The sequence below is a fragment of the Melospiza georgiana genome, chromosome 1 (genome assembly GCF_028018845.1).
Source record: "Melospiza georgiana isolate bMelGeo1 chromosome 1, bMelGeo1.pri, whole genome shotgun sequence".
In the NCBI taxonomy this organism is placed as follows: Eukaryota; Metazoa; Chordata; class Aves; order Passeriformes; family Passerellidae; genus Melospiza; species Melospiza georgiana.
Window position 1 is genome coordinate 97,047,118 of NC_080430.1, and position 71,900 is coordinate 97,119,017.

General features: G+C 40.4%; 3 protein-coding genes across 3 annotated transcripts in view; 1 reads left to right on the plus strand and 2 right to left on the minus strand.

Annotated features, from left to right (window-relative positions):
• Positions 1–1,286: 1,286 nt before the first annotated feature.
• C1H18orf63 (chromosome 1 C18orf63 homolog) lies at positions 1,287–15,078 on the minus strand. The gene is made up of 13 exons (XM_058023763.1): positions 14,945–15,078; positions 14,212–14,290; positions 12,747–12,803; positions 11,336–11,447; positions 10,729–10,770; positions 9,717–9,793; positions 8,171–8,280; positions 7,439–7,535; positions 7,256–7,341; positions 6,506–6,689; positions 3,990–5,066; positions 2,879–2,995; positions 1,287–1,343 (listed from the first exon to the last, which is right to left on the minus strand). The coding sequence occupies exons 1-13, from the start codon at positions 15,076–15,078 to the stop codon at positions 1,287–1,289; spliced, it is 2,229 nt and encodes a 742-aa protein (XP_057879746.1).
• A 3,577-nt stretch (positions 15,079–18,655) lies between these two features.
• LOC131084214 (cytochrome b5) lies at positions 18,656–32,918 on the plus strand. Its single transcript, XM_058025450.1, has 5 exons — positions 18,656–18,874; positions 28,166–28,294; positions 29,946–29,975; positions 30,954–30,988; positions 31,857–32,918. Exons 1-5 carry the CDS (start codon positions 18,731–18,733, stop codon positions 31,933–31,935), a joined length of 417 nt encoding a protein of 138 aa, XP_057881433.1. The 5' UTR covers positions 18,656–18,730; the 3' UTR covers positions 31,936–32,918.
• Positions 32,919–71,707: 38,789 nt separating this feature from the next.
• The window catches only part of TIMM21 (translocase of inner mitochondrial membrane 21), a 5,563-nt gene continuing 5,370 nt past the window's right edge, over positions 71,708–71,900 (minus strand). Inside the window, exon 6 of the mRNA XM_058031415.1 lies at positions 71,708–71,900. This exon is cut by the window's right edge and continues 289 nt beyond it. The gene's annotated coding sequence lies outside the window, so the exon portion shown is untranslated.

The window sequence follows — 71,900 nt, forward strand, 5'->3', positions numbered from 1 at the left end:
GTAAAAAAAAGTAAAGTTCTGACCATTCACAGATACACTACTTCTGCTCATCAATCCTCAGTGAAAGCCACAGACTTTGGACCTGTGGCTATGTGTGGTGCTGATCACTAGAACAGATCACCTCTGAAGAAGGACCCTGCCTGAACTGCCTGGCTTGAAGCAGGAGAGATTAAATGCTAAACCCAGGGATGGACTATGCTGAATACTAATGTGTGAAGGCCAGAGATGAAAAGCTTCCACCCATACCAGAGACTTTCTTTAGGAAAAGCAGACAACTGATATATCTGTTCACTGGAGGAAATATATCCCAATAAGGAAAGGAAGGACATCAAGTGTATCTCTGAGACAAAATGCACATTTGGCCACCTGTAATCATTTCCATTGAAGCTAAAAGCCAGGTTAAAAGATGTACAGTTTACATTTTGTAAGTTTATTGCTTTGTCTTTCTATTTGTATAATATACATTTTTTGTGCTGCTCTGTCTGTATGATCATCTTGCTTCCATCAGTATGTCAATCTGAATAAATATACTTCCATTTATCTCTGAAACAGCAAACTGTATCGTCTGTTCTTTCCTGTACCTTTTACTCCTGATAACTTGTGATAGGCATTCAGTCCTTAAACCTGGTGAGCTCCTTATATGTGTCCTAATGCTGTATTCTTGATATTCAAAGGAACGTTCAAAGGACCAGCTTGTTTTATCCTGCAAGACTATTACTGACAACCACCCACAATGTGGGTTGAAATATCTTGTCACAAAACTAAATTTATTCCGTTTTCATGACAGACAATTTTGTCCTGTGATTAGATCTCAGCAAGATCTAATCTCTAACACAAGAGCATTTAGCCACATTTCTTGTAGTGATATCAAATAAAATATATAGCTCCACTTGGATGGTTTTTGGTTTTAACTTCAGCTCAGATTCAAGGGAAGCTTTGAAGCCCAAAAATCAGGCTTATTTTAGACAGAGAGAAAAATGAGCCACTCAAAATACAAATTTATGTCAAACTCTAAGTTCTAGTAAGTACAAAATGCCCCTTTTTTAACATTGCTTGTTTCACAAAAAAGTACACTTGCTTTCTTTGCAATTTAGTTACCTCAGTTACCTCATCAGTTTGCTCTAGAAGCCATTTCTATACTAAAGTGATTCTTTTCTAGACAGCTGATATCATCATGATCCAAAAGCACAGGAACTATTACAGACATGATATTATTTTAATAAAAGAAAATATTTTAAATTTCTAATAAACGTACCCAGAGTTTTCTTTCAATGCTCCAGAACACCTTAAGTACAAGTTTTACTTCTTTTGGCTCTCTTTAACTTTGAATAACCTTCTTCCTTCTGCTTACAAAACCAAGAAAAACAGAAAAGGGCAAAAGCCAATAAAGCAAATGAAGCAGCAAAACTAAGCTAAAAGTTCAACTAAAAAAACTGTTTCTGAGTGAAATGCTTAGTTGAGTAAGAAGTAATTATTATAAGTTTCTGTTTTCCAGTATAAATAACTTGAAGTATGTTTATAAGTACAATGGCTAAATAATTAGGACCACAGCTACTTTGAAAATAGCCTTTACATGCTGATAACCATGACTTTCAAAACCAGCTATCATTTCTGATGATCAGTAATGACAAAGGCTGATTCTTCAGAGATGTGTTTACCAGTGTCCCAAATTAGCACCATCATATTTTAATCTGGGGACAGGAGGAATCAGCCTAATGAGCATCAGAGAGTCCATCCCGATGCCAATTAACAGATAAGTCTCTTTCCTATTCCTGACACACCAATGAAACTTCCTGACAGTTGTGCATCCACCTCTCTCGAGTCCAGCAGCGGCAGCACTGCGGCGCCAGTGAGAACTTGCTGTGTTCCTGACACTTCCCAAAAGCAGCTGGCAGGGCTCAGGCAGGTACCTGTGCTACTCTCGGCCTGCCTGGAGAGTGAGGAGTGCATGGGGCACTTGTGACTCCTGACTAGGACAGGGCAGTGCCCCTTCCCCATTCCAACAGTGCTGCCAGAGCAATTACAAGCTTCCCATACTCACAAACCCTAGTGTGTCTGAGCCATTCCCAGCAGCAGGCAAAGGACTCTATTTCATATTGTGGTGAAAGTCTCCCCTCAATACCCAGACCCCTGGGGTTGTTATTTCTATAAACAGCTTTTTTAAGTTGCTGGTCTTTTTCTCTTTGTGAGAGCGACTACTGCTGTAGCACTGCAGTGCTGGCCCTGCAAGCACTGCCTTGTTGTGGCCCTGTGGAAGGGCCTTTCCCAGCTGCACTTGGATGGGGCCAGCTCAGAGCAGCTGGGCTGGCGCTTCCCACACAGACTCCTCTTTTCCCTGCAGCAGCTCCAGCTCTGGGGTGTGAGTGTTCCTGCAGCAGGCCCCTGGGGTTGCTGCACTGGCCTTTTCTGATCTGCACACACTGTGTTCCTTTAATTACAGTTAAAACATCCAGAATTGCCTTGTACTTGGCTTTAAAAGCATAACAAAACAAAAAGTCGTTTCTACAGAACGTTGCTAAATTCAAGTCCTTAAGATGAAAATCTCACAAAGCCACTGAGAATGCCCAGAGTTATATTGGGCAGGATAGGACTTTTCTGGAGAATCAGAAAATCTGCTTCAGAAACAGTAACATCATTAAACATTTCAGCAGCATCTTTTGCTGGAGACAAACATTTGAAATGAACTCTTCAAGTGACAGCATCATACCCCAGATACCTTTATCCGGGTTAAGGTTAATTTCATCCAGACAGGTCAGTAAGATTTCTTAGCCTGCCCATTTTAATTGGAACATACTAAAAATGTTTAAATATTTTTTTGTCCCTTTATTCACATCCTTCTGGACAGGATTAAGGAGTGTATGTGTGTGTGTGGGTTTACCTGTCTTCTTCTGGCACAACTTTTCTTTACAGATCCTTCCATGTTGCTCTCCTTGACTGGCAAAGTTGGTTTTGAGGTCAGGGTTTCACATGTCAGATACTTGTTCCCTGTAATCACCTAAAAGCACAGAAGTTTATACCTTCATTAGAAAAACACCCAACAACATTTTGAACAAGATCTCTAACTTGTAAAATTACCTGCTTTTTCAAAAGGTGCCCTCATCACACAGATCTGAGATAACCCACCAAATTACATTGCATAGATGAAAAACGTGATAAGCCCAAGACATTTCATCCATGCACCCAATATATGGAATATCATCCTTATAAAAATTGCACTGAAATCAGCTCAACAATTTATTTAATTAAAATGCAGGGAGAAGTACAGAAAAATTAGGTAGTAAAGTACTTCTAGCTGTCACCTAATAATAACTTTTACCCAAAATAAAGCTAACTTCAAAGATAGATCATCTTGGTTTGGGTCCCATTCAGTCAAGTTCTGAGAATATGGAAGACTAACAAACCCAAAAATCTCCCTCTGCAACTTGTTCTAGTAGCTGACAAGCTGTGCTCACACTGAGGATTTTTTCCTCATGTCCAGTGGGATTTTTTTCCTGTTGCAACTTGTGATTTTCATGAAACTGTAATTAAACTTGTATTTATAAAACTTCCATGTTTGTCTAACAGCACAATGCCTTACACACAACTGCTGTCAGCACTACACAATTGATGAGGTTTGAGATTCCTTCCATGAGAAAGGAATTATTCCATTAATATGGTTTTATGAGGAGAGAGACTGAACATCAAAAAAATGTCACCATGTTAACCTCACACAGACCTGGATAAGCTGTCTAAAACAAAGGAAAACTAATTACCCCATCATAAAAGTCTCAAATTAAAGAAGTGTTTATTTCACAAAAAAACAGTAAATCATCTTCCCTTTCAGAAAAACAAAAGCAGCAGTGGCTGAAAACATGAAGTTCTATGGTAGAATTTTAGAAAACTATATTGAGAATGATGGTAGAACATGATGGAAGTCACGCTCTTTATTGCTTAACGTTGTTTTTGAATTTGTGAGAAGCAGTGAGAATGAGCCCTGCTCTTCACTTTACCTGTTCAAAGTTAGGTTTGGAAGGGTGACTGGTTGTCTCAGCAGCACAGTCCTTAGAGTGGCATGCTGCTTTGTTTTCTTCACTTTTGGCCATGCACACTGTATCTTTGAAGACAGATTCATGAATATTTAACCCAGCTCCTTTATTTGATCTCTTTGTTTGTTGCAGTGACAAACTGGAATTTGTCATTTCACTGTCTAATTTACAAATCTGCAAATGCACTTCCGTTGACTGGTGTTGTTTCTCAAGAAATTGAGTAGGATTTTGACTTGTAAACTTTTTCCCCTTTCTTGCACTGGAAGTAGAAGATTCATGTGTATTCAGACATGGACTGGTGTTTGATTTCTGAAGCACTGGCCCAGCATTCTTAAGAAAGAATGGAGAATTTGTCTTTTTGTGATTGACTTCACTTGGACTCCCACGTGAAGCTGAGCTTTCAGAAAAATCAGAGTCAGCCATTTGTCCACTAGACTGGGTTTTCCATAGGAATATGGGTGCGCCATGTTTTGTGTGTGTCTTCATGTTCTTCACCTGAAGCATGCTGCTGTCAGTAGGAGTTTTGACTGGCATATTTTGAATGTGTTTGAAAACCTGAGTTATGCTGGATTTGTGCACAGACAGCATAGAAGATGAAACACCCACACTTTTCATTGGTGAATGCCTTCCAGCACTTTCCTTTTTCTTCCTATCGGTTTGATTTGTGATCCTTCCATTCATTTGCATCAACTTTCCCTTGAAAATTGGTATAATTTTGCTGACTTTTGGGAGAGTGGATTCAAAGGCTGAGTTTACAGGTGTTCCTAAAGATTTTGCAGCAGGTAACTCTGGTACGCCTGGTAATTGCTTATTGCTCGTTGATTTCTCTGTGGCTCCAATGCTAACCCCTCCTGGACTCTCACTGCTACTCGGAAAACTGTGCGCTCCTGGCTCTTTGACCAAACGCTCCATCCAGTGGCTCTTTTCCGTACTGCACCGTGAAGGAATTCCAGGCAAAGCAGGTTTTCTTGGAGGAGCCTCCGTTAGAGATACTACACAAACCATCTCACCGTCCAATTTCGTATGCTTAGGTTTTATTTCCTGCAACACATCAAGAGCTGCTAAATTGAATAACCTGGATTTAGCGATCTGATAGTGCCACCTAATGCATCCACTATATGGCATTAACCTAATACACATCACAATATATAAGAATACAATTTTGTGGTTTGGATTAGAATGACTGTATTTTAAAACAATACCTAGTTGTCACTATAAATTAAGGGGGTTTTTTTTATCCTGCCCGAGTTCTTTGTTTACAATCTATGCTAGAATATCATATTTCTCAGAAAGAGAGACTTAAATTACAGTAATTATCTTGATTTAGTGCTTTCCAGCTGGATAATGTCTACCCCTTTTGAGGGTTCTGCAGAGGATTTGACTGACAGGGCTCCTCATCTCTTAAGACTTCTAAGAGCATCTGTATTCTGAGCAAAAGACAGTTTGGATGTCTATGAAAACTGCAGATGACACAGAGGACCCATTTTAGCTTTGATCACTGGAGAGACATAAACAGAAATTGCTTTCTGGAAGAGGATTATAGTATTTTAGAACCTCTGCATCTTCTGTCACTAATATTTGTTCAGAATTAATTACTTCATTTCTTCTTTAACACACTACTACCAAAGAAATTTGAGCCTTAGCCTTCATCACAACCTCAAATAATATAGGAGTTTTGATTACTTGCCTCCTTTATATCACCAGACATGGAGTAAACCTTACAGCTTCAGTGTTTTAAAATGCTTATGTCCACACAGTCTCTTTTTATTTTTAAATAAATTGTAATATTACTACTACTGCTAGTAATAATAATAAGAGAACCATGAATCATGGCTTGGGTTGGAAGGGACCTGACAGATCATCTAGTTCCAGCCCCACTGCCATGGGCATAGACAACTTTGACCAGACTAGGTTGCTCAAAGCCCCATCCAGCCTGGCCTCAAACACTTCCAGAGATGGAGAATCCACATCTTTGGGCAACCTGTTCCAGTGCCTCACCTTGCTCACTGCAAAAATTTCTTCCTAATATCTAATCTAAATCTACCCACTGTCAGTTTAAAGCCATTCCTCCTTGTCCTGTCATTACATGCTCTTGTAACAGCAACAATTGTAATGCTGTTACTGTTATTACTTTTGTTATTACTGTCTTTTTTTTATTATGGTAGAGATTTGAGACAGTTCTGGATATGTAAAAAAAAAATCTACAGAATTGCAATTAACACCAAGTCCATTTTCTAATGTATTTGTATTATACATTGTAATGTATAATATGGTAAGGTATTATAATGTTAGTAACAACTTTACAATGGCAAATACTGTAGCTTTTGCTTTTACTTACATGGTAATTAAAAGTTTTACAGGACTGATAGTTTGTTGTGAAAAGCATAATTATATGCTCTTACTGTGCTCTGACTATGATCAAGATCACTTCATACAATGAAAAATATGTGCCATTAATACATTTAGAAAGAAAGCCTTACATGCACTGAAGCCCTGGAGAGTTCCTTTGTAGCATAAAGTGCTTTACTTGTCATCTTTACTGGAAATCCACACAGCTGTGAAAAATTGCTCTTCATGTCAGAAAGAAAAGAGTTCATTACACCTTCTGCATCTGTTCTGGGGAAGTACTGCACTGGCTGACTTCGGATGCAACTTAAAGGGTACCTGAATAAGTGTTCAGGGATACATAACAAGTTTCTTTACATTTCTATAATTATTAATCATCTTTGTTGAGAAGAAAACATGAGTTTGCCAAAATGTTCTTTAAAATGGTGAGAAAAGCACTTAATTCCTTAAGGGTCTGAAGTTTATAAAGTTACAGGACTCTAGCACAATTATACCACACTAACCTATAACGGCAAAGATTACTCAATATAACTAACACTTAGTCTAGTGTTTCCTGGCAAGAAAAATCTCTTTAAAAGCAATCTTTGTCGGCCACATTTTTACACAATTTAATTTTCTTTTACACACTTTCTTTTACATCACATTTAAAGTAGCATTACCACATAGGAAGCCATGAAGCAAATTGTTCTATTTGACTTCCTATTATTCAATACTGGGACAGAGACTTGACTAAACATTTTGTTTCAATTTGTCTATTGAAACACCTCTCTACTGACTACTGTGAAATTATGAAAGAAGGAAGCGTGGCACACTCAAAAATGAAAAGCAGAGCTTTGCTAGAAGTGTAGGAGAGGAAATGTGACAAATACATTCTGAAAGGATACGTGAAGAACCTTTCCCCTATTGGTTTGAAGTAAACACTCAAGTATGTTTTTCTCTCTTCAAGATCCTCAGGAAGAATATATCCATACTTAGATAAACCAAATAAAAACAGGTATTACAAGGACATACTCAATAGGCAAACAAAAAAGGGAGGGGAAAATGAAAGCACTGTGTGTGTTTCTTACCAGACTCTTCCAGTGCATCTGAAAATCCTTATATGAACGGAAAGGAGATTCCGGAGGAATTATGTGGCTGATGTTTATGATCTGACCCATTTTCATGCTGTGCACAAGTAAAGATGGGATGCTTAGAAAGGGTGTCATAAAATACAGTTTAAAATATACTGGCCTTTTTAGGGAAAAAAAAAAAACAACTTATTTTTGGCATTCAAAGTATTTAGAGATTATGTTTATATTTTGAGGACTAATACCTTTAGCTCAAAAGTTTATGACATAACAATAGCAATATTTCCTGAAGTATGGTAAAGAATAAAGTGACAAGTTCAAGTGACATTTCTCTTCAACACTCACTAGCAGTGAATGCAGAACAAAAGCAAATATCACCATTGCTTCTCTTTTAATCTTAGGTAAAAATAGAGGTATTTCATGGCAAAGATGGAAATACTTTTTCTTTAAATTTACTTTCTGCTAAAATTGTATTTCAAAAAATGATGCTCTTGCTTACCATAAAAACAGTCCAAAGATTAGTAAAACTAAAATAGTATATAACTGTGTAATTTATTTGTTGATTAATTTTTCTTATTTTCCATAACAATGAGATAATAAAAACAACAAATTCCTGACTTTAAAACAGACTGTAAAACAAAAGTGTTCTTATCACTTGCACCAAATTCACAATTTGTAGGGCAAACATTCTGAGAAATGTTTATTTCTGCTGAAATGTGAACAGATTCCTACCTTGGCAAAACATAGCACCAGTTACTTAATATGGAATGTTGCTGAATAACTGTGTTTTCATTGCTGTCAAACAGCTTTACGGTGTTTGCTGAAATATCAAAATCTCCCAGCTTAAAACAGAAAAGAAAATTTATTTGCAAATAATTCTACAGCAGTACAAATTTAAAAATTTGAAAAATAATTGTGTATCACAATACACTGAAGCTTGATATATTATTATTCTTTCATCAGCTCTCACAGATGGATTATTTCAGAAGATGTTCCCATCATCAAATTGCACACTATCTTATGTTAGAGCCTACACTTCCACAAGCCATATAAGCGCAAGGTTTAAAGTTTATTGAAATGAGTGAGATTTAAACTTTATTAAAAATGGTTTAATAAGAGTATAGAAGGAATTTCTCAAACTGAGAGCTGTCTCACTTCAGTGCATGTTTTTAAAAAGTTCAAATCAGATACCTATGCTTGACATTCTAGTAACTGTGTGTGTCACTTTGCCTAAACATGTGCAAGTGTCCAAGGAACAGAATTAATGGGACATGTAGTTTCATCCTCTGAGAAGTCAAAAAAAACCACACTTGTTCACAATGTCAGAATTTGACTGCCATGGAACAATCAAAACCAGAGATTTCAGAAACATTTTATCTTTCTATTATCTATGAGGGTTTGCATTTATTCACTGAGAAGAAAATCTGTCCATTTCTGTTTTAGAAAAGTATTGAAAGGATCAAACTGGTAATAAAGAAATATAATGATCTTTTCCATCATTGGTCTATATAATTGAGGAACTGGTTTCTTATAGATAGCTTTAATATTTATGCTGTCCCAAGCCAGTCTCATAAGAAACACTATTCTTCTATTTCAACAAAAAAAGAGCTTGAATCAGAAACATTTATTTTAGAAGAAACTAGCAAGCCTGACAAATATGCTCTGCATGTATGGATAGATCACCACAGGTGAGTATGGATACACTCATCACAGGTGGCATGGCTGTCAAAAAGGATAACAAGTTTTCAACCACAACCATGATTTCATAAACAATGTATAAATTGAAATTACAAGCAGCATAGTCCTGGCTGCTCCAATATTTTGGAAGCTGCATAGAAATTAAGTAGATTCCATAATAAGCATATAAAGGGACCTTGAACATGGTGCTGACAACTCACCTGTAGTTGCTCTATTGTTACTCAAAACTGTCTGTGTACTACAGTGTGACTGAAATCTCTCTAGAAAACACTGCTAGAAGGAAATCTAGAGTCACAAAGACACTGTGAAATTCACTGCTATATTTTGTTTGCTTTTTTGAAAACCCTCTCAGCCTCAAATCTCAGTTTCACAACTCTTGCTAGAATGCATCAGCACAGATACAATATGGATGTTATGCTTTTGTAACCTGTGCAGATAGTCAATGAATATAATTAATGTCTCAATGCAATCAGAAATAAGCACTTCTATCCCCATCATGCTAACTGGAAGTGACCTACCAGAAAAGAAGATTAAGATTAATAAAACAAACACAGTCGTAGAAAATATAACTGGCTTATACCTCGGGGGGTGGCAGCCGAATTGAGCAAGGCTCCACGCTGATGCAAAGCTGTCTCTCTGACACATTGAGGTCTATAACTAAATTAAAAAAAAAAAAAAGCACAATGCCCTGTTTTGAATTACAGCTCATCTCTTAGGCAGAAAGCTAACCCAAATATTTATTTAAGGTAATTGTTAGTCATTGAAAATCAAAAGGCTGGACTTTCTCAGCACAGAAATTAAATTAGGTGCATTTTAACTGTGAAAAATAAAAATAATAATGAATTAGTGTCATACAGAAACTCAGAAACTCAAGTCTGGCTGTGCAACTGTGTGCTTGATCCTCATAACCTTGACAAACAAACACCCATTTACAAAGCAAATGTAGTTCATATAACCATTTGCTGCACTGAGTCATTCAGCACAGTATTTTCCATCCAGGAGCTGTCAATAGCAAAGACTGAGCAAGGCAAGCATTTATGGACACACCTCCAGAACTTTCACTCAGCTCTGAGTTCTTCAACACATATCTCTGCTACAAACTTAGGCTCCAATATTGCCAAATGTAATCTTTACCTTTTGTACTGGAATAAAAGTTAATTTAATTTTTGCAATAGCTAACCAGCATGCTTTGTGACTTCATTTTTGTGAGCAGCAAACAGTACATACTGGACAGTCACCATTCCCCATTTTCCTATCTATTATTATGGAACTTTCATACCACTTGCAAGACTCATAATTTAAGGCAAGTGCATTTAACTGCAATAATTATAACTTTGAAATGACAAATGTCAGTCTATGGCTGTAGATTAATAGTATGAAAATTATCTTTGTGAGTGATTTTTCAAAGGTTCAGTTGAGCTGACAGCTATTACAGACAGAACATTACCTGCCACCAAGTGTGTTTTGACAGAAGTTATTTCAGAATGAAAACCAAAAACCCTGTGCTGGTAATACCAAGATTGTGGCAGCATGAAAGTGCTTAACTTTAGCTTGCTCTCTCAACTTTACTATTAACAGAATATTGTACTTACCAACAGCATTTTGCCTTCCTGAATGAGACAAAAAGTCTTTCCCTTAATAAACAGAATAGACAGACATTATTTTCTAAACCATATGTCTAAAGTCTTTATGTGAAAAAAAAGAAAAGGAGAAATCACACAGCTTTATTTGTGTCTATCACAAATGCTGAAAGTGTGTTCCTTTTAAGGAGATAAAATCCCCTATATCAATTAACTTTTCACTGATTCATTAACATCTATAAGAAAGAGAGATAGGTAAAGCTATATTAGTGGGCAGCAATCTGTACACCACTTTTTCCTCCTAACTCTGCTTCCAACAATATTTGGTTTCATGTGGTATGCTGCATTCAGTTGACATACTTATTTGATCCATCACAAAGATAAGGAAGAAAATGAAAAGGTGAATGGAATGTCCATTCAGAACATTAACTTTTGTCATTGAACTTGGATAACAAAACAATAAAAATGCAAATAAAGAAAAAAAAGTAATAGGATAAAGGAATGAAACAATTTATTACAATGAATGAAATAATTATGGAATTTAAATGATGGAAAATAAATACTACAATAAAGAACTGGAAACTAAATGCTTGATCCCTGACCCAAGTGAGTCAAATACCTTGCACCAAGAGGTGACCAGCCTTGTTCCATCTGGGTGCAAGCCTGGCTGTAAGTGTGTAGGAGAGACAGGTTTGGAGAAGGGCTGGAGTAACTGTTTGTGGTGCTTCCAGCTAACAACAACATTGACAAAAAGAAACATACATTTTTAATAATTTAACAGATTTTTTTAAAGGCCTCAGTCAAAACTTTAGCAAACATACTGCTGCTTCATCTTGGAGCCAAATCCTAGTAAGTGCCACACATGTTTATCTTTCATCTACTTTGCTTCAAGTGGAAGGTAGCACAGTATTTGATGTAGGCATTTGGATTTCATTAACGTGAGATGCACAACAGTTCCTAGAATGCTTTCACAGGGCGGGTAATAGACCTGGGGAAAAGATTAACTGAACCCTCTGGAGTACTTTACTAGATATGCAACTCCCTCCAGGCAATAGGCACAACATCCAAAGCTGACATTACTTCTGCTGTCAGAGTCACCACCAGGACATTTTCTGGCAATCACAGCAGATAAATGCAGCTTTGCTTACCCAACAGCTCTGCTTTCCTGCCTGTCCTGAAGAGCTTTCTCTTGACCATCAGCATTAGACAAGAAACTAACTACAGCAGGCTAAAAGGAGTTAAGTAATACACCTCCAGAGGGATGTTTCTAAAGAATCCTGCACGGAACTGCTTGGTGTTGGGAAACCTAACAATGACAGATCACCCACACATATCAACATGAAGCAGTTCTGTAAGGTAAGCATATTTGAACAGCGTATGTCTTACTAATCTGCATATGCATTTGCACTTCTTGGAACAAATGAAGATACACCCAGCTGGCTGCACAAATGAATTATGAGAGCTACTGGCTTTGGTTACAATCAGTCTTCTGACTCACCAATTGTAGTGCATCCACACGTACATTCATAAACCCCATAGATGTTGCATACTAGAAGATTGTAAATCACATGCACAATGGCCTAAAAATATATCAGCTGTTAAGCTCAGGGGTTCTATTTCTTCTCTATGCTTTTGTTTTGTTTCCCTGAGACTGTCCTGTGCACACTGGGTACACCCAAAGGTGAATGGGGAGACAGTTCAGCTGCTTGAACATTCCCACTGAATGAAGGGCACGACACCAGCAGGAGAGCTGCAGCTCTGTGGCCCAAACGTTGTCTCAAGGTCAGTCCCCAATGCCTCTGAGCAGGAGCAGGATGCCACTGCAGCAGAGAAATCTGGAGGTATTGCTCACAAACTTCTAAAAGCTATTGAGCCTGACAAAACATATTTACCATGCCCCCATTCACAGGACACATTTGTCTGTGGGGCAGACCTTAGTAACTCCCTTTAGCAGGAGGGGTTATCTCTGCCAACAGCAATTGCAGACAAGTGTAACAGCCTAGAGAACTGTCTCATATTTCAGCACTTACAGTAGCTCCGTGTCTCTCTACATAGGCTTGACATATTCCTGACTCGTAAAATGGTATCTAAAAGTAACAATAAAAAAATATATCAAGGGTTTGGTAGTAAGCATAAATTAAATTCTGGTACAACAGTGACTTTGCCTTTGAAAATCATGCAAGGGAAGAGTTAAGCAAATGCTTTATCCTGTGTTTTAAAGGAGAAAACTGAAACAAGCTCAGGCATTTGTCATAATGTAATCTCATTTCTAGCTAAAGATACAGTCATAAGCAAGACAAGTGAGCCAAAGACTGCCCAAAACAAAGCTGCAGAACTCTGCACCTGCTTATCTCTCTGTGAATTGGGTAACAATCCACCAACTGAGTCCATTTCATCCCACAGATTGGTTCACCATCTGAAAAAGCCATTTCATAAAAAAAATAAAGGACTTAAGCTGTCCTACACCACTAATGAACAAAGAGAGAAGCCTGTTTTAAATGAAATATTTTTACTTATCCTTGATCCTCAAACAAAACACTTACAGAAACATGTATGTGTGACAAATACAATCGACCCCTAGCCATACTTTGGTTCAGACTGACCAAGAAGCAACAAGGCTCACATCCTTGGGATGAACTTGCCAGCTGGAAAGTCCCTGGCTCATCTACAAGGGAGTGAAGGCGTCTTGAAAAATATTTCAAAAGGTGTTTCCGAAACCCGAAAGTACAAGATAACCAAAGTACAGAAAGAGCTGTCAGCACTAAATCAAACACACATGTCTTGCCTATACCATTGATTAGGAGCCCACTACTTCACCCTTTAAATATTAAAATCAGGATAGGCTCAATCTGAGCACTCCCTGAACACCAGACTGTACAACAGCTGGCCTGCATGGCAGGTTTGAGCAGGGACTCCTCTCAAGTTTAGAGATTCCATACTGGAAATTAAGAGAATCTTCCTTACAAAAGGTCAAGAGACCCCTTACCTGTGATCTGCAGTAAGTGACTGAAAGCATGCTGAATTCATGCCACGAAGAATTACTAATCCATGCAGCTACTCAGATACTATAAACACTGCAGGGATAATTCCATTAGGCAGGAAGTGCTGACCAAGTCTGAGACAAAGATTGGGTACAGCCACACAAAGGCTCCAAGAAGGAATTCCAAAAAGGGATCCCTCTGAACCTCATGTCTCCACACGAGGGCCCTCTACCCTTTGCACCTCCGGTCTCTCTCTGAGTCATTCTAACTCAGATTTCCTTTTCATGGTTCTACCATGTGTAATTATTAAGATAAACCTTGGCATCAAACTTCCTGAACCTTGTCAGAACACTGTTAAAACTTTGCTGAATTCCACCAGACCCATCAAACTCTGTCAAATTATTATTTTACCTCAATAAAACATAGGGCTTCTTCTCTCTTTTGAGTGAGGTGCACTCTGCTCATCTGCAGAGCAGGCTGTAACTACAGATATTATTTACACAGTGATACTGACCGCCATCACCACCGAAATTTGATTCAGGGTCCCCATAACAGGTGCAGAAAGGATCTCTTGATACAGGAATAATAATTGTCTATGAAAAAATATGAGAAAGAAATTTAAAATGTTATTTCCTCAGCTTAAATTTATTTTCCTTGCCTTTTGCAAACACAATACATTCCACTTTTAATCAGTTTCCATTGGTTCAGTAGAATAAATTGGATTAGTCCAAGTTACTTGCTCGAGATGACCCACAGTGGTCTAAGACAAAGATTACAGGGCTTTGGCACACAAATGGAGCTCTCCAAAAATGTTCCTTTTGGCAGAATTTTTCATTTCTCCCCTTTCTTTTAAAGGGAATAACATAATGCTTGGTGAATGCTAAGGAGTCTACATCTGCTTTCCAAATAGTCTTTTCACTTAGACTCAACTACATGAAGCATCCCAGCTTTGCAAGTAAACACAGATTAATTTTATCAATTTATTAATTTGAAGTATATTAATTTGCATAATTTTTAGTTTTAGCCTGTGAAATTTAAAACACAATAGAAATTTTGTTTTTGTTCCCCAATAGAAAGCAAGTCACCTGCCCAAGAAAAAAAAAAAGCTATTTTAAACAATTTTGTACTGTTTGCCACTGATAAGAATTTTGCTGGTTTTATTACAGTTAATTCTAATATGGCTAATAAAATATTTGAATAACAACCACTAGCAGCTTCTGGAAATAATAGCCCTCCAAACTCTTTACCTGCAAGTCTTTATCTGTGTACTCCTTGTCTCAGTTTCTGGTATCTGAGAATTCAGTGTTACTGTAGCAGCACAGAGTTTTTGCAGTTCAGGCAGACTGACAAAGAACAGAAGCTGGTGTCTGGTGCTATTCATGGTATGTTGTTGATTGCCCCCAAGCAGCAGCTGGGTCTTAAAAAAAAATTTTTTTGTAAGGCAGGTGTTTGTTTACACAACTTTATATGTTATTAGGTAAATGAATAATCAATTCTCTTTTGATTAAGAATATAGAGAAAATATAATTTGGTCAGCTAAAACAGCTGAATATCCTTTTTGTATACATAATGCATTATACTTGAAAATATAATTATTTGCAAGAGCCAAAATATTCAGAGTAAAGACAAGTACAAAAGAATACAGAGGACATGTATGATCCTTTCCATATTAACTGAGCACATGCAATGGAACTCTGTCATTTTTGGAACTTCCTAAAAACCACCGACAAGAACCCAAAGAACCAGAATTTCAGACTAAGAATATGATTCTTTGATGCAGTACTAACAAATTACATGTGAATGGGAATAACATGAATTCATATTACCCATCTTGTTGAGTGCCTGTGGTGTGCTCCTTTGCCCTGCGGCACAGGCCAGAGCCAGTGTAATGAGGCAGAATATTCATGACAAAAAATACATCTAACATTTCATTACTTGAAGAAAAATACACCTTTTAACTGTATCACCTTTTTCAATCAAAGTCTTTTAAAGAAAGACAGGTAGTTAGAAAGCCAGAAATGAACACTGCACATCAGAAAAAGCTGTTTTTTATATTAAAAGGTTTAATATTTCTCCCGTCTCCAAATTCTAAAACAATTTCAGGAAATGGTTTCACCAACACAGTGAGGACAGCAATAAAAATTTTGATCCCAAATTTTATGAACTCACCAGGTATCCAGCAGAAAAGCAATTTTGTAAATTCTGATAAAACAATTATGAACTGGAATAATATTTTGAGGAACAATGTCAAAGATAATTTTGCTGTTCTGATTTTCCTTTGCTTTCTTTACAGTGTAACACTTTAAACAGATTAACCTCTGTCATATCCAAGAAAAATCACAAGGTGAGTGTTTTATAACTGTCATTTAAAGGAAAATAATGCTTTCTTATTTCTTACCCTTACAGGAAAACACATTTCAATGTTTTTCAGCAGTCACAAAAAGCAGGGGTTTTTTTTAAATGCCAGCCAAGACTATCACTTCATCAGAGAATTCCAAAAGGTACAGCTCAAGGGAAAGTTCAATTAAAAAAAAAATTAAAAAAATTTGTCTTTTTGCAACCATGGAAAAGAAAGCCATTGGGGTTTTTTGTGGCAGAGATGTTGTAAAACACATGCTGCAATGCTCCAGTGCCCTGCTTGCTGCTTGAGGATGACTCCCCTGTGGGAACAATTTGCTGTATTACGCCTAAGTTAAATCTTCTCAGACATCTTAAAAGCTAATGGGACAGAGTGCTTGCAAAAGACTTCTCCCTTCAGGGGAGAGGGTAAAGAGAAAAGCAGCAGTTAACACAGAGCTGCCAGTTAAGAAAGAGCTACTGGATATAAATCACGGGAAATGAACACAACCGCCCTCTGTTCGAGGGGACTTTACGTGTGTGGGAGAAATGGAACCTTTACGTGCCAATAATCACAGCACGTGAACTTGAAAGGAACATCAGCCAGGGAATGGCCATCCCTGTCTGTTCTGCCTGAACAGGCGACGAAATCCCAGAGCTCGGCAGCACTGTTTGCAATTTTCAGTAACAACCTGGAATCGCAATGAAGAACTTCTTTATCAAAGCTGGGAACAACACCAATCTGAGGGAGAGCAGCTACTCTTACTTAAAGTCAGGCTGACTGAAAGTTGAGGCAGGATCTGAAGATGGTGGTGACATTCCATGAAGTACAAAGCTGTCCTGCACTCAGGCTCAGAGTGCAGAGGTTAAGCTCTGAGGAAAGGTGACAGGTCATACTGGGGAAGTTTTATGCTACAAAAAATCCTCCCACAAATCCAGCCTATAATCACGCCTGAGTGTGTCCATGGGGCTATTGCTGCTGAGGCACGCAAGCTGCGCATGGATGTGATATGGGGATGTGGGGCCTGAAATACAGACAAAGCCATCGGACACATCTGAGACCAGAGCAAAGGAAACATATTTTACCTCAGCCTAAACTGCAGGGAAACGGGATGCTGGATTGGTGACGGAGCCCCCCGAGAGAAGGGGAAGGCACTGCTCCCTGTGCTCTCCGCCCACCCGGCAGCGACGCAGGGCAGTGCCACAGGGAAGCCTCGCTCCAAGCCCCGCGGGGGAGCCCTCCCAAGGCGGGGCGAGGGATTCGTGCGGCAGCTGAGAGGTTTTGAGGAGCTGTGAGGAAGGGCCTGTGGCAGGGGCGCTCCCGCCGGGATCGCCTCACGGGCTGCGCGGGAAAAGCGGCGTTTCCCGCCTTCAGCGCTGCTGCCTGCCGGGATCAGCGAGGATGTGAGACTTCCCTGTGTGTGGCAGGCCCTGCCTGCTGGGACACCGGCAGGAGAGGGCGGGGGTGCTCGGGCGGTCACAGCGCCGGCCAGAGCCCCGGCAGAGCCCCGGGGTGTCCGGGTGTAACTCAGCCCGCGCCCGGCCCTACGTGTGCCCATGGCAAGGGCGCTCTAGCCGGGCACAGGCAGCTCTTGGCCGAGCCGGGGCGCCAGGCGGCTTTACCACAGCGGCACCAGGACAATTCAGCTTAGATGTTACGGAAAAAAATCTTTACTGTGAGGGTGCTGAGGCACTGGAACAGGCTGCCCGGGGAGCCTGAATGGCAGAATCACAGACTGTTAGAGTTGGAAGGGACCTCTGGAGATGACCTAGCCCAACTCCCCTGCCAAGGCAGGGCCACCTGGAGCAGGCTTCACAGGAACACGTCCGGGTCGGAGCAGCCCCGACCGGCCCATCTGTGCCACTCTCAATGTGAACGTCTTCACGTTAAGGTGAAACTTCTTGTTTTTTAGTTTATGGCCATTGTTCCTCGTCCTGTCTCACTGAAAAGAGTCTGACAGCTCCCTGTGTCTCTTCTCATAAGAAGTGCTGTAGACTCCTAAACATCTTTGTGGCCCTGTGCTGTACACTCTCCAGCTGTTCCTTATCTTTCTTGTACTGAAAGTGTTCAAGGCCAGGCTGGATCGGACTTTGAACAATCTTGTCGAGTGGTCCCCATATCAGGGAATAGGAACTAGATGACCGAAAAGGTCCCTTCCAACCTAAACCATTCCAATGCGCTTCTACATCGCAAGTCGGCGATTAGCTCGCGGCAGCGCACACCGGCAGCCCCCAGCTCGCCGCTGCCAAAGTGGGGAACGCTGGGGTGACCATGCCGGGAAGCGGACTGGAGAGAAGCTGCGACTGCAGGGCCCGGCACCGACGGAGGGCCGAGCGCGGCCAGCGGGGCTGTCCCGGCACCGCCCCCGCCCCGCCCCGCCCCGGCCCGCCCCGCCCCGTCCGCCCCGCCCCGTCCCGCCCCGTCCGCCCCGCCCCGCCCCGCCCGCCGCCAGCCGGTCACGTGGGACGGCGGGGAGGCGGGATAGGGCGGGGCACCACGGCAAAGTCCCGCCCCCGAGCGTGACGGCAGCCTCCAGGCTGCCTGTCTGCTTTGAGTGGCATTGCTCTCGGCCAATGAGAGACCGGCGGGGCTGGAGGGGCGGGGCGGTGGCGGCTGGTGATAGGGCCTGCGGCGGGGCCCTGGCGCTGTGCGCGGTGCCGGCCTGTGGTGCGTGCGGTGCGGGACGGAACGGGAGATGGTGGGCTCCAGCGAGACCGGGAAGGAGTCGTGGCGGGGCCGCTACTACCGGCTGGAGGAGGTGCAGAAACACAACAACAGCCAGAGCACCTGGATCATCATCCACAACCGCATCTACGATGTCACCAAGTTCCTGGACGAGGTGGGTGCCCGCGCTGCCGGGACGCTGAGGGCACCGTAGCCCCGCGGAGCCGGATCGCTGGCGGTTCCCCGGCTCCCGTCCGCCTGCCCCGGCCCGCGGGAGCCGCCCTCGGGGCCGCGATAGCGCCGTGCAGGAGGAGCCGCGGGGCGGGCCCGGGCTCGGGGCGCCTCTCGGGCCGGAGGAAGCCGCGAGTGCCGTGCCCCGGCTGCGCTGCCGTGTCATCCGCTGGGCGCCCGCCGGAAACTCTCGGGTCTGAATTTCTAGTAAATAAGCGCAAGGAGAAAAAACTGGAGTCAGGATTGAGGGCTGAGTTAGGCGGGCTGGCTGTGTGAATCTTGGGTTCCAAGAGTTTGGCTGAATCCATCTGCTTCTTGCTTTGGTGTGCCGACTGGAAACAGAATTAAAAATGAAGACTCAGCTGGGACCCAGAGCCTTATTATCGTGTGAACTAAAGGGTCAGCAACTCCTCTCTTCACACTATTGTAGTGTGTGTTGTATTATGGAGCAGGAAAGAAATTTCACAAAGTGGAAGGAAAGTACCACAGCAGGCAGAATATCACAGATCTTGGGGTTACTGTAATAGTCACAGAATCACAAAGTATTTTGGTTTGGAAGAGGCGTTATAGCTCATCTCATTCCAGCTCCCTGCCAAGGGCAGTGACACCTTCCACTAGACCAGGTTACTCCCAGCCCTGGTCCTTGAACAGGTCCGGGGATGGGGCATTCCCCACTTCCCTGTGCTACCTGTGCCAATGACTCCCTCCTGTCCCTGTAAAAAAGTTCTTCCTTATATCCAGTCCTCGTTAAAGCCTCTTGGTCACAGTGGCTTGTGCTCCTGTCTGCCAAACTCATACATCCTGGGTAGCCTTAAGCCCTGGGTGGTCTTTTATTGCAGGACATGGCAGACGTGGCTTTACACACAGGCAGTCAGGTTCAGAAAATTAGGGTGGCTCTCACAGCGGCCCTAATCCACTCAGTGTGGGGATGCAGTGTGGTGCTACAAAGCTGCACCAGTTCCAGCTCTAGTGTAGAGCACTAGAGGCAAGTTCAGTTCCTTTGGCTGTGTTTTGTTGGATTTCTTCCTTCCCAGTTAGTGGTTAATGTTTTTGATCTCTGGCAGATAGCAGTTGGTGTAATCATTGATAGTCATGGTTAATAAAGAAGCATTTTAGTTATTGGACTAAAACATTATTCACTGGAAATGCAGAAATAAAAAAAAAACACTTTTTTTCCCCTGTAATTGAATGGCACTGGGATTTAGGTATTTTGAGTTTTCTCTCTCGCTCTGTATTCTCAGTTAGCAAAGGTAGAATCACAGGGTCAATTTAGCTGGAAAAGACCTCTGAGATCTCTGCCAGTCTTTGACCAAACACCACTCTGTCAATTAGACCATGGTAGTAAGTGCCACATCCAGTCTTTCCTTAAAACTGTCAGGGACAGTGACTGCCACCTCTTTCGGCAGCCCATTTCAATGTATAGTCACCTTTTCTGTGAAGAAATTCTTCCTAAAAGCAACCAATTAAAAAGTGTATGCTAGACTCACATTCATTTCTTAAAGAACACAGTTTAGATGGGTAGAGACGTGATGGATTTGAAGCATCAGTAGTTCTGTAGCCCCGTCTTGATTTTTGTGCTTGCAAACCCTTCCAATTCAAAGGACAAACTGAGCATTTTGCAAAGGAGGGTTGACAGGCGATTTTTCAAAGGCAGTGTTGACACAGGTAGTATTTCATTCTTAAGCTGTGTGTCAATGCAAATTGTTTGGCTTTTCAGCAAGCAGATTATGGAACTGATCTACTGGCTCTTCCTTCATTATTTCTCATCTAGCTCTGCCCCTGCTCATCTTCATCCATTAGTTATGGACATTGCTGCATGGTTCTACAGTCAGGGCCAATTTAATTATAGAAGCTCTGAAGGAGAAAGCAGCTTTTTGTGCAGTCTGCAAAACTGAATTAGCTTTTGGGAACTTGATCAGTTTTGACTGATACACAATTTTATTGTTTGTACATATTGTCCAGATTGAGGAGGTGGAAACAAAAAGACCCACACCTTAGAAAAACCCTAAACCTAACCCTGCCCAAGGGAAAAAAAACATTGAACAAAAAAAATCCAGGATCCAATGAGCTTTTGAGTTTAAGTAGTTGCACAGCCTCTTCCTTCAGTACATATGGTGAAATTGGTAAATATTACTAGGCATCACCTTGTGTAAATTTCTCCAAGAAAATCTCATTTTCAGCCTTCAGGCCAACATTGATAATTTGGTAGCATATCAAAAGAATTCGGTTTGTAAATATTTAAATAGTTGGGTTTTGGACAATGTGGGTGATGTCATGAGACACTCTGGTAAGCACAAGTCAGATTTCAACCTCACATTGAACAACTTTCAATAGTACATGGCTGGTTTTGAGCTGAAATTTCCAAAACCTTCTGAGATAAAATATTTCAGGTAACTATTTCCTACAATCTTATTGATTAAGTGAAGCTACAGTCCTAGAGAAAGTTCTTTGACCTTTACTATTCATTAGTAAAATGTTGGTGATTTTTGTTATGGAACTCTTCGATTAAGATACTTCATAGGGCACTTTTTTAACCTTTTTTTTAATGCTTTTGGTACTTAGTTAAATTATCGAGTGTTATGCTAATTCCTTAGATACTGTCAGAGACCCTGAGGCATGTGACAGCTGAGGAGAAGTGGAAGCTAGCCTCTTGCTAGTTCATTCCAGAATCCAGTAAACCCTACTCAAAGTGGGGATTATGTTAGCCCTTTCAATAGCATTATTGGTTAAACTCGGTTGTATTTCTTGCAGTTCCCTTTGGAAGTAGAAAAGCTTAACATATTTTTAGACTTTAATGTGGGCCACTGAAATTTCAGCCCAATAGTATTAAAAAGGGTGGGTTGCCAAAGTGTCACCTCACTCATGCTCTTCCCAAGCAGTACATAAGTATCAGTTTTCTGGGGAATGAAGAGCTGGGAAAGCAGCTAAGCTCACCTGTCCCGTTTCTTAAAATAAGGCATCTTTTCAGCTACTGCGTTAACCTGTGGAAGTATTTTCTTATTAATGATGAAGTTGAAAACTTTACTGTGCTTCAGTCTTAAAGTCACCTTGGATGCTCTTGTGCTTAGTAAGTGAAAATGTGGTGCTGTTTTTCACTCCATTACAGTAGTTAAAGGGTGTGCTCCCTCTGTCCAGCTGTTGTGTCTTCATGGAGCTTGTAGATGTTGAGAGGAATTTGTTTGGCTTTGGGGAAGCATCAGTCTCTGTGAACACTTGATTGAAAGTAGATAGGAAATGGGCTGGGGTGGTGACATGTGTGTGTCACATGGGGTGGCGGCATTGCATGGTGCGACCCATAGCGGCTTGGCTTCCTTAAGGACAAGGTTTGAAAGGATCATATGAAATACAGAAAAAGTCCTGAATGAGGAAACAATTGTGTGCTTTGATATCTGTGGGGTTAATGAAGATGCCAGCAACTGCTTTTTTTTCGTCCGTTTGATTGTTTTTCTTTGGTTTTTTTGTTGTTAGTTTTTGTTTTTTATTTTTGCTTGTTTTTGTTTTCTTGTTTTTAAGTGGCAGATATTGGGGAAAATTCATGGCTTGAATATTCATCTCTGAGTTTTCTTTGATTTTCCAAGTTTGGGAGAAGAAATCAAGATACCTCAGCTTTCGGAATGCATTATTTAAAAGATCTTGGCAAGAAAGAGTAGTCTTGAAACCAGAAACTTTGGTGTTGTTTGCCATTAAAGGCTGTTGGACCTGTGTTGCAGAAGATTTGGGAAACCTTTTCCTTAGCTTCAGGTCTTGTGGTTTACCCCCACAGTGGTTCACTCACCCTCCTACCCAGTGCATGGGGAGGGGAATCAGAAAAAGGTCAATTTTGTGGGTCAATATAAGAACAGTTTAATAATTGAAATAAAGTGAATGTAACAGTGATGGTAATGATAAGGAGAGAGAGAAGTATAAAACCCAACAGAAACAAATGGTGCAGCACGTGGGGGTTCTCCACTCACTGACCAATGCCCAGCCTCTTCCTGGCTCACAGACAGCTCCTCCCAGTCTGTGGATGAAGTGTGACATTCTGTGGTATGGAATATCCCTTTGCCCACTTTGGGCCAGCTGTCCTGGCTGTGCTGCCTCACTGGCAGAGCGTGGGACACTGAAAAGTCCTTGATTTAGGTGAGCATCACTTGGCTACCAAAGTATCAGTTCATTAATAACATTATTCTCATGCTGAATCCAAAGCACTGTAGTGTACCAGCTACTAGGAAGAAAATGAGCTGTATCCCAGCTGAAACCAGGATAAGGTCCTATATAATTTAAAGGAAAATAGCTACTAGAAATGCATGTGTATCACAGCAGGATGTCATGGCTATATCTGTATTGTAGATAATTACATATATGAGGAGTTTATTGTTCTGGAAACCAACTATGGCATTCATTTAATGTTAATCTAATACAGATTTATTTAGGTTAATTCAATTGCTGGTGGTCTAAGAATTCAGCAAAAACATCATTGGTAAATATTTTTTTTCCATACGATATGAACTTGTGCATCCATAGCACTTTTCCTAAACTTCTCCTAGAATGGACAGCTGCCACCAAATGTGTTTTGTAATGCTGGTCAAATAAAGTGCAAAAAGCAAATATTGTTCTATTGTGTCAGGATGAAAAATGTTCTCTCCCCTCTGTGGCAATAAGTTGCGTTCGTGCAGTGTGATGATGTTGTGGGGAGCAGCATAATGCCTTCCATGTTTATAGTCATGACCAGCTTGCACTGAAAGATGCCTTTATTGGCACGTTTGGAGTCTGCCAGTGAGCCATGGGCACTGTTCCTGCAGAACCTTGCAGTCTGAGGATTAAATCCAGTGTTAACGCTTCCTCAAGCTCTGATGAAGCTTGCAGGAGAATTTGAAAATGTTTTAAGAAATAGCACTTCTTAGCACTTGCATGTGAAGCTCTGCAAGCTGTAACTGTTTTGTAAGCTGGGAAATGGGTACTGTTGGGGTTTAACCTCAGTGCAGCCCCTTGCTCCCCACAGCCACTTGGTTGGATGGGGAAGGGAATTAGGGAAAAAAGATAAAATGTGTGGGTTGAGATAAGAACAGTTTAGTAACTGAGATAAAATAAAATAATTGCAATAAAAAGGGTGACAAAAAGAGATGCTAACCCATGCCCAGCCCATTGCCAAGCAGCAAGCTGCAGCCCTCAGCCAACTCCTTGCAGCTGGTGTACTGGGCCTGATATTCTGTGCTATGGAATACCCCTTTGGCCAGTTTAGATCAGCTGTCCTGGCTGTGCTCCTTCCTGGCTTCCTGTGCACCTTCCTGCTGGCAGAGCATGGGACGTTTAGAAGCCCTTGAATTAGGGTGAGTGCTACTTTGAAACAACTGCAGTGTCAGTGTGTTATCACTGATTGTTCTCATATATCACTGAATCCAAAGTACAGCCCTGTACCAGCCTCCAAGAAGAAAATGCAACTCTATCCCAGCTGAAATCAGGGCAGACACCAAGCTACTGGGTATTTCATTTGCACTTCATCTAAAAGCCTGATGATAGTTTTCAAAAATACACTTTCAGAGAGATATCTTCTTTCCTAGGCTCCTGACATTTTACATGAGCTGTCAGTTTCTGTCCTGAAACTTAAATAGATGATAGAAATAATTTGGAGGACTCTTTTCAGGCTACATGAAAATGCCCTTGAAATAAGCAAGCATTTGTCTGTCTGTCCTGCATAATAGAGCTGAGGTTCTCTGGGTGTTCCTGGCTCTCTCACTGGCCCCTTTCTGCTTTTCATTCCTGTAGAGCAGAAAGGGAAATCTGAGTTTGAGACTCTCACTAATGGAGACCTTTGCTGATCTTCCTGAAAGTGAAATTAGACCCTAGATTTCATTCCCTTGGTATAAGAAGGGAGAGGGCACAGGAGTTGCAAATTGAGGTAGTTATGGTTTAATGGTGTCTTGAACTATGACACTGAGAAATCTGCATGACCGTAGCAAGGGGGAGAAAAGGTGGTATTCAGATGAGGTGAGTTGGACTTTTGACCCAGATGAGAGCAGCAAGATTAACTGCATATTTGCCTTATCTAAAACTTTCTAATGTGCTGCTGTTAGGAATTCATCTGTGCTCTGTACTAGTGCTGACTCTGTATGGGTATTTGTTATGCATATAGCTTAGACTATTTGTTATATGGGGAATGTCCTGGGAATGAGCTAGGCTGTCTTAATTTATCATCAAAAGCTTTTTCATTTCTCCTGAACTGCAGTTTTACCTGTAAGAGCTCTTAGGTTACTTTTATCCACAGGATTTTGGTTTAGGAGTCACTATCTGTATAGCCTTGTGGGCTTTCCAGTTCCAGGATTTGTCCAGAGGATCTTCATTAAAAGTAGCAGTTCTGGTAGCAGGCTTTGTTTACCAGGCAGAATCATGAACAAAAGCCTTGTATAAACAAGCTTTGGGAAACTCATCCAACCATGAAAGATGCTCATTTTTTGATAGAAGAGTCAGTTCTTGCCCTTTGTGTGAGACATTACAGTTGCTCCCTTTCATTAGGGGAGGCGAAAGCTTTTAATTAATTGCATGTATTATGTACTAGTTATTTACAGAGGGTTTGTAAGTTCATATCATTAAGCAGAGGTGGCATCTAAAAGCAAAGTGTTTATTTTCAAAGTACTTCCATCAATGTCTAGTAGGTTATAATTAACATTACCTGGTAGATGGCATCAGTTTGGAATTCTGTGTGTGATTCTCCATACTTAGCTGTGCTCCTGTTATTAAAAAAAATAAATTATCAGTTTTCCAGCTGTAGTGGCAGAGGTCAGGGTGAATTTGTCCTCTTCAGCTGACCTGTGATAGTCAGTCAGAGGGTTGGTAGAGAGATTGGGTGCAGTTACTATCTTGATACTACTAGTATTGTGGTTTTGTAGACAGAAGGATCAGTTGCTAATTAGACAAAAAACTAGTTCTACAGAGAAAAGCTGGAGTGCCTCTGTGGTGCTGCCCATACTGCTCTGTGGTTGCTTTGTAGTGCACAAGGGAGGGATTTGGGAGCACAAGTTAGTACATGATCATTCTGTAGCTGGCAACATGCAAGCAGTTTGTTCAAGTACTCCATGAAGTAATTGTAGTGCAGATGCAGTTATGTTGGTGGGTATGCACTTGTTTGGCTGGATGGCAAATGTTTTTCGGTGAGGTAGTGTAAACCATGTGATCTTCATGACTTGCTGGAGTAACTGGTATTTTGTGTGCTTGTATGAGCGGGGTTTGGGTTCACTGCAGTGCATGAGTAGGAGTTTACATACTGCTTATGCTGCTGGTGCTTTATGGGTGGTTTGACTTTAGGGCCTTTTGCTGCTTGTTGATACCTTATTTGTCAAGTATGTTTTCCAAGGATTGTGCCACCTTTTCTGCTGAAGTTGGTATGGTTTTTCTACCTGGGGGGCACAATTCTTTAGCATGGTATTAAAAACCCAAACTCACATTGCTGAAGAAATTCTGTGAAGATTTAGTTGAGGTAATATCTTGGAGTGCTGGTTAGACCCAAGTTCACCTTCTTAAGTGCCATTTCAAGGCATTGAACTTGAGTGCTCCCTCAACTTTTGTCCAGTCCTTTCCCTGAATACTTAACAGAATGGATCCAAGGACAGGATTTTGGTGAGCATGCCATATTTGCAGGTTGCTTGCATAATCTTTACTCTGCTTGTACTCTTCTGACTTTTTTTTGGCTCAGCTGCTCTGTCTAATCTCTCTATCAGTTGCTTAATCTTGCTTTTGCTTAGTCATGGTAGGGATCCTTTACCCTAATAACTGTGGTATCTTGACTCTTTAAAAAGTGTTGTAATGAGGTTTTTTTTCTCCTCAGCTTCCTTAATCTGTTAAAATAAATGTCTGCCATTAATGTGAAGATTCAAGTTATGGAGTTCTGGTACTGCTGGAAATTCATAGTAGTAGTTTAGTTCAGCTGTATGAACAAATACTGGTTTTGTCAGAAGATAAATTTTGATATGAGATTAATAGGAGGATTTGAAGTTAAGTGCTAACCTGAATTGCCTAGACTAGTAGAAATGCCATTTCTTTAACCTGTGGGTTTTTTGGTGAGCTGTGTTCCCCACAAGATAACCCTAAATTGTGGAAATTTTGCCTATTTTCCATAATGTTATATCTTGTACTCAGAAGCATTAAAAACTGAACTGATCTTCAAAAGCCTTGTCTTCTCTGCTACTTGTAAAGTGCTAATATCTATTCCATGGTTGCCTTAATCCAAGGCAGTGCTAATAAGTGCTTTTAACTTGTTTACCTAATCATTCCCAGTGTTTATGTAACACTTTCCTACTTGAAAGTTGAGTGGTGAATTTTTGTGGTGTGTCACCTGTTACATAATAAGTAACTGAGAGCTGAGGAAATGCACTGAACTGGAAGATGGGATAGATCTTGCAGTATATTCAAGGAGAGTTATTTGATAGATAAAAATGTACTTCATAAAACCCCCAAAGAGCATCCTGGGGAAGAATAAAAGTTAATGGAGAACAGGGGCTTATGTTAAGGGAATGGTGATGGATTGTGGTATTAGAAGATCCTGGGAGATTACTTCTCTGTATCTCAGGGTTTTTATCAACAATGTGGTTTTGGGATTCCATAGTCTATGAAAACCAAATTGCTATTCTCGGGTCTTGAGTGAGCTTTCAGTTGTGCTTAATCACTTCCAAAGGAGCTGTCTTGATATTTGTACCATAATTTGTTTTGGAAGGGACCCTTAAATTTATCTGGCCCACGTCCCTGCTCAAACCAGGATAAATTAGAAGGTCAGATTCCTTAGCACCTTGCCAGCTTGTTTTGCCAATACTCGATTCACATCTTGTGAACAGATTTTTTTATCTTACTGGAATGTTCTTGCTGTAGCTAATACCTTTTTGGCTTTTATCCTTCTGCTGTATAAAGCATTGCTTGGATAAAAACACACATTTCCCAAAGAAGTGAAAACACAGAATGTAACTTCAGATGATAGTTGTGCTGTTAAAATACAGACTGATTCCCACACAACTTTCTAAGTGCTTTAGTTGCAAGGGATAATGCCTCTTACTGCTTCTTTGCCAATGGCATAGAGACTTAGCTTCCTTGGTTTTGGCTTCAGAGAGTACACAAAGCTCTCTAGTTATTTAGAAAGGCTTATATTTGCTTTAGAAAGTCCAGCAGGTGATTTTGCTTTTTAATTTTAGAAATGTAAAAATGCGGAATTTCCATTTCTAAAGTTTGAAATATATTTCACTAACAAATTCAAACTCATTAAAATTTGCAGCACCCAGGAGGTGAAGAGGTCCTTAGGGAACAAGCTGGGGGAGATGCTACTGAGAACTTCGAAGATGTTGGCCATTCCACAGATGCAAGGACACTGTCAGAATCCTTTATTATTGGGGAACTTCATCCTGTGAGTATATGAGTGTATCCTTACTTTTGTGTTTGCTGTACTGCTTTAGCATCTAGTTACTTGTCTGGTAATTACTTCAAAATCAAGAACTGCTAGTTTGGTTGGATGTTAGTCCTGCAGCTGTTTGTGGAAGGACCTAGGTTTGAGATAGTTCCCTCAATGTGAAGGGATTCTATTAGTGTACCATAAGCATAGCCATCACATCTTTTGGTGATGTAAATTGCCTTACAGCTTAGTTCTTGAATAAACTGAACATGGAATGGTGTCATTTCTGGTATATGCTTTCAGCTTTATAATGAAGCTCTGTAACTCTGAAGGTGATAGGTCTGAATGTCTGGACCTTTTCTTATGGCACTATGCAGAGTGACTACTGAACAACCACTTTCATCTCTTCACCATTGTAAATACCTATCTGCCAGGCTCCCACCTGCATCAAAAGGTGCAATCCTGGCTCTTTATATGTATGTCTAGAAAAGGGTTATTAAAAGCATTGTACTTCTAATTTCTTGCTCTGTCTTCCCCTCTCTGTCTCCTGCCACTTTTAGCTGTATCATGGTTCCCACTTGTGGTTGTCAGGGTTGTTTGTGATCAGTTCCCACTGGATCATCTGTCACATCCTCTCTTCTGTATGGTTTATCCCATTCCCTGTACTTTTAATGAGCACCTTTCTGCTGTCTCAAGTTTTGAAGTATTTCTTTCTAGCTACAGAGCTGCTGCCTTGGCTTCCTTCAGCTAGGCCACAATTAAATTCCTCCTGCATCTTAATAGTTGAAAACCACTGTTTAGAGGTTTAGGCTGCTAGAGTGTCTGTCTGCTCTACTTTACTGCCCACTCCTGCCTCTTCTCTTTTCTTCTTGTTTCATGTATGTTTTGGAGTAAAAATCACTATATTGAGTAGCCTATTTCACAGTAAGATTCCTGCTCTTGTTTGTCTCTTTTGTCTCAGGTCATCTCTTGATAAATATTATTAGTGTAGCTTGTCCTAATAAGAAGTGGTTTGGCTCTGATGCACATTTATCCATTTGTGATGCCCTTAATGTTCTTAACATGGGTATCAGTCCAGTTCTTCCTTGTTTGGCAAGTGCCTGTTTTCACTTGATATGAAACAAACAGCATGGTAGTGTAATGTACAAATACAGCACTGACAGGATTGTATACTGTTGGGCTTTTTTGTAATGAATGAGACTGTGCCAAGCAGAACTTTGAGCTTATGAAAGATCCCTAGATTTTGGGACCTTTGGTCCAGTGGACATTGGCACAACTAGTTAGTTGACTTTATCTGATAGTACAAGTACAGTAAGCAGAATCAATATGATTGCAGTCAGTGTATAAGCTAAGGTTATGTACTCTGCAGAGACACAGGAAAGGTGAAAACATGGGCACAAAGAATAATGAAATTTGTTGGAGGCTCAGGTTTCACTTCTTTGTTGCATACTGGGAAGTATTATTTAAGGAAGTGTTCTTGTTTATCTTAGCTCAAAATCAATCACTGACATCTGCTCTCTTGCCAGTCTGTTTTTACCTAGGGAAAAATATTTACCCATTAGCAGAATGAATTGCAAACTGAATTTAGTGATAAATTGTGTGAGTTTGGTTTTGTTTCCAGTGCTTCAGATTTTGTCTAAATGTTTCTTGCTCTTTTCTCTTGCAGGATGATAGATCCAAGCTTCAGAAACCAACAGTAAGTGTGTTTCTTGAAATGCCACATTGTGTCTTTTGGGCATTACAGACTGTGACCTACTGTCTGTGTATGAGTGGTATACCCCCAGAAAAAGAAATAATTCAGTTTAAGTGTGGTGTTTCAGGTTTTAAATCTCTTAGACCTGTTGATACTGCTTTAAATTGTTCTTTCCCTTAACCATTATTTTCTTTGTGTGGCTTCATAACTGGGGATTACTAAGTGTGATGGCATTATATCCTTCTTTCTTTAAATTAATTGCAAATGTTCTGGTACCAAAGCAAGTAATTTTTCTGTGATGGATCATGCACCACTAAATTTAGGTGGGGTTTTAATGCTTGGATTTGTCAAAAAAACTTAGGGTCATGCACAAGTAGAGGTGCCCAAATTAATAAGTCTTCATATAAATTGTGCACATGTACCCAGCTGGGATTTGGCCTTGTAGTGCTGCTTTTTCTGTGGAAACAGAACAAGTCCAAATCAGCACCAGGAACAGCTATAAAAATTTGACTGATATTTACACAATCTGAAACACCACACTAAAACCCCCAAGCTTAATAAGCCTTGTAGGTGTAAATTAGTAGATTTCTTTATGTAGTTTTGATATAAAAAATATTTGTGAATTAATTCCAAGTTTTTTCAATTTGATTTTAGTCAAGGAAAGTATTTTTGTCTTACAGATGACTGAAGCTTTTCAAATGTAACCTGAGTTGGAAGTCGGCTTCATAGAAAACTTGCAGCAAAATATTTGTTGATAATGTTTTAGGAACTTGATGCAATGTTAGCTATAGGAACTGCTACTAGCTAGCTTACAATACAACAGAACTGCTGTAGGAATTAGGAGAAAATGCTTCCCAAATGCATGCATTGAGTTGTTTCTGAATTAGTCTCATTTGATGAGTTTTGAGAAACTGTGGGGCTAGTTAAGGTGGAGAGGTTTATCTTCCTGAAGTAAATATCTTTTTATGCTTTGCTTTCCAGGAAACTCTTATTACCACTGTTCAGTCTAGTTCCAGGTACAGTATCACATCTGTTGTCAAACTTGAAGTTCCTCATGATTTTTCTGAAGGTTAAAAAGCTGAATAGCTTTTATCTGCTGGAAGCTGAGATATCAGGGGGTGGTGCATGAAAATATCTGTTCTTTGTAAAGTCCAAGTTGGCATCTATGTACCACTTTACAAGTGTGGCAGATTACTTGGTAGATACTTCTCTCATATTGGCAGGTGTCACTGTCTACCAAGTGGTTTGTTTGGCACAGGCCTCTATTTCTGGAGTCTGCCACGTGAAGGGAAGACTGTTATTGTCATTGCCAGCTGTTTTACTGACACAGATGCCTTGCTTTTAAGATTTGCTTCTGTTGTTGCATGTAAGGGAAATAAGAGGATTCTGTGTGTAAGAAGGAAGATATGTCAGAATTGGGAGAAACTTGCAAAACACTTTGTAATACCACTAAGTCAAAAACTTTGTGGACTTATATCCTGCTGACAATTGCCCACTGCTGAAACGTCAGAGGACTCTTCTGTGACCCTCTGGGTGGGGCGTTTGTGTGCTTAGGAGAGTCATGTGATGCTGCTACTTAAACAGCTTTTAAATGATTGATATTCTGGGCAGCACACCATGACTTAAAAATGTGCCTAGGGTTTTGCTCTTGTCTAGTAAGCAAACTTCTTTGTAAGCTTTAGTACAGAGCCTTACTGTACAAGCTTCTTCCCTTATCTGGAGTATACTGGCTAATCCAGGTGTTCTGTTATCATTGAATTTGAAGTATTTGTTGGAGTGGCTAGAAAGGATTTCTTTAAGCAATGATTTTTTTGCTTTTGTTTTTCTTTTTAAAACTTGCTGGTTGTCACTTCCTAAACTCCTTTTTCAAAAACTTCCCTTTAGTTCATGGTCCAACTGGGTGATCCCAGCAATAGCAGCGATTATCGTGGCCCTGATGTATCGTTCCTACATGTCGGAGTAAGCGCCTTACTGAGAAGTCATGCAGGAAGAGAATACCTTCTCTGGAAGAAAATATAAGCAATCCTAACCCAATATGTTCCTGGAGAAAAGCCTGATGTCTGAAGAAAAATTCAAGTTTTTCAGAAAATGAAACAATTCTTTTTCTGCTGTGCACTTTTCTTAATGTTGCCTTCTTATGTGCTGCTGTGAAGTGATAAAAAGGCACCATTTCTCTTTTTGTATAACACTTTTATTCTCTAATGAGTTACTTGATAACTGTATTGGTTTCTGTGGTAGAATATTATTTTTTATGTAACACTGATTCTGGTTATTTCTCTTTAATCTGTAATTGGGTCATTAGGACTCTCTTTACTTACACATTTTACAGCTTTAAAAAACTACCAAAACTGTGTACATGTACACAACTTAACTTAAAAAAATCATGTTGTCATTTTAAATGTAGTATGAATGAAATGCAAGTTAAATGTAATGAATAAAACTGAGTGGAGTTATAGGTGCCTGGAAGTGGGGTGGGCCCTACCGATGAGCTATAATGAGCTGGTGTGTGTTCCATTTTTTTTGACAACTGCTCTTATAGTTTTTGTAGGTACTCCTTACTAGCAAACTGTTCTTTGTCTCCCATTGAAAAATTCAGGTGAATTGAAACTCAATGTTTGGCCTAATTATGTCTGTCTCATTTTTGTGAAAAAAAGGCAGAAAAAAGTAACTGCTACTAAATAGTACTGTTCCTGCCAAACACTCAGGTGACTGTAGAATTTGTTCTGGAACTTTAGCCTTCGATAAAATCTTCAACTTTGTCAAGTACATTGTGAGGGGAAAAACTGATAAATCCATTTCTGACTCTTCTGTTATGGGCTTTGGTGCTTTACTATGAAGAGGCAACTGTTTTTACTGCTGAATACAAGATAACTACAAGTTTGCATTTTGTGGTGAACATTTTTACTCATATGTAAATGATCATGAATAAAAGTTTAATTGGTTACACCTGCTGGCTCAAACACCTTCATTTCCAAATTCTTTGAAGGCCTTGAAAAGGATGTCCTATTGGGGCACTTCTCAGAAGTGCACTTACAGTTGCTCCCATCCAGCTTCATGTCAAGGACTAACTTTTGTCCATGTTTGTCCATGGCTTTCCCTCTGAATGTGATGAAACAGAGTTTAAAACTTCAAGCTTTATTGGTAGATTTCTAGATAACCTTTAAAAAAGATATAACTCAGAGTGAGTATTTAGAATCACAAATCAAGTTTAATTTTTAAAACAACACTTGAGCCCATATATGTAGGCAAGGCAAAAAAAAAAGTGCAACTTTAGAAAGCTTAGCTTTCCCCCTCCAAGAATTTCAGACAGATAAGTACGTCCACATCAGCAGATAGAGCAGTGCAATTAAAGTGGATCTGTAATGTGAAACACTTGCTATGAAATGCTTTTTTCCCATGCTGTGTATTTTGGAGTTTTAATATGATGTAGCTCTATTTTAATCCTGTATACTGGATATTTATGCAATTCCCTGGAGTAGCTGTGGAAGCTCAGTCCCATCTAAAATTATTCAAGCTGGCATGTGCAGGGAATTTCCACAATGTGAAGCAGAAGCATGGTGAGTACGGATAAGTAGGCAGGCTTCAATAACTGATACAAGTAAAAATGCTCATGTAGATGTTCACTCTCCTCCAATGGTGTGGGTGCAAGTTGTTCCTCAGAGATACACATTCCTTTTGGGTTTTAAAATGTAAATGGAGATAGATCTAAACTAGAAAAATGATCAGGCTTATCTTTCTTTTTAGTACTCTTCAGGTTAGAGCTGCTTTCCATATAGGTGTCATATAGATGACTATAGCTTTTGAGTATGAATAGAAGAGAAAATACATATAGGTGTGGTGAAGAATGAATGACTGTGCTATTGTAAAAGCAAGTGAATTAAGGGTAGTCAATGTTTTTACAGTTTGACAGCAAAAAGAAAATAATTGACAGTCTGCTTTCTTCTCAACAAAATCCTTTGTCCACAGATCCAATCTGAAAGTATTTACTTGAATTATCTGATAATAAATACTATTTTTTTAAGAGGCTGGCTTTTAGTGATTGATGCCTTAAATCAGTTGTATTATTGTCTACTTGTGCAACCTTGTAATGTTTACACTGCCTTAAATTATTTGGGCATTGGATTTTTGGCCTTTATTTGCGTGTCCTCTGTTGTTCACAAGAATGCACAGTGATGGGGAGCTCCCCCTTAAATGGAGATGGCCTTGGCTGCTGCTTGGTGTCTGTGGAGTAAAGCCAGCACAGCTTGTTCACTTGCTCCTCTGAGATGACAAGGAAGAACAGTGTGCTGTTCCTTTCTCTGGCTTCCTTGCTCTGTCTCGCTAGTCCAATGCCTTTCCCTGGCCATCGTGCTGCTGTCAGGATTTTACAGAATGCTAGAGGGAAGCTGGCAAGGGGGAGAAAGCTAGGCAAATGGAAGCTGATGACAAATTTTCTTTAAAAAATGCGAAGATGCTCTTTTTTATTTTCTGTATGTTTGACTACTGAGGGTAAAACAGTGTTTATAAATTCATGGGCATTTGAAGCAAAACTGTTCCTGTATTTTCTGCAAGGCTGGCAGTGACTTAACTGAAACTCAGTGGGAATGAATGAGTTATATCAGTGTGCACAAAACTTACAGAATGTTATTAACAGTATTGCAGCATTTTTTCTTGAATATGGAAAAGCATTTCAGAATTGGCATAGAAGAAACAAGAAGCAGGAGGAAACTCATGCTCATCTATGCTTGGCTGTAATGCCTGTCCACATCTATGGTGAAGCTAGTAGCTGATGGATGACATATTTGAATTCCACTTTACTTTCATACTTCATTATGTTCCTTCCTGTGATTTATTCATTATGTATTGAAATATTTTGAGGTTTTAAGTAGGTGGGCAGACAAGCACATGAATTAATGAGAAAATGTTGGAACATCGGGTCTTGGTAGATGATTAATGCTGGATTTTCTAGTCTTTCTAAAAACTAGTTAGACTTGTTCTTAATCTTCTTACATGTAGGAGTGTGCATAAAGCAATCCTTGACGTTTTCTTTGCAAATTTTTTAAAAGTGGGGATGTAAAGTATGACTTTCTAAAAGTGGGAACATGCAACGGTACGTATTGGTTCTGCTAAAACAAAGCTAAGAATAAACACAATTGCACTGCAGTCTCAGGAGTAAGGGAGTGTAAGGGATTTTTACTTTTATCCTGTGTAGTATAATTCCTGTGCCTATGCTTAAACAGTTTGCAGCACTTAGGCAGGCACAGCCTAAGTACTGCCCATGGCTGTACTGGGTTGTGCTCACGCAAAGTAGCGCTGTCAGGCTAGAAGAGTTATGCACAGGAAAGCCTCAGGGAAGGTTTTTTGGTGTTTCTGGACAGAACACTAGAGAGCTCCTGCAGACCTCCAGAGTCCAGGAACTGTGCTCAGTAGCACAACTACCACAGAAATTTTTGCCTTTTCCACAGACCCTGGTGTGTGGACAAACCTGATTGATCCTATTGCAGGGTGAGAGCCCCACTGTGTCTCTGTATTCCTACCTGTTTAGGTCTCGGATAAAAACAGCCATGTATTGTTTGAAACTAATAGGTGTTTTACCTCTCAGCAGTGAGAAATGTGTTCTGGAAACTGCTTCAAGGTTTAGGAGGGCACGAATAGAGAGAAAAAGGTAAACCAAGCAAGGGGTGTGCTTTCCTAAGTGACTTTTTTTTCAAAAAGGAAACATTGTTCTCCTGTCACAGATTTCTGAAGGCAGTTGATGCTTTTAGTATCATTCATCTTAAAGTGGCTCGCAGAGATATCCATAAAAGGTGGTAGGTGCTTGAGGGTAGACGTGAAGGAAGAGTTTAACCTGCTGCTTTAGAAGCCTTAGAAGCAGGGTTCTAAGGTGGACTGGTCCCTGAAAACAAAAGAATATATCCTTTCATTTGTAAACAAGTGGATTCACAGCTTGTATTTATTTGGATCCATTTTCAGAGTAGTGCTGTAGTTGATAACATTCTCCGTATCAGCCTGAGGAGGACAAGCAATTTAAAAACACTCAAGGGAAATTGGTATTTGAGCAGTCATGGCTTCCAGGGTCAGAATGAGAAAACCTTGTTTTAATTTTAGGTGATTCTGTAGAACTACTTTTTGACCCTGTGGAAGTCACAAAGGCATTTGAGAATGCAGGTTATCATATATTTACGTGTCTTCAGGCATGAGGATATGGATGAACAAGTTACCAGAGTACAAGCTGAGGTGTGCAGACTTGGAGCTGACTGGCTGCTCTCAGGCAGCTCCTGGTGGTGGGCTGCTCTTAGTCTTGGTTGCATGCAAGATAATTTATTGCACCTTAGCTGAAGGCCAGACAATCACAGGCTGGAGAAGCTCAGCATCTATTGGATGTGCCATCCTGGGCAGACAAGATTATCCTGCCCCGAAGTCCCAGAAGAGTCTTGATCTGGGATTGTGTCTCAGATCACACATAGCACACATCTACATGATCAGACTCTTCAAAACAAATTATGCTTTTTCATTTAGTAAATTTGTGTCTTCAAATAAATGCCAGCACGTGAGGAAGAGCAGAAAGGGTGGCTGAAGAAAAGAAAAACAGCCTGTGAAACAAGGACTGTTGTCCGCAATCTGCTTTCCAAGCTCTGTGCCCTAACTGCTAAGTGCAGAGATTTTTACTCTCTCCTCTCTGCTATGAATCCAGCATTGTTGTTTCTACTGGGAAGGATGGAGTGATTGCATATTTATCCTGGTTTTCTTGGACAAAGTTTTACAGCCTGGGCAGACTCTGGTCTAGTTTAGAGTGAGTTTGGATATGTCTGCATCATTCCTGTAGGCGTTACCTCACTGGTTTCTGCTGGGCCTCGCTTCTGGCTTGCAAGAAGCATGAGAATGCAGCTCCAGACTTGTCACACACTTTCATGTGGGAACCTTTCAGTTTGTTCTTGAAGTCATCATAAGCTCATTATGAATCCCTTAAAAATAGATGGCCTTCCTACTTCCAACTGCTGTTATGCAATTAAAAAAATAATAACAAAGCAGCATAGAGTTAAAAAATAAGTCAACAAACTACGTTCCTTTTGTGCTTTAAAATCCATATGTTTTAAATCCATTGTTGCAGGGACTTCACTCTCGTGTGTGAAAGAAAACCCTGGGCAAAAAGATTCTGATTTGGTTTGGAATGCTCAGGAGTTCCAGTAACACTGTTGAAAAGGGTGTCAGCAATGCAGCTTGCAAGCAAACAGAAGAGTGTAAATTCCCTCATAAATACAAATCTGTACGTCTGTTAGATTGTCTTTTGTTTACTAAGTAAACTACCAGGACAATCAAAAATCGGAAGTATGGAATGAATTAAGACCACAAGCTTTTCTTGGAGCTAAGCAGGGACTGAGCCCCGGCGTGTGAGCGCGGTGAGGCACTGCAGCTGTGAGCTGTGCTGTGTTATTGGAAAGCAAGCCAAGGGACTGTGTGTCAGCATCCTATTTCTTCTGGCACACTCTGGTAATTCTGGGAAATGTCTGCTGGGAAAACTTCCCTTAATACTCTCATTTTGAATCCACTAGTACAATGGTATTAGAACACAAAGGCTAAATTTACTTTAATACTTGTTTTATTAACGCAATGAAAAGGACTTACAGATTTTGAAAATGTCATACAAATATCATGATTTCTATTATTCATTGGTCATATCCTGGCTCAGATGTTAACTCTGGAGATCAGTGACTAGGAATATCATGAAGGAAACAGGATTTCCACAAAAATATATCCAAAGTATATCATAAATATACTTTCCCTATTTTTAATTTAAAACTTCAAAGAAACTTTAAACTCGGGTAACAGTGTTCATCTTAGAGAGATCAACCCCAACTATGCAACAAAGTGCCATCAAAATGCCCTGAAAAAGAACAGTCTTCTTCCAGAAACACATTTGCTTAGGTATGTGTACTTTTAGCATCTTGTTGCATAAATCAGTCATGTGTAGGCCACAAATCCTTGTAGGATGTGTAGGCCACAAGCAGCTGCTCAGGATATGACAAATTTTGTCTCCTATGCGTACAACAAAATTAGCCTATCTTTGTCAACGTGTTACACTCTAAGCAGCATAAACAGAAAATAGTATCAAACCAAATTTTGGTGGCTTTTGTTTAGGTGGCTCAGACCTTAGTGTGTATATATATATATATATATATATATATATATATATATATATATATACACACACACTATATATACACCATATACCCTGGTTATCATCCACCTCCCAGTTCCTCCATTTAATGAAATAGTGTGAGCCTTCTTATTACAATTTAATGTGCCCAAGTCAGAGTATATGCATTTTATATCCCTGCCCTAGTAATAAAAATTTCATGGGGTACATTCTGTGACTTTGCAAGGTGAGAACTTGATTTGATTTCCACTCTAAGGACTAAAGGAAGGTTTGCCAACACTTCAAATACTGAGGTTTGCATCCAAAAGGTCCTCTAGTTTTTAATGATATTATGAGTTAACACGTCAGCAGGCAGTTCAGCAATTAGAATTGTGATAGCAAAATAGAAAAGTGCATGGGACTCACCAGGGCTCTTTAAATTGCTGGCAATAGAAAAAAAATAAGGAAGATAAGTGCAATTTTAATAGTTTTTAATTGGTAAAATGAAAGTAAGTTTTGCTGCAGGCAATGGGCATCAAAGACAATGATCATGGATTTTAAAAATCTTAGAAACTCTTCTCAATAAATAGGAGTTGCTTTTCTTATGCCACTTTCTGAGTGTCCTCACTGGTGCTGATTTTCAGTTGCAGAGGATCTCTGAAGTTACCTTTGGGCAGTGACAGTCTTCCTTGTCTTATTCCTGCCTTCCATGTTGCTCCTGTACTGAGCCAAGCCACTGTGCTGGGGCTGCTGCAGCCTCCTCAGACACCAGAGCACATCCTCCTGCTGAGCATTTTGGCAGTGCTTTGTTGCACTGAGCAGGCTGGTCCCTCTGAAATGGGCACCACTGGCTCAGTTGAAAGATATTTTGTACCAGTGAAGCTGCATTCACAAAATGCCTTGTGCTGGTAAAACAAGAACACCTTCACCCCCTTCTTCCATTAATACTCCAACCTTCTTGAAACCTAGTGCCAACATAGCTGCACTTCTTGGAGGCACAGACGTGAAAGAGAGGCAGTATTTATTAGAAACACTTGAGCAAAATAAAGAGATTCACTGAGCTAAAGTCAGTCCTAAGGTTAATGCCAAAGCCTAGCTGGATTATTGTTCTGTGATGCTGAAATTTGGACAATTGTTTATCTAGTTGCCTATATGTTAACAACTGAAAAAGGCTCTCATTATAAATCCAATTCTCAGACTTAGCTGCTCATCTCTGGGTACTGAGAACTGAACAGTTCTTTTCTTTTTGAAAACTTCTGGTCACACTTTTACTTAAGAATGATTAGCTCTCTCCCACATTCTTTTGAGTCCTTAATGCCTTCTCCTGTGGAGCAAAACCTGTGTCTGGGTTTTGTAGCTGTGCCAAAGTACAGTCAAGACAAAGAGCTCAGCCCAAACATAGAGCTGGTTTGTTGCCAGACAATGTGAGCAGTAAGGAACAAAAGGTTTTCTAAGAGGTTGAGCTGATTCATTAATTTTTTTCCTTCACATCTATACCATATGGGATTACATGGCTTTTGTGAGTTCTGCTGCAGTGTTTTCTTCTTTCAAAGCTTTTCTGTCCCCAGCAGGGTGATGCAGAGCACACCATGGGCAGGGGCAGCTGGGGGATCTGTATAAACACCCCACTCAGTCCCACTTCCCCAGTTTTGCTGTGCCTTTAATGTTAAGTTAGGCAGAAGGAAACTGCTATTAACAAATCTTGGTCCAAATGCTTCCTGATCATAAGTTCAGCTAATTCCCTCTGACCTTGCTGAAATAACAGGGCTCTGAGCCATGGAGGGGCTTGGTCTGTGTCCAGGGGAGGTTTTGGAAGATTCTTACATTCCTAGAGGATTTTGTTGCTTTTAAGTAGTCGTGGTTCTGAGGAGGAAAAAGTGCTGCACACCCACCACAGAAGACTCATATCATGTATTGTATGTTTTCACAATGCTTGCCAGCCCTGGTGTGTTGGCTGAGGGCATTCACTGACTCCTCTGTGGCCGAGGTTTTAAAAGCTACAGCTGAAGGTTTTTAAACACACCTGGCTGTAGTGGGTTGGGTCACAAGGGTGATGGCTCAGGGCTTTCTCCTGTGTGTCTGTAACTCTTCCTTTTCTGCTAGTGTGGCTTTATTTGCAGCACTCCTTCCACAGGCACCTCTGAAGGCCGCTCAGCTCTCAGAGCAAGCAGTTCCCTGAGGGCTCTGAGGGGTTCTTTTGAAGATGAGCCAGGATCAGCCGTGTCACGCAAGTAGATGTTAATGAGGAGAAATTCAGTGACCTCAGGAGCAGGGCATCACCGAGTTGTGCTAAGGGACCATGTGCTGGGATCTTTGCAGGAGTCTTGTTAAGTTGATTAACAGTCAGAAAGGTTTTCTGTGGGGATGAGGAATATAGTAAAGTCAGGCTGTGGGCTTAACAGCAGAGACATAATGAAACTAACATTCTGAATCACAGTAGTGTTGTCTTTTCTTCTGTAAAAATTACTATTTATTAAAACATTTAATGATCAAAAAAAAGTGGAAAAACCCCTTAAGATCTATTTTTTCAGTGTAATGATGGGTCAAAAAAACGTTTTAATCTTAGAAAATTATTTTTAAACCTGTGGAGTATAAACAGGAAAGAATATAAGGTGATTGATCTTTTTTAAGTAAGCATGGTCTTTACATTTGGTTTTGATTTCTTTTTAAAAAGAGAAATTATAAGAATTTTTTCCCTCCTACATATTCAGTAAGTTTTTAAACTCAGTGTCTATGTGCTGAATGATTTTCATATAAATACAAGGGGAAAAGACTTTGTTCTTGTTGTCTTTTCTATCTTTTGTCACCACAAAACTTGGATAAACCTTTATCCTTTCTCTATCCCTGCACTAGTAGCAACAATCCATCTTTTTATGGTTATCCAGGCAGTTTAATTTATCTTTCCTGTCCTTCCCAGTTGCCCAAGCAGACCAATAATCTTTTGTTTACTTGAACTTCATGTCCTTCTGGACTATGTGAAGGCAACAGCCTCGGGACAGAGTCCAAGGCAAAAGAGTTAAATTGACCCTGTTGCATGACAACCCCATTCAGAAGTTCACTGCTTAATTAACTACTTCTGTTGCCTAAGAGCCATTATCAAGCTGCAGTATCCAAATTGGAAAGAAAAATGTTCAGAGTTATGTATTCCTTCAGACCTAAGCCAAGTTCAGAGACACCAGAGAGCAGGAAGCCCAAGGGAAAACTGAGATGCTTTGGGGACAGTGAGCTGTTTTGGGGTCTCCACAGGAAGCCCCTCTCCATATCCCTGCCTGTTGGCCCAGCAACAGCCTTTACTAAGCTCCAAGCCTCCAGATTTAGGCAGAAGCAATGGATCATCTGGGAAGCTGTGGGAATACTGATGGTACCAGTTGGACTCAGCTCCAGCCTACTTCTACTCACAGGTGTCTGCAAGCCTGAGCCATCATCCTTACCCACAACCTGGCCACAGCTGGAATTTGGGATATACCAAGGCAGCTGAAAAGTTGAAAAAGGTGGTGGTAGGTTAAGTTGTCAGCTGATGCCTGCAAGGGTCTCTGAGCTTTGCCTCTGCACAGGATCACTGAACAGGGATCAATGTTTTTGTTGGAGTTGGGGATACATGCAAAGATGTGTATCAGATGTGGAGGGATTACACAGATGTGGAGGGATTACAGTGAATGACATGGGTTTAGCTCAGCCACACCTAAGAGTCCTTTTGCAACCCAAGCTCTTCTGGAAAAACTCTCCAAACCTGAGCTATGAATCCAACCTTAAACCAAACTCTGACTCCAGCTTTAACCAAGAAAATAATTTAGCATTAGTGTAACTGAAGTCTTATCAGACTAATAGAAAAGTTGTTATTCTGCAGATAAATTTGTTTGTTTGTTTTTCAAAATTATCTATGGAAAGCCTCAGTAATAATAGTACTATCACATAAAACTATGTACGCATGGTGTAGGCCCTTCCCCTTTCCTATGGTGTCCCACTCACTCTTCCACTGCTCCTCTGGGCCAATGGCTTCAGCTGGGGGGCAGTGGGTACGGCCAGGCAACAGCATTCAGAATTCTTCAATGGGATAAGTATGGTGAGGGTGGTGGTGGTGTCTTCCTCCTTCCACAAAAGGTGCTGGGAAATATGAGTACGACCTAGGTTCCACTTTAGGTCGTACTCATATTTCCCAGCACCTTTTGTGCTTACTTCTTCCTTCATTGGTCTGAAGTTTGATGTTACTTCTGTATTTTCTATATATGGTACATTTTAGCTATGTTAGAGACTTGCTCTTTTCTTCCCTCCTCCTTTTTTTTTTTTTTTAATATAATTTTCATTGCTGCTAGGATGGGTGTTGTTCAGCTTCCAGGTCAGCACTTCTGTTGCTCACCACTGGTGTGCTGGTTATAGCCCTGCAGTGCTCAGCATCAGCCTGTCTCCAACATCTGGTGCCTGTGCTTCTCTATAGCACCTCTTAGAATCCCGCCTTTGCAGCCTTTCCTCTCATACCAGGCCTGCATTGCATCATTCTGCAAAGATTGTAAAAGTTTCACTCTCCACACAAGAGCTGCATCTTGCTACTCTCTGTGTAAAAGCCATGGTTATACCTTTGGAAGGCAAGCAATCCAAGTTCACTGTAGCTACTTGGTCATTAGAAAAATGGCTGTAAAAGCAACAAATCAAACCAAGTAAAAGGAAAGCCTTATGAAGGTCTAGGCAAATTCAGGCAAAAGCAAAGCTTCCATCCCAAAGTTCTACAGAGCCAAAGCAAAGCCTTGTGTCCTCTTACCTGCAGGAGCTGTGCTGGTTTTAAGGGGCTGCAGCCTGCAGGATGTGCTGAACAACCCATTTTTTAAACCTGGCTACTCATGCTGTCTTGAAAAAATATCCCAAACCTAATCCTGGTTTAGGCATTTTGAGTAGCCTGAAGTGCTGAAATGTTTTGATACTAATCACAGGGAGCAGGCCACAGTTCAGCCCAGTGAACCCTGGCCAGCTCAGTCACTTCCTGCACTGGGCTTTGCAGGGTCTGATAGCCAGCTTAAGCCCATGGCTCCACATGCACGTGTTCTCAGGTTCTTCCTGGAGCTCCCCCATACTCTTGGGATGAGTCCCTGACCCAGCAAACCATTCCCCATGGATGGTTGGTGTGGGAGCTCCCACAAGAGAGGGAGTCCAGGCTAGGTGCCAGCCTGCTGGGCAGCCCCTGGTGCCTTCTCAACATCCTTGAGTTCTGGCTCTGTAAGCTCATCCCTTGTGCTGTCCCTGGCTCCTCTCCATTGTGGTGGAGGCCCTGCCTGAAGCCAGACCTTCACTGTAGCCTCAGGTCCATACTTAAACCCCCAACCCTTTTGGCTCTCCTGTGTCGGGAGTCACCAAATCATGGTGTCCTCAAAAAGAGGCAGAGAGGGCTGGAGCTGTTTTGAAAAATGTTGCCCTCTGTCAGAGGTAGCAAGATCAATTTTTCTCTGGCAATACCAGATAATGCTATTTTCTGTCTGTTTTGGCCTACGTTTAGCATGGGTCATGTGCCAGCATCCTCTTGCCATGTCAAATTTGTAAAGAAGCATGGGATCCTTTCTGGGTTTGATGATCAAGTTTTAGCAGACAGAAAATTTTAATATGGTTGGGCAAGAGGGAAAAATTCATTAATTTCATAACAATCTTAGCTATTGCTTTAGTAACTTGTATTCTTAACTTTATCCCATTTAATGTCTTGATCAATCCAATTTCTAAGTGGGGGATATTTTGGTAAGATTATGAATGATGCTGCATTTTGTGGTTTTAGCTTTAGGAAGCTAGAGACTGAGCACAGGACAAATGCTTTGGTGGATTATAGCTGAATTCTGATGTCCCAAGAGGAAAATGGAATGCAAACAGCTTGAGGACAGGATGGCACAGACTGAGGTAAGGCTAGGGTGAGGTTCAGATGAAGGGCTGCCTTTATTCGGGTAAATAAGAACTGAGGCCTTGTTAAAGGACGGATTTAGGATCAGGCTTCTCAACGTAGTGATGTGTTGATGTGCTGATATTCTGCCTGGAAGGCAGGACAGGAGGAGCTGATTGTAATTCCAGCCCAAAAGAGGCACAGGCTAGCAGAGAGAAGCCAGCTGGGCTTACAGGAGTGACTTCCCTGGTTTGTGGTCATCTCATCAGGAAGCTGTCTCACTTGACCACTGCTCCATGGAGTGAGCATGGAGTGAGCACTCCATGGGGTGCTGTGTCAGTGGGCAGTGACCTCCTTGGACATGCTCATTCTCTGCAGGTAGTCTGGCTGCTGCTGTGGGTGTAGTGCCACCCACACCCCTGAGATGGACAGAACTGCCTGGACTAGGTCTGTGCAGTGGGGGCCTGGGCCTTGATCCTGTTTTATTTCCTGCTGCTGATGTGCTGTTGCTGAGAGTGTCAGAAGCCAGACAAAAGTATTGCCCAATTTCCAAAACTAAAGGTCCTGAAACCCATGCCTAAGTGCTGCTGCTGAGTATCCACAAAAAACCTTTCCCATCTGACTTCAGTTTTCTGAATGGCTGCTGTAGCATCTATATGTGTTTCCAGAGAATTCCCAGGAATTAACCAGGCTGACCAGATGGACACCTTGGTTATAGGAACCATAAAATAGATATTCTTCTGTGTAAAGTCCCTGAGGGCATGATCTAGAATAGCCTTGGTATAAACTTGGCTGAACTTGGTATAAACTTGGCTGAACTTTTCTTCTAAGAGATGAGAGTCAGGTAGAGGGAGGAGAAATCTGAGGAAATCCCTCATTTGGGGAAAAAATGCTTTAAACCATACTGCTGATCCTAATAGCTCTGAAAGACAGGGACTGGCGGATTTAGCCCCATTCTGCTGGAGGTGTCAGCTCTGTGCCAGGTTGGTATATAGCCCAGTTTACAAATCAGCACATTAGTACAAGCCCATCTTCATAGGTGAGAATTTTGCAGTGGCCATGACTGTGATGGATGAAGAACGGAGACAGGACAATGTCTCCATGGGCTCAGCAATCTTCACTGGTGAACAGAAAGACCTTTAGCAGGATAAAGAACATCTGAAATTACTTTGACATAAGTTACAGCAGCCTTTGTTTTCCAGTCTCATCCTATATTTTACTTGGATCCTACCTATCTGAAAAAATTAACATAGCTATTCAATATTTTGTGTGTTTAAAACATTGTTTGTGCTAGTTTCTTCTCAAAACAATTATATTTTTAAGTAATTATATTTTTTAATGTAAAGTGTCAACATTTTGCATAGCTTTCCAAAATAAATGTGGACCTGATCAAATGCCACATTTTGAAACTTACCTTTAAACAAACATATATTTTTGATTTTATTTTTTTGCTTACTGATAACTCTGAGGTGGTGAAAAAGACTTTTTCCCCAGGTAATTTATTAAAAAGCCTAAGTAATTAGTTTTATTGCTCTCTGAAAAGGTTCATCATTGAAAAAGTGCAAAAGAGTTCAGTCCTGCCAGTAAAACTTTGGACTGTTTGATTACCAGGATCTATTAATCAGTAAAAGAAGTGTTTTAGCATTTGTGGGTGAAAGAGAACCTAAAAGGAAATATCTTGATACAATTTTAATTTTAACCCTTAAATTGCCTGTAATGTAATTAATTTTTTCTCCTAAGGGGAAAAATAACGATGATTTTTGTGATACTAGGTGGAGAGTAAAGCACTGGAATTGAAAAAGCAAAATTAATCATCAGAGCACTAGGTCATAATTGAAGCCCAGGTCTGAGTCTAGTGAATGGAATGAAGTGTTTATGCTTTTGCATGATCCCTTCCACTAGTGTCCTTAATTTATTTTGCAGATAAACCCCAAAAGGTTAAGTCCTTGAGCTGTCTTTGCTCTAGATCTAAGCCACTTGTTTGTTATGGAAAGAGCATATATCTCCATCCTTGGAGATAATCAGAACTTGACTAGACGTGACCCTGAGCGATCCGATCTAATTTTAACATTGACTCTAACTTCAAGGCTGGCCCTGCTGTGAGCAGGGATCAGACCAGATGAGATCAGGAGGATCCTTCTCACTGAGGTTTCTCTGTGAGTTTGTGCACATGTATACATACATGTGTATGCAAACAATACTGAAAGAGCTTACCCTTGGCTCCAGGCTAAGGATATAAGTTTCATACCTAGAGCATCCCTGTGAAATTTGTCATAGGGCACTTTGGCTAGATCAGTCAGTAGAGAAAATTATTTATCTTGCTATTCTTTAAATTTTAAATTCTGAATTCAATTCTAAAGCATTGAAAGCAATTAAATCAGATACAGAGCAGCCAACTCATGTGAATAAAGGCCACTGTTCTAAGATTTCTGCAAGTTAAATTCCTTTTTCCCAGGATAGTTATTTTTTGGAGGAAAAATCTAGAAACAGTCGTGAATTCTTTTGTTTTGTTTTGTTTTTTTGGTATTTCTCACTCCCAAACAGGTAGATTTAGAAGTCCTGGCTGCCTGCACAGCAAAAAGTGACCTGCAGCAACAACACAGAGGTGGTGGCCTCAGACAGTGTGGAGGCAGGTTGTTGGCGTCTCCACCAGTGTGACCTGATCAACTGGTTACCTGAGTACAATCTCCCGAGTTTTTTTGTTTTTCTCCCTCTATTCCTGTTCTCCTTCATCTTGTTCTTCTCTCTGCTAGTTGCTGTCATCTAGGAATACAACCTAAAACCCATCTAAGCCATTTTTAAATGGCCATAACATGTCTGCTGAAGTATTTGTTCATAGGAGAAGAAACACCATTAGGAGAAACAGCCCCCTAGGACACATGATGTATTACTGCATGTTGGTTTTTCAACATGCAAACACAGAGCTCCAGGTTTTTTTTTCCTGTTCCAAAACTCCAGTTTTTTTGAACAGAATAAGAAACTTTGGAAGTTGGATGGATTTTGACAGCTGTTAGAAACTAGAATTACAGCAAGCGTTTCTTCAGTCTGATCTCTGAGGGTTTAATAAGGCTTAGGTTCAGGCAGTCATCTGTGAAGCCTGAAAATTTTGCAATCTAATTCTCAACTGCATTCAAAGAAAGTTGTGTAAGGAGATGAAAATGACTGTGCAGTGGGTTAAAGGAACAATATAATTGGGAAATTATATAGAAGCCTGATCAGAACTTAGGGTGATCCCAGTATAAGTCAATGTAACCCTGTGTCAATTCAAAGATTTATTCCATCTTTCAGCATCTGTGAGTAGGCTGCCAGAGCAGCAAAGCAGTTATTGGTGTGTAGTACTGCAGCAGAGAAGAAAGCAAAGCAAAACAAAAACCCTGAAAGCATGTATGGAAAAGTAAGGGTTTGTCTATCAAGAAATCACTCAGAAACCTCTTTATTATTTCTTTCATTCATAGCATCAAGATCAGGATTTGAAATATCTAGATAATTTGATTAAATATTTGAACGTTAGGGAACACAGGACTATTAAAAAAGGATAAGAAAAAGTAAGAATTGATTTGTGGCAACTCTTCCGTTAAAAATGAGTATTTGACTGAATACTTAATTAATGCTAGATACATATGCAATACTTATTTCTGTACTGCTTCACCTCAGAAAGTCACTGTAAAAACAGTGTAAATGGTGTTTCTGGAGATAGAAGTCAAAATTATCTTGAAATTAAACATTTGCACTAGAAATTCTCTCATTGACTCCCTTTGACTTGCACCAAATTAAGTCAAAGGTAAAATGTACTATAAATCCCAAAGAGACAGCTTTGAAAATCAGGTTTGCTCCCTTGTTGGCATTTCTCTCTCATTTCTGTCTTTGTCATAGGAATGTAGATCCCCCTCAGGGATGTGAGGCTGGAGCAGGGCCTGGGGCCGGTGCTGACTTTTGCATCCCAGCTGAAACCTGTTGCACATTTTGCAGCTCTAGAGAACAGTGTGCCTACCAGCATTGCTGAGAAGAGCGCTGTAATGATTTCCCTCTAGTGATGAAATATGTCAACTACAGATTATTCTACATATCTAAAGTGCTGCCACAGTACAAGTAGTTGTTTCCTCATTCTTTGGAACAGACACTTTGGGAGGGGAAGACAAGAGAATCAGAAGCTTATTGTTGTCTGGAACTCTATGAAGTCAAAGTGAAAATAACAGCACACTCTACCATTTAAAAAAAAAAAAAATCTCAGCAATCAAACAAACCAAACCAACCAATCAAGCAAAAAAACCCCAAAACCACCCAAACAAAACAAAACAAAACCAACCAAAAACAAAAAAACAACCCTAAAACAAAACAAACTCACACATCAACCATCAAAAAATCTACCCTCAAAGTAACTCTTTAAAATCAGAAACAAAGTTTTGCATTAAATACACCTCTACATTTATTTTGATACTCTGGATAGAAAATAGCTACCTCTTAAATTGAGTATCACACCTAGGCACAACATGCCTTAACCAACCTTTTATTATTTTCTAAAGAACTGCCGCTTTTGGCATCAGAATTCTGTATTATTCCCCCTGAATAATTACTAAATTATTGGCTATTGTCAAATGAATTTGGCAGTGGGGAAAAAAGGTTTTGGAAATATTAAGTTTGACACTATTTGTAAAAACAACTAGGTAGCTGCAAGGGAAAATTCATTAAAGAATGCCCTGAAGGGCATCAGAGCACTAGTAGAGTCTGTGTGGACACACAATGCCTGTGGGAGGCTGGCATGAAGGGAGCCCGGCATGAAGGGAGCCCAGCCACACTTCCACTGGCGCTGCTCACACCAGATTAGAGAGCACCTAATTTACACCCAGCTCAAGGTGATTTTCTTGGCCACAAGAAGATGTGAGCAGAGAACAAGGTTAGAATTAAAAAATGTTGAGAAATTTGAGATAGGGATGAATTTTATCGCAGTGATAAAAGAAAGGTGGTACAGCTGGGCAGGAGTCAATGTGTGCTGTCACTGCGCAGGGAAGGATCAGAGGACGTTTGGAGACTGCAGGTCCAACTGTGCTGCAGTGACATCCCAAGGATATGAAGCAGTGGAAGAGCCTGCATGGGTGGTTGTGGAGCTAAAACAGCCAAAGGTCTTCAGGTTAGGCAATTTATTTTTACATGTAATTTTCCCTGGCCTTGATGCAGGACCTAGACTCTCTGAACTCTTTAGTTCTTTTACTGCCTTACGGCTGCACAAATTATATTTCCTGTGGTTGAATCACAAAGTTTGCTGCTGAGGATGAGGTGATGGCATTGGGATCACAGAGTTTTTCATGCAAACAGTCAATCAAAATTAAATGTAAGGAAATGGGGCCTCTCTAGTCCTGGTTAATCTGACAAATGCAGAGAACTGGGTGATTACATAATTTGGTACCAAAATTCTTAATGAGTTAAGATCTGAATTGGTCACAATTTATTAAAGTTGAAACACTGGATAGACAGCCTGGTTTTCATAAATGGCTTATATCCTGGTTAAAACCACTTTCTTATATGTTATCCTTAGTTTTGCAGGAAAGGTTTGATGCAAAGTGCTAAAGTGAGGTGAACTGTGGCAAGTTTTTGTTTGATCCTGACTTTTACGGTCACTTACCTCTGACAACCCCTGCCCTATGTCTGTGTCCATCAGTGTTGGAACCCAGGAAATTCCTCTGGCTGCCCTGGAGGACTCAAGACCCTTCCAAGGGGCTCAGAGACCTTGGCACAGAGCCCAAGACCCCTGTGCCTTTGATTTAGCCCCTGGAAAACACAATTACCAACCTTATATGAAGACCTGCAAGCCACGACAGTCTAAGTAGAATAATACTTAGTTTGTCACGGGGTGGAAAAATTGATTTTTTGGGGTTTTTAGAATGGGAGTTCAGGGGGCAAGATGGAGGAATCCGGGTGTGTCCAGCTTTTCTCCTTCTTCTTCTTGGCCCCCATCTTCTGCTGTGATGTTGGCACTTTTATGTTGGTTTAAAGTAAAAGCTCACTGTCTGACATAGGTGATAGGTATTGGAAAGTAATTGTAAATAATGTACACATAGTTTTTAGTATAAAAGATAACACCCCCCGGGGGAGGCAGAGTGCCTCCGACTGTGAATTTAAACCAAAATTGAATTAATTTGGTTTGGTAGCTTGGCAGGTCAGGAAAAAGAATTTTATAGATAAGATACAATAAACAACCTTGAGACTGAGAAATGAAGAGCTCTGACTCCTTCTTTGACCGCCAGGCTGGGAAAAGAGACTCTCTAACATATCTCAGGGTCACCCTGACCAGCTAGAGATCCCGAGACATCAGATGACCTAAGATATGGGGACAAGGAAGGGCAGAAAGGATAAAATGCTTTCAAATAGTCATTGGGGACACAGTTTTGGAGGGTTGCATTGCCATAATGTGCAGCTTTGGTAAGGGAGGTTCATGTCTTTGTGTCCAGCTTCTTGGAGAACGGAAGCACCCCACTGCCTCCAGCCATCCGGGCTGTGGATGCTGTGGTGAAATTTGGTGTGTGTGAGATGACTGACAATAGTTTAGGCATCGTGGTTTTGATGATCCCCAGTTTTTCAAGATTCAACTGGACAAAGCCAGCAGCAGCTAATCTGACCTCAGGGCTGTGGGCAGGAGGTTGGGCTGAGACCTCCTGCATGGTGCTGTGAGCTTGCAGCCAAGCGCAGGCTGGTCTGCAACCGCCTCCAGGTAACATAGTTTCTATTCCTTACCTTCTTATCCTTTCGTTTTTGTTTTGCTGATCACCTTTTTAACTTCCCTCTTTTGTCCCTTTCCCTACCTCCCCTCATCTCCACTCAGATAAACAGCCTGCCCCAAATCACTTTTTCCTCACTGCTCCCAGTTTTCTGCATCCCACCTCAACTTTGCCATTGGTGATATCCTCAGCCTTGCAGGGCATTACCAAAATGGATCCCCAGGTCCTGGGAGGTACAATGTGCCCAGAAGTCCCCGCACAACCTTCAGCTGTCTTGTCTTCCCCTTGCTCACACACCTTCCCCTCAGTCCCCTGTGAAACCCAGTTTCTCCACTGTCATCTGTCACCACCAGCAATTTCTCTATGTCCTGCTGAGAGAGATGGCCCCAGCTCAGGCCAGGGACCAGCTGTCTACCTGCAGCCATTAGAAATCATCTAATTTCTTCCCTCCAGCCTGCTCCCTAAGTCATCTGCCTCTCCCTCTGCCCATCTTCCTCCCCACACATTTTACTCTTATTATTTAATGTGGTTTTCTTCACAGAATATTCAGCATGTGCAGAAAGACAGTGTTAACAAATATTTAAACAGATAGAGGAAGGAAGGACATTACAGTTGCCAGATACTCTGCATATCCTGTGTGCTGTGGTCATCACAATTGGAAGAAACCCCCACCATCTTGTTAATTTTAAATTTCAGTCTCAGTGGTCATGAGAGATCTATGTTAACACGTTACACTCACAGCAAAAATGTCTCCCAAACCTGGAAGGCTGCAGAGTTGGAAAAATAATCAGCATCACTTTAGCAAGACCTGCAAGTCACTAAATATTTAAACAAGTTTCTCTGAGGATTTTAATTATATTTAAAGAGCAATTCTTCTTTTGCACATGACAACAAGAATGGTGTCTTCTGTGCCAGTAAATTTGCATCTAGGCTATATTTGAAATCAATTATGCATATTTTAGAAATTAAAATAAATTATTTCTTTGTTTTAGAGTTGTTAGCATCACAATACTGATGTAAAATAACTCACCTATAATTAGATCTTTTACCTTCCCTCTAACGAGATCACATCTCTAAATGTTAATTTTGGATATATTGCCAACACAAAACATAGGTGCACCTCACTTTTTTTCAACAGCACATTAGCTATGTATCTTCTCAGTTTTACTTGAAGTGACTGGGGATTTTTTTCTTAAAAATTCCCTACTGTAGGCAAGACTCATGAACCCAGGTGCTCGCAACAAATTATTTTTCTACTGCAGATGCACTTGGGACAAGAGTCAATGCTATTTGTAATCAGGAAGCCAGTTAGAAATACTCAAGCCACTTCACAGCTTTCAGTATAGTTTAAATGGCTTAATAAAAAGTAGGATACAATTGCTGGTACTGAAAAATGGAAACCTTTTATCCTGTGGGAACTTAATTAATGAAGATTTAAAAAAATGAAAAAAATCCCAACAAAACCCCCCTCATTTGACAGCTCTCTGGCAAGCTTTGCAGGGCTGGCTGTGTAAGAACTCTTTGACCTGCTGTAAACTCAGCAGATCCAAAATGCATCTGAGAGACAGGGAAGGTACCAAGCTTCATTCTCACACTTGCTTAAAACCTATCTGTTCAAACTTACATCTTCAAGTATATATAAACCCTCATTAAAAAAAGAATAAAAAGAATTTAAGTGGATTTTGGCCAAATTAACTTTTTTTACTGAATGGTACCCAAAATACCTATTTTGGTATTTTGTTGTTACCTTTCTGTAACTACATCTATGCAATGCTGCATGATTTCAGTCTCCTTAAGGCAAGAATTGTTCTCCTATAGGCATTTTGACTTAAGGCTCCTTAAACCAGGAAAGTTGGATCAACTCCTAAGTACTTTACAGCTTTACATTTCAGCAGCAAGATGTCAAAGCAGCTTTGCTTGGCACATTGATTAACTCCTGTGTCAGGGAACAAGAAGCGACCACAAAAGCTTTAGATAAATACAAGAAGAAAGCTGTTAAACATGTTCAGTGGGTATTTATTTACCTGTACATTACCTGTATTTTCAGAGTACTACAAGGCAAGGCATACACAAGTGTGAAAACCAGCAGCTCCAATAGATGAGTAGCATGTCACTGCATGTCACTGCATGTCACTGCATGTAATGCTACTCAGGAACCAGAGATGTTTTGGAGACGGTGAACATATCACATGTGTTTTGGAGGAGAGTCTAAAACATTACCGTGCTGAAATTTCCCAAAAGCATTAATCATCAGTAAGGTTTAGGATCCAAAGTGATTCTCGTCGAAACTCATTCCTGCTAATTAAGCTGAGAAAGTGAGCAGAATCCATGAGGCAAGCACATAATGCTCTTATGGCAAAAAAAAAGGGGCTATTAATTTTCTGCTAGTAATACACAAAGGAATATGTTTCCATGCTCCAAACTATCAAATCAGTCATGTACAAAAAGAGGCCAGCAATTCTTCTTCTTTGGGATTTATGCTCTTCTGAAACTGTCATCCCAGGCCTTGGCAGGAGCTCAGAGTGAACTAGGACAAGGGACACAGATGAGAAAAATACCATCAAACTTTCTTTGCAGTATGGCAGCAGATACTGCAGCAGGTCAGTCACGCAAATGGCCTGTTTATAAGCTGCTGATCAATATGAGCTAATGGTGATTTTGGGAAAGTGTTTCCTCTAAAACCCAGGGGGAAAACAGTCTCTACGTGCAGATGAAAAATGTGTAAAGTAACAGCAGTAAAAATACATGTAGGGTTTTGTAGCAAGAATGGGTTGCCCTTAATACTTGTACCTCATTTTCATACACATAAAGCATTTCTGTAAACACTTTTACCATCTCAGAAGTTGATATCCTAGATGAAAACAAGGCAAGCAGTGAGGTAGCTGACATTTGCAGAAGACAGATTCTGATGTCTGTTCCACACTGTGTATGTCCTAGAGAAGGTACAGAATAGCACTGTTGTTGTGCAGTTCCCTTCAGGTTTCTGCAGGAAATCTCTCTTGCAGCCTTGGAAAGTACTTATTTTACAACATTGCTGTGGCCTTTGCTATTGCAGCTGATGATCTACTGATTAATTTTAAATTAGTAGAATTTAAAAGCAAGACGTTATTTCCCTATTAAACATCGCAGTTAATAATATGGTATGTGATGACAAATTTTGTAAGGGTAATTTTGGGTGAAAGATAATTTGCTTGCATTCAGAGGTTGTTTAACAGCTCTGATGATAAAAAATATTTATATTGATATATAAAATATATATCAAGGGCTTTTCTCTGCCCTTGTTTATTAGTTTCTTCAGGGAAAAGATGATTCTGTTTTACATCTCTGGAAAATCCCTAACTGTGGTTTATAAACAATCTGCAAATATTTCGCTTACAACACACTTCCCTTTCATTTATTTTCATTTACCATTTGTTTGGTATTGGCAGTGGTGACTGTGGGTGTGGGATGTGTTACATTCAGATTACTTTCATAAGAGTAGTCTGTCTCTCCCATGACTTCTCAGGTCCAGAAGCAGTTTGCAATATAAAGATAGAGGGGAATCTGAAAGGGTGGGTGTGCACGCACTGGCTTTCCATAACAAACCTTCTGTCGTGCAAACACAGCAAAAGGTCTCTGGGTTTAAAATTCTTGGCAACCTGTGCAGCTAAACACACACTGAGAACAGATGCTCAGGAGAGACTGAGTAATTGCTGTGGCTGGTGCCTGCAAAGCAGAGAAGTGAGGTATGGAGATGAGTATGATAACCTGATGTGTGCGTGGGCAGGTCCCACACATTTCCAGATTTTGTTGTGGGGCTACCTGTCCTGGTGAGTGCACAGATGTGTTGGGGAGCTTTGCATATGTTTCTCTGACACAGTTCTGTGGCACTGACCTTGTGCTGACCTGTGGGTGCTTTACCTATGAGTTTAGCAAATGGAGGTTTGGCACTGAGGTCAAAGGCAGTATGAACAAGAGAGCAAAAGTCAGCAATGAAACCATGACAGGTTGTAGCAGGCGATTTGAATCACAGACATTCAGGTAGTCTGGCCCATGGATTTAGGAAACATTGTAGGTTGTACTCCCTGCACTGTGCAAAAGAGACAGTCCCACACAGAGTCAGCATGGGCTTTTGGGCAAAGCTGGAGCAAAGCTGTTGAGCACAGTTTCTGTGAGTGCTGATCACTTCTTAAACTGAAGTCAATTATTTTTTTAAACAGAGCTTTTTTCTATACAGTATGAAGAATTTGTGGGCTGAGGGAGCATGATACTTGGCCTGAGCCAGAACATGCTGCTTCAAAAGTCTCAGCTATTGCAGACACGTCCCCAGTGCCATGCTGTAAAGATATATCCTTAGTTTTTCATGCTGCCTCAATAATCCTGGAAGGGTATGCCTTCAGCACATATGCATCTTGTGTTCTTTCTAACCCCCATTTGAGTGTACAGAAGTGGGGCTGACTAGTTCTAGTACCTGTTTGCTGCAACTTTCTGCATGAACATGTTTTAGTGAAACACCACTTTACATTTGCTAAACACTCTGCTCCTGTGCTCTAGTAGCAAAGCTAAGCAATTCTTACAAGTGTCTAATCATAGAGGGGTAGGATATTCCCAGGTACTACTTTTGACAATAGACATTGCACATCAGCCACAATTGTAAATAAAATATTGAAATGTATGGTATAAAACTAATTAGATGTCTGTTCAGTAATTGGTACTGTAGAGTTTTCACTTATTATAACTGTCAGATGGAAGTTGAGGTGAAAAAGTTAATCTGAGTGAGCACCTTAGTAATGAACCCCATTACAATATTGTTTTTTATAATGCTGTCACCTAATAAGCGTCAATCTCTGTGTAGTTATACAATGCCTATTGAGATACTCAGAGGTGAGAGGAGATTGAATTTAATATTTTTCTGGTGGCCTCCAAGGACCCTGGAGCCAGCAGGAGAACAGCAGCAGGAGACCAAACACTTCACTTTTCTGCACAGTCACCTTTCCCTTTGCCTTGCAGAGGCACACAGCATCACAGAAAAGGGCAAGTGACTGCTGGCTGTGTGGCTTCATTGTGGAAACCAATAGCAGTTAAAGTTGTGGGTGTCAAAAAGAATTGTGTTGGTGAAAATACTCCAGCTTTAGTAAATTATTTACTAATTGAAAAGATGGATGACTGTAATTAATTTTAATTAATATGCAATTAGCAGGGGATGTACAAGAGCTAAAATCTATTGTGATTTCCTTTAATAGTCTTAACATTTTCTCCTTACTGGTAAAGAATTGCATTAAGAACTATTGCATACTGTTCAGTATATGGTCATTTAAACTAGTATACACTTTCATTTGAATTTTGTGATGATACACTAAAATATTTTGCAGCTACACTAGAAAAAAAATTAATGTCTTGAGCTAATAGGCTACTTCTGCTTTACTGGCACAACAGAGAAGGATTAAAAGTTGTTAACTCTAAATAGTTACTATGGTTTCATGTGTATGTTCTTTAGGGTTATTGTGCAATGTAACACAATTTTATTATTATGCTTGCAGTACACAACACATACTGCACAGCCAATGTAGCTATCATAAATTCTTCTGTGTTATTCAGGATCAGTGCCTGCAGGCTGACCTGTCAGGATGAATTCCAGGCAAGTCAGCAATTAAATATCTGGGAACATCCATCCAATCAGCAATAGCTCAGTTAATTCAGTAGGATTTTTGCCATGACCTACTGATTCTGTGGTAATTCCCATAGGCTCTGAAGGACATTTTTTTCAGTTCTCAGAAACCACAAGGCATATCCAACCCAACAGCTCATTCCTCTGCCTGCTGCAGCCACTTCATTGCTATGTTAATCTAACAAAAATTTGTGTTGAATCTGTTTCTTGCTCACACACAAAGACTTTGAGTTATTTGGCTTCAGCCAGAGTTAATATTATCCTCTTAGGGGCTATGTGGATTTGGTATGAGTCATAGTTGGTTGACATATGGCACTGGAAAAAAAACAAAACACTAGACATTTAGCCAAATTTGCTGGTTATCAGGGAAAGTTGGTAAATTTGTGAGCATTGTTTGGAAGTTATTCTTCCCATTTTATAGTATGTCACTGAAGCTATGTAAAAAGTGATGCATGATGCACACAAAAACACTATGAAAACTTATACCTGCTCTTTGTAAAGATCAGCTGAACAACTTAGGTAATGAATAGAGGAAAAAAAAATGATATTGTTCAGGAAAAAAACCAAAGTAACTGCATTTCCAGCTACCTTTCATCTATTTTTCATTCTGGGTAAAATGTCTGTCATTGCAAGAGTGCAATGTAGTGGGAAGCATTAGATAACCACAAAACAGTTTTGAAGCAAAGTCATAATTGACAGGACTGATTTTTATGTGGTGATCAATCCCTCTCAAAATGGAGCATCAGCAGATCTGAGGCAGCAGACATCACTGTGTAGGGTTGTTATGATCCCTTCTGCTGTCATTAAACTCAAACCTTCTTCTGAATGTTATAAATTCTAAAGAAACAACCAAAGGGAAGAGACTTTTCCATTTCCAGTGAAGTGAGCTTAGGTTTTTTGTACTTCTATCTGAAATAAGAAGCCTTGCTTTACTTTTTTTTAGGAATTGCCATACAAATTTCCAGCATCCTCCAGACAAGCATGTTTCATGGCCAACACATGTGACTAGGAACTCTTAGTGGACCACAACAGTGAAGATTAAACAATTAAATTATACTTTCAGATGTAAATAATCCTCATCTACCAAGAGTTCTTACAGAAAAAGAAAGACTTGAAGTATCTAATCTAGTTTTCCTCCTTTATTTTCTTGTCTACTCCTTGAATTTGACTAGAAATAGGTAATACAATTTTCTTTCCCTTTAGTTTATAGGCTTTTACTTGCAGTGTTACTTTTTTAAAAAAAGATGCACATAAATCTTCAATTTCTAGAGTCAAGTATTTATCCAAGATTATCAGTTTATGAGTTCGTAGACTTTGTGACTGTAATGAAAATCAGAGCATATTGGCATGTAATTCAAAGCCTAAATAGATCAATAAGGAAAAGGATTAGAAATGTTTTTCAAGAGCCTTAAGCGATGATTAGCGAATAGGCAGTGTTTGGTTGTGATACAACAACCAAAATGATGTGGTTGATAAAGCTCCATTTTCCTAAAAGTATAATGCTTTTTCAAAGTCCTAAATTCTGGGGTTCTAAAGTCTAGAAATGTCCTTTGAAATGTACCATTTATTCCTTGTGAAGAATCTTCCTTTTTGGAGTTTTCATTGAAAACTGAAGACAAAAAGAGTTCTTATATGCATCATGTCTCGAAGAGTCATCAGGGACCCAAGGAAGACAGAAACACATTGGGACAGAAGGATTTTTGGAATAGGTAAGGTTGGACCTAAGAATTCTACTAACACTTTTGAAGTCTCAGGAGAGCAGATAATGAGAGATCCACTTATATTTATTAAAAAGGTTACTGAATTACTGGTCTTTTGGAGTAGATAGAAAATAGAAAATTTTAGAAGTTTTATATTTCACAGTTCTTCACTAAGTTCTGAAGGGCAATCAGAGGTAATAACTTTAAAAATAATAATGTAAATATTAATAATTTTAATAGCTACTAAGAATATTATTTACAGAAGCCTGAAAATAAGTTTCACAGGCCACGGAAGTTCAGGTACTAGCAGAAAGACAAATAGTTGTATCACTGAAACAATTGAATGAACATATATATTTATATATGAGTGAGCACATCAAGCACTGAGTATTGCCATTGGTTACCCAGGAAGGGAAGGCTGGCTCTTACCAGTTCTGCATGGAAGTAGTAACAGGGCAAGTACTAACAGAGCAGAAGACAGAGAAAAGTGGGAAAACCAGTTACTCAGGATGTGTGTTAGTCTATTTCAAATTTAGGCTGAGAATGTTCACAGCCTTCAGCACTGGTGAATGAAGAATACATTAACACATACAACTGCTGCTGCTCATGAAGGATAAATGCTGAATATGGCAGGAGCTGTTTCCAGTAAAGCAGTTAATCGTACTTTTGTTGATCACTCAATTGCAGACTGGCACCAGGAGGGCCAAAAAGGAACCTCTTGGAATATGATAAAGATTTTATGAGATAAAAACTAATTCTTTACTCTCAAGTAAATTCTCTCTAATACCAATTCTCTCCAATGCATTTGTACATCTGGACCTGGCTTGAGTGGGGACCTTGGACATGCTGACCTCCAGAGGTCCCTTCTAACCTCAGCTGTCATCTCAGAGCCTTTCCCTTCCGTGACAAAGGTCAGGAACTTCTAGCCCCAGGGAAGCCCTTGGAAGAGCTGAGTTGGTTCACTGGCACTCAGGAGCTCACCAGGGCTCCCCCACTATAGAGTGGGGCTGTCTGTTTTCCAGATGTTCATCTTTAGTACACTGGCCCCATATCACACATTGACCCCAAGGTTCAACCCCACTTCCAGCACTTCCAGCTCCTCTACTCAGCTGTGCAGGGCTGTGTAGAATCCTTGGTTGCCTGCCCTGGGACCAGACATACCAGGAAGAGTGCCAGGGATTTCAGTAGCACTGAACATTGCCCAGATTTTCTGACACCTCCTGGAGGCATGTGTCCTGTGCTAATCCAGCCGGTGTCTGGTGAAGAGCACGGTGCTCTGGGGGCTTGGGGGCTCCATCTCTCCTCTCAGGTCCCTCCTGACATCTCACCACAGTTTTCCCCTGGCATCTCACTGCAGAAGGCTTGAAAGCTGGGGATTTGCTGAGGACATCCATGTGGGCTTTTCTCTCCTCCTCTTTTCTCAGCACCAGAAAAGCTCCAGCACTCTGCATGGCTCTCTTGGCAGGACACGGCACTGGGCACCATTGAGCCAGGCCTGCAGGAGCAAGGAACAGCAGCATGAGCCACAGGCAGGCCTGGAGGAGCCATCAGTGCCCCCTCTCCCTGGAAGATGTTGAGGACAGCCCATGTGCCCTTCTGCTTCCATGGGTTCTGCTCTGCCTGCACCCAGCACAGGGCCAGACAGAGTGCCATGTGCCTGCTCTCAGGCAGCCGTTCCAGCTGCTCTTGTGCTCGGTGCCAGCAGACAGCCACCAGAAAGCTGTCACCATCACAGCACCTCTGCCACAGCACCAGGCCCAGGGAGGAGGCACCAGGCCCAGCTGGAAGCTGCACTGGCAGAGCACATTGGCCAGCTTGGTGCTTTGCTGGCTTTTGGCCTCAATAAACATTCAGATGCTTTCCAAGGGTTGTTTTTTTATTATTTTCAACACCAGAGGCCCACCCACTCTAGGCAATGTTTTCCAGCACTGTGTGGCAGTGAGCTGCCCCAGGCTGGGTATTTTTCAAACTGAGAATGAGCATTAGGAGCAGGGAGGTTGCTCCTCTGTCCACCACCAGTAGACACATACTGGGGGACAGCACACAGTGCATGTCACAGTGCATAGCTCTGACTGAATTTATCTGGCTCCTCGAATTCCTTAAAGGTGTCATTCCCATAACTGCATTAAAAAAGATATAGCATTCCATTGGGCACTTCACTTTTTTGCTTAGCTCCACTATTTTGTATCTTGCAGTTTTTTTATGTTGTGTCTAATAGCTGTGGACACAGAATGCCACAGAGCTAAAACAGACACTAAGACAAGAATCAGGTTTACTCAGATATCCTAGAAACACTATGTCATTTTAATTCTATCCCTAGAATCACTCTGAAATGAATGTGTAGTCCAAAGCAGTCACAGTACAACCCTTCTTTCTCCCACCACTCACCATAAGTCAGAAGATGACTATAATGCTTTTTACAGCTTGAAGGAATGACCCAAAGCCACACTTAAATTTTGTTGTGACAGACCAGGAGAGACAAAGAGCATGTCTCCAGCATCTTACTGCAACTGGCTCCTCTCTGATGTCATTTTCTGACACTTGTTTTACAGCTGTTCAGCCCTTTTATTGCCCTCCAATTCACAGAAAAGTTATTCACTGCTAGTGGCTATAAATGCTGTGGGAAAGGGTGAGATAATGAAGAAAGGCTATTTACAAAGCTCCAGGGGATCTCCTGCTGCCCAGCAGGACATCCACACAGATATGACCCAGCAGCATGGGGCACGGTCACCCTGAGATGCTTGGGCTTGGGTCCCCCAAGGCATTTGGTAGCTGCCCTGTCCTGGGTGCTGGGAAATAACCACAGGCAGGAGACTTTGGCCTCGGTCTGTGCAAAGCAGACAAGTGCAATCATCACTTTTTTACTTGTTGGAAACCTTTGCCTGGATTTTCATGGGAATAAAAGTGCAGGTTTCTGCTACAAAACTTTTAGAGGGATAGAGTATGGGTAAATGAAGGTGGTATAGAATGTAATCTTACCCCCTAAAGAGTTGCAGCTGAGCTAATTATTAAGGATTAGGACCAGGCCTGATTTTAACAGGCCACACCTGTAGGCAATCAGAAGAGTGTTATAAAAAAATTGATTGGTTGGTTGAGGAGAAGTGGAGTCAGTTGGCTGCTGTGAGGACAAGGAAAAGTCAGTGCCTAGAGGAGCTACCTACAAGAAACCTCAAGGAGGTATGAAACTCTAGCAATATGGAACCCTTGCAATATAATGACAACACAAATTGTATGCAGGAAAATCCAAATCCCTACTTCAAATCTGAGGTTGCTGGAGCTGGTAGAAGGTCTTGGTACTTTACATCAGGCAGAAGAAAAGCAGTGACACGTTTTTTCCTTAGCCTTGGCCCCAGAAATGGGCAAACTATCTTGATTGAAGCTTTTGCAGTGTGGAGGAAAATGAACTGATAACAGATGCTCATTGTGTAAAATTTAATTCCAAGTTGTTAAAGAACTGTAAGCACAACTTTTTCAGCTTTTATAGCTGGCGCTATCACTTTGTATTCATCAAACAATAATTGCTAATTCTGTGTGCCTTCTGTTCTCTCTGTATCCTTTTTGTTCTGTTTAAATTTCTAACAGCACACAATGCCATCAAATTTGAAGTGCAGCAGCTGGAGACAAAGAGAGCATTCTTAATGGAATGATTTTCTTGCAAATACCACGCTCAGGAGCTAATTGGGAAGTTCACTTACCTGAAAGATGGAAAACTGCTTGGTAAACAAACATCTTCACCAGGCCAGCACATTTGAGGCAAACATATCTCACTGCTCACAATAATTTGACTTCCTCATTTGTCATTCATGAGAAGAGATGAACTACACTGAAGAAAAGCATTAAATCCAAGTGACTGAAGTCTGTAACTCCCGCTCATGGGCAGCCCACAGATCCTTCTCCAGGCTCCTCTTTCACAATGCCCCAGAGTCCCCAGGTGCTGCTGTTGTGTGACCTCTGGCACTGCCAGCAATGCTATGTGTGAAGGAAGATGAGTACTTGCTGGCAGCCCAGGGTGGCTGCCTGCTGCACTGGCTGTGCTTGCCAGGACTGTGACTTTTGATGGACCACAGCTGTAAAGGGCTTTTTCATCCAGTGCCAACACCTCTGAGATACCTGCTGGCTCACTTACAGAACTAATGTTTTACAAAGAGAAGCCAGAGCCTACCAAAATCAGCTTCAAGAACTGGGGATATAAATATTATGACTGGAAAATGCCATGATGCTTGAGTCCTCCCCATGGCTTTTTTGACTAAGCTCCCTGTCCTACACTATGGCTGGTCTGGATCTGATACTGGAGAATCTCAGAAGGATTTTAGAGAAAATGATTGCTATCTGGGAAGGTCTGGACAGCCAGGGAATTACAGACAACTAAAACCAATTTCTCTGCTGAATAGGAGCTAATCTGTTTACACTGGGCAAGTTTGCATAGAAATGAGTAGTTCTTGTGAAGATAAATATCATATACAGTTAAAAGAATACTCTTATATAACACATTTTCTATGCAATCTCCAAATGCAATTACAGTAAAATTCAAATTTTAACAGAAGCATCAAAAATATGGGCCATATGAGCACACAGTTGCATGTGTTGATGCAGTTGCCTCTACTGAGTAGCAATGTCTGTGGAAATATTTGTAGACTCCATTAACTGGGACAAAAACTAATATATGTTTGTTTAGCATTGCAGACTATCATGACGTTCTTCTTAGTAATGCATTTGGTGTTTGGCCCCTCAGGGCTGCACTGGAAAAGCACCCGCAACAAATTAAGATGTGAATTTGAAAAGTCAAGAATTAAACTGCATTAAAAAGTATTACATGGGCGCTCCTAGCCAGAATTTCAGTTTCCTTAATTCAATCTGCTTTAGTTCTCATTGGAAATTTAATAAATTAAATTAAGGCCACTTTAGGATTTTTTTTTTATTCGGAATGAGAATATCCAGATAAAAGTGTAAAGAAATTAAACTAATACACCTTAAAATACTAATTCACATGCATTTTCTTGAGTTAGCCTCCAGAAACCTTATCTGATTTACATGTGGAATTCAGGGAAGATTTTTAAAGGCTGACACCTGCAGCTCCTTTCTTATCATTTACTTTTCTGTCTGTGTGGTTGCCCACAGTCAGGAGATATTAAATGAGTGTGCATTTCTCAACTTGCTACCTTAATTATAACTGCCATCATTTGCCATGGAGGTACTGATTTTGGGAAAATAAGTGTATGATAGAAGGGTGGATACCTAGCAGGGAAAATGTTGCTTAATATGCAGTATCATGGGGTTTTTTCTTCCCTCAAAGACACAAAAATGAGGGGTTGTTTTACATTCACAGCCAAATTACACTTGAGTGATTGCATAGGCGAAGAAATGAAGAAACAAAATGTAAAGAGGTCTCCCCAGCAATAAAAGTGTTTTCTAATTGGTTAATAAAGTAGAGAGGGAAGCAAAGGCTTTAGAGGGGATGGAGTTTTGGTATCCAACAGGGCAGTGAGCAGCTCAGCCACCAGACTGTCCTGAGAAACATGGGGAAATGGTAATGTGTCACCCAGAATTTTGTGACCATGTCTTATGGAGGACCTCCTGGGACTTCCTCATACGGTGCTGATGGGAAGCACCAAGCCAAGCACCAAACACAGAGACCTCTGGACTGTTTTCACAGATCATATATGAGAATTTTCCAAAACAGGTCATGTCATGGTGGGTATTTGCAGCTTCTGGGTCACAAGATAAGGAGATCAGCCTAGAAAGGGGTTTTGCAGGGGGTGACTGTAAGGTAATTTTGTGATTAAGCTTATTCTTGGATAGCTCATCCTCGAAATATCCCATGCAAGTGAGGGCATGCTGGGGAGCATACAAGAAGGGAAAATTGAAGAATGAATTAAAAAAAAAGTCTTCATGCTTTGCATGAATTTTCTTTGAGGTATGGGTTTGTCTTTGACACCAATGCAGGTCAGTTATCCATGTGTCTGTCACCTTTACCATTTTTCTTACCAACTCCTTGGATTATGGAAGAAAATATTTATATTTTGGACTATGAGGCTACAGATTACCAGTGTCAGTTCTGGTTTTTTTTCAATGAGACATTGAAACAGTCTCCTTAACAGCTATTTATCATGAAGTGCAGAAAAGAGGTTGAAATTTGTTGCCTTTGAATGTTGAAAGTAGCATGTTCATATTAAGCATTCACAAGCTCATTTTTAAACGTTAAAATACACTATATTATCAGAAAATGAAGTTAACATTAGAAACTTGAGTTTTCATGACTTGGAAACAAAAGTAATGGGCCCTGAAATTGTGACAGCACAGAGCCACAGCTATAGGGCCATTAATGAAGTGCTACAGGGGGCATTGGTCTCTGGGATGGTTTCTGAAAACTGATGAGCTGCAACAATCACTGCTACCTTGTTAAAAAAAGGTCTAGTAATTAAAACAGATAAGGAAATAACCACCTTTCTTTGCACTTTCCTTTTTGTTCTAAGGCTTTCAAGCCAAATGTTCTGGCAGTGCAAAGCTGCCATTCTCCAGTGTCTAGGAAGGTGGTGCTAAACTACAAATTATGGAAAAAGCTGCAGGAGCTGCACACCCCGTAGCTAAAGGATTTACTGATGGCTGTTGTTGTTTCTTAAAATCCCAAAAGACTGTAGAAGGAATGCTGAAGGAAGTAAAAAATAAAGGTGAATAGGCTTAGGATACTATTATTTATCATCTCCTGATGAAGTTCCCAGCTCACTGTTAGGAAAGCTCAATTCTTCTTGTAGCATCTCTTACTTTTGTCATGTGAGAATCAAGATCTGCTCTCAGCTTTGTGGTTTTTAGGCCATTTATATTGTAGAGTGATGTATGTGCTCCCACTCACAACAGACAGTGTTTGCCTCATGAGAAAGCTGCATCCAGCTCATAGAAATATATTTTATTCTTCATATGCATAAAGAATTTTATACTGTCCTCATGTGATCGGCTCTGTTCTGCTATGCATAAAATTCTTTGGTTTGCTGTTTTTTAACCTGAGTTTAAAAGTGAGCTTCTGCTTCTGGTCACATTCTTTTTTGAGTCTGACGACTTTTTCACTAAAACCAGAGATTAATTGCAGTGCAGGCATGTGGGATGTCCAGGAATACCAGGCTTGGGCTACTGGACTACTTTGACTTTTTATTATCAGTGCTAATAATTACCAGTTTCCTATGAAATTTCCTATAAAATAATGGTTTGTTTGTTTGTTTGTTTGTTTTTTTTTTTTTTTGAGGAATGGCCTGAGAGAATGGTTAATAGTGTTTGTTTCCTTAATGTTGTGACATATAACCAAACAATTTCTTTACTTATCACTTTAATAGACAGAAGTGATGAAATCTTCTTCCTGGAAAAATGGCTTCAAGTACTGACTTGAAATGTGTTTAAAAATCAAGGATTTGTGAAAATAGATTCCTCTGGTTTCCTCAAACTCATTGTTTTGTTCTGAGTGCTCCTGTTCACCTGCCCAGGCTGTCTGCAGTTTCAGTTCCTTACCTGATTCTCACATTTGTAATAGGTGATTATTATAGCAGAGAGAAAGACAAAAATGCTCACCCTTGGTCCACAGGAGAGGAGGGTGAAAGAATCTATCATAGAATCAGTATTTTCTGAGTGCCAGCTCTGTGATCATTACCTATTTTTGTGATGAAAAAAATCTATATCATTACTAACATCTCCTTCTTTCTACTAAGTAAATTTTTTCAGTGTGAAAGTGTGATTTGCCCATAACCCTAATGAAGCAGTGGTAATGTAATGTACAGGCAGTTCCAAAATAAATTCTCATCTTTAAAATCCTAGTGAGATCTGCACGGAGCTGCTGCAGAAAGCATGGCCTGAGGGACATGTGTGGCCTGCAGAGGTCTAAAAGACAAACCTGCAGTTAGTTGGCCCCCATCAAATGGCCTCCTATTCTCTGAGAAGAGATGAATTAGAACAAGAACTCTCCCTGGGGCTCCAAGGCTGAGAAGAATGTATTTTTAGAAAGCCATCAGATGTCTGCCATTTGAAAGCAGGAGACTCCCACGAGCAGGGCACCAGCTGGCACAGCAGCAGAACCCTTTATAAAAGTCATCACCATGACCTCAACAGGGATACGTATGTGCTGGCTGCCCCTGAACTCTGTGGCAAGGGACAGCAATGTGACCACATCCAAATGGGCACACAGCAGTGTATTTAATGCTCTCACACAGCAAGACTGCTCACTGGTTACAGCTTTACCTGGTAATGTTCATAGAAGTGTGCTAAATCTAAAAACATTGATTTCAGTCCACGGAATACCTATTGTTCTCTTGATGTTTCATTTTTTTAGAGTATGAGTTTTCCCTTGATTTTGTGTATGCATTGATATTTATTCTGTGGTGGATGGTTATTTTGCAGACATTATGCAGGAACACTTTGTTTAGGAAGCATAGAGCTTGTCCTCTGTGAAAAGGAAGCCCCTATGTCACATCCCTTGTGTGAGCAGTACAGCATGATGGCCTAGTGGGTAGATGGGGCTGACTGTGAAATTGATGGTTGCTTTAGGATTAATACTTCCCACATAAAAAATGCATGTTTTTACAAAAGCACAAAAGCCATGTTAGCATACTTCCACTTCTAATTCCATCCCAAAGGCTGCCAACCACCAGCATGGCAGGACTATTTTACTATTTTACATCATAATGTGGGATGGCTTATCAGGAAGGAACTGCCATCATGATTCACTCAGTACAGAAGAGATTAGAATTGACTGGCTCTAATCTTGGCACAAGTCACATCCTTTCGCTTATCTGATTTCTTCATAATTCACCTTGAAGTATTTGCCACTGAGAGATGTCTGGAATGTTTGTACCTGTCAGTCATCAAAGGTTTGGATGGAGTGGTGGGTATCAGTTAAAAATGAAGGTGTCAATCAGACACACCACCCAGAACTCAAGACTTGTTTGTTCCATGTGGCTTATGAGGATCACAGTGCTCGCAGGAACATCCCTGGAGACCAGCTCTGCAACATGACTTGGACAGTAATGGGAGGTGTCTGCTCTGGAATGGCCCTAGAAGCTGGTTTGTTTTGGTGTTACCTGAAAAGTTTTCACGATGAAGTCAAGAACACAAATATATACATATGTGTAGATAGGCATTATTTTATCTACATAATATTTATTCTATAACATATATGCTCCACATTATATATTTATAGTGGTTTTTAGGGCTATATATGTACAAGGGCAATGAAGCTGGTGAAGGGTCTAGAAAATGTCTTATGATGAGAAGTTGAGGGAGAATAGCTTTTATTCTGCTAAATAAGGTATAGGTAAAGAAAAGACATGCAGACACAGGAGTTAAGCACAGTATTTTGAAGGAAAAGAGAAATATATGCAAAGGCTGGCAGGACTCCCCACAAAAAAAAGAGAAATTCAATAAAAATAAGGTGAAAAATACAAAAAAAAAATAGCACAGCAGGACATTTTTTATGGATGTTTTCAGGTAAAAAGAGTTGTGGCTTTTTAGGAGGCATTTATGCTCAAGGCAGTTGATAGAAAGCCGCTGTTTTAAATCTTGAGATGTCTCAGTTATTTCTTTCCACCACTATTATCCCCACACCAGTGTCAGACCCCTGAATGTGGTGGTATTGCAGCCACACAGAGGAGGGGAGGGCATCTGTACCTCACCAGCTATCACACCAAAAAGCAACTGGTGGCATTTTGCAAACTTGCCCTCCAACAGTGGCATTTGTCTCCATTTTATTAAAACACTGGATAATGCATGGCCCCAGACAGCGCACAAAGTAGCAATTCACTTCCAGCTCCTCTACAGAGGTTGTAGCACTAATGAAGCAAATCACATCTCAGAGAATATAGCCATGATTTTGTACGTGTATAACTGTAATAAAATGTTGTTATGGCTGAGATTGTTATGTTTTTAATGGAAAAAAGAAGAATTAGAATTGAAACTGAAAAACAACCTAGTTCCCATAAAAAGTAAAAATGTGCTTGGCTAAAAGGTTAATAGAGTTAATTGTGGGGAGTAATACAAGACAGCAACTCATGCTAGAGGAGATAATTGTGACTGTGATAAAGGGGAATTGTAATTAAATAGAGGCTGGATAAACACGATTATCCTGAAAAGGTTTCCCAGCACAGTACTGGGAGGGTGTAAGATGTGGAGGCAGACGCCTGTACGTGACCTGGCAGTAGAGACACCACTGCTGCCAGCCTTGCTGGGTGCTCACCACTGCGGCACGCTGCCCACGCTGCTGCTCTGGCCAGCAAAAGGCAATAAATTGAGCTCATTTTGAAGCTTACTTCACCTGCAACACCAACTGGCAAGTGATCTTCCTGTCTCGCTCTTCTCATTTCTGCTGGTGCCCATTTCCACCCCCATCCTGCTGTAGGGGAGCAGCTCTGGGTGCTGGCCAGGGCTGATCTGCTGCAGGATGGCTGTGGGTGGAGCAGGTGAGGGCGTCGCTCCCATACGATGCTTTTTCCAGAACTGATAAGTTTTTTTACACAGATATTAAAATGAAGTGCAGCATTTTGATACTGAACCCTGAGAGACAAACAGGGGCTTTCCACACTGATCTTGCTGAAATGAGTATCTGTGCTTAATATTTTTATTTGTTGAGTTACCAATGTTCCACAATAACCTATATGAGATGAAGGGAATCAAATACAGCATATTCCTCCCAGGACAACCAGAAGTCCAAAAAGCTATTTTGTTTATGTTTCCTTTAAATTGTGGAACATTTTTGCCATATTTTCAACTTTTAATGATATATCATTAAAATATAAATATACTAAATTTGAATACAGGATGGTATTAATTCACATTTTTCTATAATTCCTACTTATAGATTATTTTACATAACACATACAGAATAAAAACCCCTGAGAATTTACTAAGAAAAACTATCAAATACTTCTGCTGCTCAATTATTTACAGCACTGTTTGGAATCACTGTATATAACAACAATATACATTCCCAGATGCCCAAGGAGAATTTCTACTGGAGTTCTATTATTCCCTATTCAGAGCAAGTGAACATCTCTCTAGGGACTAAGCAAATTTCCCCTCTCAAAAAAGGGGGGGGAAGATCTTTTTGCTTTCAAGTTTTTGTTTTTCCAGTGCCAACTTCCAGATCTTCAAGCAGACTTCACAACCCCATATACAGAGAGCAGTTATCAGCCCTTACTGCCACCTTTAAGCTCCTTTAAGCTTGCTCCTTCAAACTTTTTTCCTCTGAAATTTTCTCCCCAGTCTCTGTGCTTACCTTACGTACTTCTGTCAGTTTACAAGCTGCAGTGAATCCTAAAAGCAGGCTTGAACTCAAAATGTGTCCTCAATGTTTTTTGGGCAAAACCTGCAACACTCTAGGTTGCTGACAATATACATATTGGAATAATCCCACAAGTATTAAGGTGGATAGCATCCGTTGTGTGAATGAGACTGAGAGCAAAGTGAATTGCAATTGTGGAAACTCCCAGCACGGTTTCTTTGGCTTTTTATCCCTGCAGCTGGCATGTGATACAGTAATTGTCTTACTCACATTCCTGTCTTCTCTGCTTGTTAAGTGAGTTTGTTGAAGTTTCTTGTACCAGACGTGCATTTGTTTGCAACCATTTCTAAGATCATGACTCTATTGCCTAAATCAGTTGTTGAAACTTGAATTCTGTGCAGAAAATATTTAGGTATCAAGGTTATTTTTAAACTCAGTCATGCACAACACCTTTGCTTCCTTGTCTACAACTACTTTTTCTTTGCAAGAGATTCTGTTTATTGAAACTTACAGAAAGAGTAATGATTTCTTTTTTTTAATATTTTTAAGCTTCCACTGAGTAAATTTCCTGGAGGGATATTTCTTTTTGTCACTGTACAGCAACTATACACAGGACCTAGAATAAAACACAGATGACACAGTAATATTATTCCCACAAAACACCTCTAAGGACATTGGCTGCCTATGCTGCATACACAGGTTTTGCTATCCACAAAAAATAATGTAGAGATGGGAAAGTTAAGACCAAGTTGTACACCTACCCAAAACATGTTTTGAATAGTCTGCCACACAGTGTTTCTGGAAAAATAACCTTTCACTGGTGAGTGACATGTATCAATTCCCTAAAGGAGAGAGGGGTTTTGAGAACATACGTTTTTATTAATTCTGCAACAATCAAAACTGAACGCTGGAAAATGTGTTTAATTTCTATGAAAATGTCATTCCTCTGGCTCTGACTTGCTAGCAGTGATTTTTTCCCAACATTTTATTAACATGACACTTTTACTTGAGAGAGTAGCTGGCACGTGCTGTAAATTTTGTGTTCTCCCAGGAGAAAATGAAGCAAGAGCTTTAAAAAGGAAACAGTGAAATGGTTACTGCTCGTGTTTACCAACAACTGAAGGTGAACCTTTCAGATATTTTGCTATCCCCCAGCCTCACATCCTCCAGTGAGAGGAAGGAACACTGAGCTCCCTGCCATGGAAAAGGATCCCTGCATGACTTGCTGCTGGTGCACTGATTGAGTGAAACAGGGCAGCTTCATAAGGAAAACTGAGGCTAACACACATCAGAATTACAAAAAGTAAAATTACAAAACATGTTTAAACTCAGTGAATGCAGCTGCTCCCCTCCAGTGCAAACTACCACCAGGAAAGATGATACTGCACAAGAGATCAATGTTCTCTATTCCAGATGTCTTGTTCAACTAATCTTCACCTAATTTTGATTAAGGTATCTCCATATATGTTTGCATATAACAGAATTTAAGAAAATTTTGTAAGCATGGGTGCCAGCCCACTCCATTGAAGACCAGGAGAACTTCAACCTCAGGAGGACAATGGAAAGAAGTTATGAGTTCCCAAAGCTTGAATACTCCTGAAGTTTCGAGGGGCTTAAATAATCTTGATAATCTAGATACTGGTGATCAGTATCTAGCCAGTACAAAGTTGATAAATCAAGCTATGAAGTTTTTTTTTCTTCACTGATGAGATGTTCTAGAAAAAGAATTCAAAAAAGCTTTCTCCCACTGACATTGGAAAGCATTTGAGCCTTGTATTTATCATTTGCTCAAATTAAGAACACTAACACATCTAAGGTCAGGTAAAGGTGGATTTATTCTGCTACCTTTTGTCTTCATTTTATCAAGCATATTCTCAGCTTTTTCACAACACAGAAGTGATGTCCTTTGCAGCTATGTCCCCCTTTCATGAAATATACACAAACATCCTAGTAAATCTTAGCTAGAAAGGCTATGCAGGCAGTAAAAGAAAATAATGTGGAACACTTTACGGATGTAAGACATGCCCTGACAAACACCACATGTGTGTTTATCACATGTAGATGCAGGCAAGGTGGGAAAGACAGAAATTTAAATGGAATATTGTGGTTTTCAAAATATTTTGAAGGTAATGTCCAATCCAAATCCCTCCTGACACAGCTTGAGGCCATGTCCTCTTGTCCTGTCGCTAGCTGCGTGGGAGAAATGGCCAACCTTCATCTTGCTACAACCATGTGGAGCAGAATGGAAAACATCAGAAAGAGCAGACAGTAGTGATGTTCTGCTTGCTGGTAATTTATTTAGAAGACACCAATATTGAAGTCTTCAGTTGCTTGTTACGGGTGTGTGCCTCCACCATTCCTACCCTTACATGCCCAGATCTCTTTTGCATCACCACCATTTTACCTTCTTACCTACAAAGGTATCCAAAATGAAAACAGTAGACTTCTGTCTACAGTTAAACTAACCCTTTCTTTATTGCAGTGGTAGTGGGAAATCCAAGCCAAGGAAGACAAAAAACTCCCCATCCAAACCCAAAACCTTGCAAAACTCAGGTCTTGGGTGTGCAGAGGTATTTTCCAGCAATAAAGTGTTTATTAGGAGACATTATTTTCCTATGTCAAGAATATCTACCATGATCCTTTG

Bases quoted from the DNA above. Each gene is read 5' to 3' on its own strand.
- C1H18orf63 (XM_058023763.1), bottom strand. From the start codon at position 15,078: ATGAATAGCACCAGACACCAGCTTCTGTTCTTTGTCAGTCTGCCTGAA. The intron at 6,690-7,255 runs GTATCCTTTCAG...ACACTTATTCAG, and splicing joins ATAGGGGAAAGGTTCTTCAC to GTACCCTTTAAGTTGCATCC. The intron at 1,344-2,878 runs GTAAACCCACAC...TTTTGTAAGCAG, and splicing joins GTTGTGCCAGAAGAAGACAG to AAGGAAGAAGGTTATTCAAA.
- LOC131084214 (XM_058025450.1), top strand. From the start codon at position 18,731: ATGGTGGGCTCCAGCGAGACCGGGAAGGAGTCGTGGCGGGGCCGCTAC. The intron at 18,875-28,165 runs GTGGGTGCCCGC...TAAAATTTGCAG, and splicing joins TCACCAAGTTCCTGGACGAG to CACCCAGGAGGTGAAGAGGT. The intron at 30,989-31,856 runs GTACAGTATCAC...ACTTCCCTTTAG, and splicing joins ACTGTTCAGTCTAGTTCCAG to TTCATGGTCCAACTGGGTGA.